This window comes from Mytilus californianus, unplaced genomic scaffold (genome assembly GCF_021869535.1).
Source record: "Mytilus californianus isolate M0D057914Y unplaced genomic scaffold, xbMytCali1.0.p SCAF_10, whole genome shotgun sequence".
In the NCBI taxonomy this organism is placed as follows: Eukaryota; Metazoa; Mollusca; class Bivalvia; order Mytilida; family Mytilidae; genus Mytilus; species Mytilus californianus.
Window position 1 is genome coordinate 23,300,177 of NW_026262582.1, and position 72,089 is coordinate 23,372,265.

Below are 72,089 nucleotides of genomic sequence, written 5' to 3' on the forward strand. Positions count from 1 at the left end.
CTTAAAAGGTTATATGATATGTTGAAAGGATGTGATCATAAACAAAGAAATTATTTTTAAGGTAATTTATAATTTGAATTTTGAAAGGACAATTTGTGATCTAGATAGTATTCTTACAATTCAGATATGCAAAAACACTTAATATTGAGGTGGAAAGTTTTTTTTTTTTTAAGCCTGTAAAAATCGAATAGAATTTGTTTCAGAAAAGAATCGAGAAATAAATAGTTTGTTTCCGCTGAAATTTCGAGTGAAAAATAAACTTCAATATTTCAGTTTCAAGATCAATTCTTCTGACTGTATGCCCTCGATTTTTTTTTCATCAAAGTCAAAATAAAGTCTTTATTTTGATGGAAATACACTGCCTCCTCCCCCATCACGGTGCCTTAAAGAGATGTAAAAAGGTATATAAAAATACATCTAATTTATTAATAGACATATCTAAAAAAAAAAAACAAATCTGACAAATAGCTTGTGATATGTCATCCAGTAACAATACCTGGAGATTCGGTAGCGGATCCACGGAAAGTACGTAGAGTTGGTAAAATGATCTCATGTGTCTCGTGATGTATACAATTGCAATTGTTAAGCATAAATTCGTCCACAAAAAAAGTCTAAATATATATTCAGTTTTCGGGAATTATACCCCCTTTCGAAAATTCTGGATCCGCCCCTGAGAGTATACATGTAGCTGTTTTGTTTCTTTAGGCGATACTCCATTAAAAAAAGTATGTAGCATAATATTCATTAACCTTTTTCAATCGGTGAGGTAATTTCAACTCTTGGGATATGATCAACACTGACAGGGCGTTTGAGTCTAGGTTGCGCCACTGTCGGCGCAAGGCCACCCGGAAGTACAGGTGTTGACACACATCGTGCTATAATTTCAAAAGGGTTTTGGTCTTTAAGGGATGGAGACGAGTCATTACTCCATGGAATGAATTTCTTAACTTTCTTTCGGAACGATTTAGATTTCTGTCTTTGTATAGGTTTGCATTCTTTACATTTTTCTGCTGCAATTATTAAGTCCGGTTCACTATTTGACCTTTTGTGGATTTTTTTACTTCCACCAAAGAGACACCGTTTTAGTTTTGTAAATTTAGCAATTTCATCAGCACATTCATGTCGGTTTGTAAACCTTGCCCATTCCTCTGCTGTTAATTTTCTGCCGTTATCACGGAGACGAGGGTTAGCACCTGAAAGTAAAACATTTAGTGGTGTAGTGGTGTACAGATCTTACAGATTTTTGTTACTTGTAGAATTAAACCGGATTCATTCGTATTGTAGCTGTAACAAGTCCAGGAGAACGTTATTCAGGGGTTTTCATTGGTTGTTTTCTGCCAATTTATTTTTTCGTTTATTGTTTCGACATGATTTTAAACCAGGCTGTTGTGTTTCTCATTTTGTTATTGCCGCGTTTTAAGCTTACTATACGGTGTGGGATTTGTCCATTCTTTAAGGTCATACGATGGCCGGTGTGGGATTTGCCCATTCTTGAAGATCATACGATGACCTATTATAGTTGGTTATATCCACGTTCTTTCGTATTGGTGGAGAGTTCTCTCATTTACAACCATACCATACTAGCATATGTCATATACTGGAATTATCAAAAGTGCATTTGAGATGTGTAAGGATAAAAGAGATTTAGCATAAAAGTCAAATTCTTCAAATTACTAGTGTGTTTATAATATCATATATTTGGCCGAGGTATGAGTTGTAATGACTTCCTTTCGTTTTCCTTACCACCGCTCAGTCCCTGAAAAATTCACTTTTTGTACCTAATCATATGTACATCTTTGTTTAAAACACGTGGTACCGAAGCTTAGTATCTGTTTTAGATGATTTACACTTGGTTTATTTTAACATATTGATTACAGAAACTCAAAACAAGACTTTTTTATGGAAGTTTTTACAGTTTTGCGTTAAATGCTAGAAGTTAAGAGCGCTAAAGTAAATATGTATGACAAATTTGAAAAATGATATTATTGATGTCTGACATGTCTTTACAACATGCATATGTGAAGGAAATTTTTTGATTAAATATTTAATTTATTTTGAAATTCGATTTCAAGGTATCCAAGTAAAGTTGCCTTTTTTTTATATTACGATACATTAAGTGATTTTGAATATAGGATACTGTCCAAAACAAGACGGGAATGACCAGATCAACACAATTGCATGTCCATTTTTTTCTTGAAACACGTGTAAACAGATTGGGTATTATCTCCAAAATGGGCTAAAATATCCCGTTTGGGATATATTACCCCAAATGGGATATGATTTTACTGTGCAAAAACTTTTTGTTTTTGGTTTCAATAGAAAATATTGCAAAATGCAAATGATTACATAAAGGGAAGCGACTTTTGGTTAGCAACTTTTCTCTATACCGGATTATTTATCATTTGATCCCTTAAAATATGCAGATTTTCAGAGGGACCAATCTAGCAACTTATTCATTTTCTGGAAAAGTTGCTATCTGAATTCTGCTATAATTGACCTAAACAAATGCACTTTGGTTTTGCTAAATTCTAAAATTAAGATTTTTTGCACTGAAAACGTTTATTCCTATTTTGGCTTTGATACAGCAAATGGGTTATCATGATCCATTTGGGAGATAATCTCATACCTAGTTAACACAACGAACACATACCTGCGAATAATATGAGTTTTGCACATGCTGTACGTCCTTGTATTGCAGCCTTCATCAAAGCCGTAAATCCAGCTTTACTTTTCTGATCGACTTTTATTTTTCGGAAATCATTCAATAATACTTTTAGTATTTCTTTATATCCTACAAAATACAAGAAATTTAGATAATAACGAAAACATTCCTCATGTCGTTTTTCTTCTGGAGACTCTCTTAATTTTGAAATTAAGTACTAAAACAATCTATGTAAGCGAAACTAAACCAGGAATCCGATGTTTTTATAATGCTAGCTGGCCGTTTGGTTGCAGATTTTTTCTATTAAACGTACGATTTAATTTCCTTTTTTCTTTCTCCCGCACTTATATCCAATTTTTACCTTCTCCCGCATTTATATCCATTTTTGTACCTTCTCCCGCACTTATTTATTCATTTTTGTACCTTCTCCTGCACTTATATCCGTTTTTGTATTTTCTCCCGCACCTGTACTTTCTCCCGCACTTATATCCTTTTCTGTACTTTGGTAGTATTAAAACATTTGACTTTTCTACACTTTACACAAGCATTCCCCATTCCAAACTAAAAGACAAATTGAAAGAGTTGGTCCTGTATTGTTTCATAAAAAAGAATGGCCTGCTTAGATACACAATTCTTGTCTTAGAGAGGGATAAATCTTACATGGTAAAAAATCACTCTGATTCAAACAAAAAATTCTCTGAAACTGGCATTATCAAGATGCTTGATTTCTTGATTGACAATATATTTGCTACGTTCGGAGGATGTGTTTTTCAACAAACAATCGGCATTCCCATGGTAACCAACTGTGCTCATCTCCTTGCCGACTTGTTCCTTTGTTCATACGAGGCTTACTTCATACAGAAAGAAAGAAAAGAAGTAAGCAGTATCTTTTAATTCACTTTCCGCTTTATAGATGATGTTCTCTCACTAAATAATTCAAAATTTGGTGACTTTGTTGAACGCATCTATCCAATCGAACTTGAGATAAAGGATACATCAGATACAGTTAAGTCTACCTAATATCTTGACTTACATCTTGAAATTGACAATCATGGTGGGCTGAAAACTAAACTTTACGACAAAAGAGATGATTTCAGTTTCCCAATTGTGAACTTTCCTTTCTATGTAGCAACATTCCCGCAGCACCTGCATACGGAGTATATATCTCCTAGTTGATATGATATTTCAGGGCTTGTATTTCCTAACATGATTTCCTTGCTAGAGCGTTGCTGCTCACAAGAAAGCTATTACACCAAGAGTTCCAAATGGTGAAGTTAAAATCGTCCCTTTGTAAATTTTACGGATGCCATCACGAGTTGGTTGTCCGTTATGGAATATCCGTTTCACAGATGACAAAGGATATGTTTTAATTGTCGTAACTACAATCTTGTCCCCTTTTCCCCGAATGTGACCTACCGAATAAGACTTACATGTATCACCAGGTTACTTACATGAGCAACACGGCGGTGCCACATGTAGAGCAGGATCTGCTCACCCTTCTGGAGCACCTGCGATCACCCCCAGTTTTTGGTGGGGTTCGTGTTGCTCAGTATTAGTTGTTGTACGTTTACCCGCGCTAATATTATACATTTATTTCTCGTGCCGGAGGGAGATATGAAGATTTATTCACCCAAGAATATTCATATTTCACGAGGGCTCTGCCCGAGGGAAATATGATTTTTCGAGGGTGATCAAATCTTTATATCTCCCGAGGCAAAGGGAAATGAATGTTTTATTCCACTGCCTATGCTTTGTTTACTATCAATACATTAAATATTTTTTGGCATACATTTTTTTCTTATCCGCTTGTTTTTGTAAGTCAAACTAAACACGACATACCCATTGATAAACAGTAAGGATCAAAATTTAATTATAAGTCTTTTTGTTTTATCGTCTGAAATAAATTTGAACATGACAATGATTTTTGCTATCGCTATTTTAAGAAGAATAAGAAGTTCAAAACGTTATGTACATTAACTGCGCGTAACGTCGCACGAAGTAATCCCGCCATTTCAGAGAGGAATATGATCATCAGAATGGAATATGAAGATTTGTTCAATGCCACGTGGGATAGTCTCAACCAATCAAATATTGATTAAACTATCAATATGTTTAAACAGTGGAATAATACATATTGTACTCTAGCCCGCATCTATATCAGTTTTTGTGCTTTCTTCCTGGTTAATATCAGCTTTTCGTACTTTCACTCACACTTAAATAAGTTATTATACTTTCTCCTTAACAAATACCAGTTTTTTGTACTTTTTTTCCGCACTAATATCAGTTATTGTACTTTCTCTTAAAATCATATCAGTTAATTTACTTTCTCCCATACTTATATAAGTTATTGTATTTTTTGCCATACTAGTATCGGTTATAGTACTCTCTCACAAACTAATATTTGTTTTTGTATTGTTGCCACACTTATATTGGTTATTGTACTTTTTTCAATACTAATATCAGTTATTGTATCCCCCCCCCCCCCCCCCCCCCCCCCCCCCACACACACACACACTAATATCAGGTATTGTATTTTTTTCAATACCAATATCAGTTATTGTACTTTTCCCACACTAATATCAGTTATTGTATTTTTTCAATACCAATATCAGTTATTGTACTTTTCCACACTAATATCAGTTATTTTACTTTCTCCACACTCATATCAGTTATTGTACCTTTTCCACACCAATATCAGTTATTGTACTTTTTCCACACTAATATCAGTTATTGTACTTTTTCAAACTAATATCAGTTATTGCACTTTTATCCACACAAATATTCAGATATTAGTTATCTTCCCTCTCTGGCATTAATATCAGTTTTTGTATTTTATTAGCACTAATATAATTTTTTATACTTCTATATTTTGTATTTAATCCACCAACAACATACTATACACTTATTATCTTAACGTCAATGGAAACGAACTATCAATGCTCACATTTTTCTTTTGTATTTATTAAATCAATGCACTTTTTAAAAATGTACATATTTATAAACTCATCATAGATACTATGCTTAAGGATGTTCGCTCCTGTTGTTTTTGAATTTTTGCCAGATATTCGGAATCCTCTGGTTTTATATATGTAGTGCCATTAAAAAATTTTGCCCACTAACCCCGACTTTTCTCTCCATAATATGATTACATATAGTTTAAAATGTCATTTTTGAAAATCTTATAAAATCCTTGTTACTTTTTCATCGGTTTTGAAAGAAAACAGATGCTAATGTTAAATGTACGAAAAATCTAGAGAGAATTATTTCCCGCCAAATTTTCAGTGGCTTATATCTCGAAAACAAGCACACCGACCTTTCATTTTTTTCTGCTTTTTTAGTTTTTTTATTTATATACTATCAACTTATATAAGTCTTTTAAAAAGCTTGTTATTTTGAAACAGAGTAGCGAACATCCTTAAAAGCCTGCACGTTAGACGCGCGTCTTGCACATAAAAGACCCACCAGTGACGTCCGAATCAAAAAAGCCAAAAAGGCCAAATAACATTCGAAGATTAAGAACACGAAGGGGATGTATGTGTGTATTAGTTTTAGTTATTTTTTAAATAGTACGAAGATATGGAGGAAATGATTTGCAGAAAAAAAAGACATGATGAAAATAGAATGGACAAGGGGATGAGCAGTTATCTTCAAAACGTATAAATAAAATTGTATTTGATACTGTTGTTTGTCTTTTGATCGTTTTTCGTTTTATGCCATGGCATTGCTATTTTTTTAAACAAATGAGTTTGGATATCCCTTTTGGTATCTTTCCCAGCTCTGACATGTCTGATATGAATGAAGTTTAAAGTTCAAATTTGAAAGTAATCATCAATAAACTAGTATCTTTCTTTCTCTGTCATCGATTGATCGATTGATCGATTGATCGATTGAGAAGAAGTAAGACCTTGTCAGTTTGAACTCGATGCAAGTTAAATTTCAATTTGATGTCTAACCTTAATTACTTTTTTTGTCAGTACAACGCATTAGTTGCACTAATTAAGTGTTAAATTTCTGTAAAATCCATCACTTTTAAAGGATAAATTGTGTTCGAGGGATTAAAAGACAATGTCCTGTTTACCAAAAATTGTATTGCAAAATTGAAAGGGTTGTTACAATTAACAGAAAAAAAAAATGAAGAATATTTCAATAACTCTTTAACCAGTTGCTTTGATGGTCAGACAGAAAGACTATGTATCACTATAAGAAACTTGTGTTTTCTACTTTTCGACAAAATTTTTATAAATGGATTGAGGTTGTCAAACAAACTACCTTTCTTCTTAATTAATTGAATTCTTTCTTCACTAGGAAAATCTATTACGAGTTGACGTTGTATTGATTTCTGTTATAAATGAAATCCTTGGCTAATTTTCACGCATTTAGGTAACAAATTGATGGTAACCTTGTTATTGGAGTGACGTTTATTATTTTGACATATAACGACGATTTTTCTACATCGAAGGACATCGATAATGTTTTTCTGCAGATGTTTTTCCGAATCTGTAAAATTAGAACTTGTTATCTGTGATGAGATTTTTTCATTTCATTATTCTAACATGACTTCTCCACTTAGTCTTAAATACTGGAAAAGTTGACAATTAAATCAAATAAAATGCAAATCCTATATTATAGATATTTGGCTGCATATGCTAAATGAATACTTTGAAAGGGGGACCATACATTTTAGTAAGCAGGACATTTAAAAGATTTTTTGTAATTTGAATTTCAAATTATTTTTTACATTCATCCGATAAAGAGATATTATGTCTATATTTTTTTTTTCATTTGATATCAAATGTGTTATATTGTTTAAGAAACTGTTACAAAATTAGCCTGTACATTTGGAAGGGTACAAATATACGTATATATGTATATACTTCTCTATTATAAATAGAGGGGTAAATCCTCTTTCGTTCAAAAATTCTTCCTATTTCGGAGTCTTAACCTGACTAGAGTGTAAATATAATCACTAACGATCCATTGGATTTTGGACTTTAATTTCTATACCTCGTCTCCGAAAAAGGCTACAGTCCTCATACTAGACACACGTGTATGAGAACCTTTGTGGAATTATCCGATTTTAAAATCACAAGAATTATAATAATTTTTGTAAGTGAACTAAGCTTTATATTTTCTCCTGTGGTACTTGTCTATAATTGTTTATTTTTCTTATTTTATTGGAATGTTGAAGCGTCGACCGTCACACATTTTTTTGTGAAGTTCTGCATATTAAAAATGTATGTAAAAATGTAAATATGTAACTATCTTTCTATCATTCTGTCTCTCTATTTCTCTCTCTATCAATGTTTCCATGTATCCATCCATCCCTCTATCTTTCTATCTCTATGTCTCACTATTTCTCTCTCTATCAATGTTTCCATCTATCCATCCATCCCTCTATCTTTCTATCTCTCTGCATGTCTCACTATTTCTCTCTCTATCAATGTTTCCATGTTTCCATCCATCCTTCTATCTTTCTATCTCTCTGTCTCACTATTTCTCTTTCTATCAATGGTTCCATCTATCCATCCAATCCCTCTATCTTTCTATCTCTCTGTCTCACTATTTCTCTCTCTATCAATGTTTCCATCTATCAATCTATCCCTCTATCTTTCTATCCCTCTGTCTCTCTATTTGTCTCTCTATCAATGTTTCCATGTACCCATCCATCCCTCTATCTTTCTATCTCTATGTTTTCTCTCTATCAATGTTTCTATCTATCCATCAATTCCTCTATCTTTCTATCTCTCTGTCTCACTATTTCTCGCTATCAATGTTTCCATCTATGCATCCATCCCTCAATCTTTCTATCTCTCTGTCTATCTATTTCTCTCTCTATCAATGTCTCCATGTACCCATTCATTTCTCTATCTTTCTATCTCTATGTCTTTCTATTTCAATCTCTATCAATGTTTCCATGTACCAATCCGTCCCTCTATCTTTCTATCTCTATGTCTCTCTGTTTCTCTCTCTATCAATGTTTCCATCTATCCATCCATTCCTCTATCTTTCTATCTCTCTGTCTCACTATTTCTATCTATCAATGTTTCCATCTATCCATCCATCCCTCTATCTTTCTTTCTCTCTGTCTCTCTATTTCTCTCTCTATCAATGTTTCCATGTATCCATCCATCCCTCTATCTTTCTATCTCTATGTCTCACTATTTCTCTCTATATCAATGTTTCCATGTATTCATTCATCCCTCTATCTTTCTATCTCTCTGCATGTCTCACTATTTCTCTCTCTATCAATGTTTCCATGTTTCCATCCATCTTTCTATCTTTCTATCTCTCTGTCTCACTATTTCTCTTTATATCAATGTTTCCATCTATCCATCCATCCCTCTATCTTTCTATCTCTCTGTCTCACTATTTCTCTCTCTATCAATGTTTCCATCTATCAATCTATCCCTCTATCTTTCTATCCCTCTGTCTCTCTATTTGTCTCTCTATCAATGTTTCCATGTACCCATCCATCCCTCTATCTTTCTACCTCTATGTTTTCTCTCAATCAATGTTTCCATCTATCCATCCATTCCTCTATCTTTCTATCTCTCTGTCTCACTAATTCTCTCTATCAATGTTTCCATCTATCCATCCATCCCTCTATCTTTCTATCTCTCTGTCTCTCTATTTCTCTCTCTATTAATGTCTCCATGTACCCATCCATTCCTCTATCTTTCTATCTCTATGTCTTTCTATTTCAATCTCTATCAATGTTTCCATGTACCAATCCGTCCCTCTATCTTTCTATCTCTATGTCTCTCTGTTTCTCTCTCTATCAATGTTTCCATCTATCCATCCATTCCTCTATCTTTCTATCTCTCTGTCTCACTATTTCTCTCTATCAATGTTTCCATCTATCCATCCATTCCTCTATCTTTCTATCTCTATGTCTTTCTATTTCTCTCTCTATCAATGTTTCCATGTACCCATCCATCCCTCTATCTTTCTATCTCGCTATCTCTCTATTTCTCTCTCTATCAATGTTTCCATGTATCCATCCTTCACTCTATTTTTTTTGGTCTTTGTTTGCTCTCTAATTAGTGTTTTATTGACATGCTGGTTAATAATGTCACGTGAATAAACAAGGAAGTTATTCGTGACACTTCACTCACAAAATATCCGCAAGACACTTCTCTTATAAATTAATCACTATCAGTTCTGATCATACAAAAAAAAAACAAAAAAAACTGAGACACATAAAAACATCACATTTTTAAATGTCAAATTCCTGCGTATACATTTTTTTTTCAATTGATTGACTGAAATTTTCTTACTTTTTTAAAATTAAGTCCTATGTACTATTGTTTATGGGCGAATGACATTTCACGAACAAGAGATGATTAACTTTTTAATCCTTCAGTAGATAAATACGAAAATAAATAAATATAAAAATCATATAACTATCTATCCCCCGAGCGAAACGCATCATTATCGAATATTATTTTGCTCTTCAAGGACATTCCTACTGTCATTGTCAACATCGTTTTATAAGAATTAATGTCTTCGTCTTTTTTTTTTTCTTTTTTTTTTTTTTGCCGATGAAAGACTCTATCAGTTGTTTGCCATTTTAGTTATAAAATGCATTTTTATCAGCTTAATTCCAACATGTGAAAAGACTCATCATCCTCGTACACTGGTATTTTGTTTTTTTTTAAATAATCATGAAAAACTGACATCCTAACAAAGTATTTACGTGTATATTGAATGCGAAGCATAAGGCTTTTATACTTTTTACCTACTTCAATTGAATTCAGGGGATATGGATTTTAATATACTAAGCTACCTGCTTTATTGGTAAACAGATGGAATAGATCTTTTACTAATTTACCTGCTTCATTTGTATACAGATAGCATAGATCTTATACCAATTTACCTTCTTCATTTAATTGTAGATGGTATAGCTTTTATAATTATTTACCTGTTTCACTAGTTTGCAGATGGAATGATCTACAACTAATTTACCTGCTTCACTTGTATGCAGATGGAATGATCTACAAGTAATTTACCTGCTCACTTATATGCGAATAGAATGATCTACAACTTATTTATCTGCTCACTTGCATGCGGATGGAATAATCTACAACTAATTTACCTGCTAACTTGTATGCGGATGGAATGATCTACAACTTATTTACCTGCTAACTTGTATGCGGATGGAATGATCTACAACTTATTTACCTGCTCACTTGTATACGGATGGTTAAGATCTTATACTAATTTATCTGCTTTATTTGTATACAGATGATCTAGATCTCATGTCATTTTACCTGCTTCATGTGCATACAGATAGTATAAATCTTACACTAAGTACCTGCTTCAATTGTATGCAAAGATTATACTTCTTATATAAATTACCTGCTTCAATTGCAATCGTATTCTGAGGATATGGATCTTAATTTCAGATCCATATCATCGGAATACAATTGAAACAGGTAAAATAGTTTAACTGAATAATTTACCTGCTTCAATTGTATGCAGATGGTATTAATCTTATACTAATTAACCTGCTTCACTTGTATGCAGATGATATAGATCTTATATTAATGTATCTGCTTCACTTTTAGATCTTAAAATTTACTAATGTACCTCTTTCGGGTGCATGCCGATGGTATAGATCTTATATTAGTTAACCTGCTTCACGTATAAGCAGATGGAATAGATCCTATTTACCTGCTCCAATTGTATGCCGATGGTAATGATCGTATCATAATTTATCTACTTCACTTGTTTTCTGAAGATATTGATCGTATGCTAATTTAACTGCTTCACTTGTAATCAAAAGATATGAAATAATTGATTGTATGCTAATTTAACTGCTTTGCTTGTATTCAGAAGATATTGATCGTTTGCTAATTTACCTGCTTCACATGTATCAGAAGATATTAATCGTATGCTAATTTACTTGCTTCACTTGTATTCAGAAAATATTAATCGTATGCTTATCAGCCTGCTTCACTTGTATTCAGAAGATATTGAGCATATGCTTATTTACCTGGTTCACTTGTATGCAGATGATATAGATCTTATGCTAATTTACCTGCTTCATTTTTATGAAGATGATACAGATCTTATGCTAATTTACCTGCTTCACTTGTATTCAGAAGATATTGGTCATATGCTAATTTACCTGCTTGAGATGCAAATATTAGCGGTGTGTTGCCTTCTTTGTCTGCTAAGTTTACATCCACCCCCGGTACTTCAGACAAAACTTCAACAATCGGCAGATAGCCACTAAAACATGCATGTGCCAGTGCGGTCTGAAATGGAAATTAATATCGTGTACTGATAGTCCAAAAGCAATTGCTTCTAGCACGTGGACGGAAAATGCACATGCAGTTGTACCTACCATTGAAGTATCATATTCTCAATATAATAGTTCTATGTACCGACCCACTGCTAGCAAAAGGGAATGATACAATTGACATGCGCACAATAGGTGTTTGTGAAGAACGTATCAGGTACGCACGAGGCCAACAGTTTTGGAAACCAGATTTAATAAACAAACGCATGTGCCATATCAATACATGATCTTCCAACTGGTCATAATGCCCCATGACGCGTTTCCCCCCTATGTCAACAGAGGAGCAGTTCATTTATAAACTCGAAATTGGAATCTTGTGTATTGTTAAAACCGTGATATTACAAATACTTTTGAGAAGATACAGGCATTGAAAATGAGGATAAGCCTTTGTTAATATGAACTTCATGTTCTCCAATATTTCTATAATTTTCATTATCCCATTATATATATATATATCTATTTAATGATGGGACTGTTATGTTCTGAAGATTACGAGCTATTTTTTCGCCGTTCCTATTATCAAATGTCAGCCGCAACAATGAAAAATTGATCGTTATATGACGTCAATAGTTCAATCGTTGCAAAATCACGGGTCAGGTGTTGCAGATTCCGAATTGGCAATAATGTTTATTATACTTCTAAATCTAATGCATTCTTTGTTAACAAAAATATGCGTTTTATATACTTTAACGTCATGGCAGAAATTTCTGCAATGTTTGAATAAAAACATGTTTAAGTAAAAAAAATGCAGTAGTTCGTTTTTATCCAGAATATTAATTATTTCCACGATATATAATTACACTTTTTGTCTGTAAGTGTATATTTAGTACGATTTTGATCGTACAGTGAACTAAAATAATAGAATTACAACATTGTTGTGGCAGTTTGATTGACGTCGTGATGTCAATTCTTACAGAATGATAACTACAATTAAAATTTCAATCTTTTTCAACCTCATTGGATCCTTAAAAGATTTGATTAAAGCCAAAACATTACACAGAAATTCTATAAAAGGATCAAATTTGATTATTTCCTTTCTTAACACAAATAAAACTACTGGATAATGGATAAGAAATGAAACATGTTAAACGGATGAATATAGGTAAACTCAATTTACAAAGGATGTATACAAGTCTGTTAAAAAAGTAACTGAATTCACAGAAATGTCCTCTGTAAAAAGATAGACTAAATTTAGAAATCATGTACATACATCTGTGAAAGAGATGACCTGAAGTTTCCAAAGATGTATATATAAAAGTGATATATGGAGAATAAACGAAAAATGATAGATCTTTTTCATACTGTGCCAAAACTTAGTAATTGATTTGATATGTTCAAAAATATAATAAAAATGATTTGGTCACCTAGCTTGTTTTCAACCTACAAGTTGTGAAAAAATGACACATTTTGTATGTAATGGATTGTACAGAGAAAAAACAATCATTATGTGAATATAAACTAATAGATAAAATATTTAAATAATGTATGCGAAGATAGGTTTTTTAAAGTGTTTTTATGATATCAAAAGAAAAAATGGGTTCATCGTACATTTTCCCAGATATATCATAAACAGATAAATGAATGTAGATTCCTTTATAAACTGTCAATTTCTGAGTTACATCCCATTAAAACACATAATGTTTCACAATGAAGAAAGTTTGATACGGTAAATTCAATCATATGGAAATATGAATGGGGACACACTTGTATACTACTCCATAATGGAAGGTGCACAAACTCAATAGATTTGCGAACTTTCTGTGAAGTTCCAAAGATCCAGGTTACATGTATGAACAAAGAATTTTGAAATTTGAAAATTTTGCTGAGTAAAAGTATAAGTTCCTAAGCTTGTAAAGATAACGTAAATTTCATAAATATTTCGATAATATCGTTTGCACAAATAAACTCTATGTGCAACCAGATTGTGAAATTTCAGGGATCTGAGTCGGGAACACTGTAGTAGGGGTTGATTACACAAAATAAAAATCGTACTTTGAAGATGGGGGGAAAAATTGCTTGAAAATTTTCAAACTAACAACAAAACATAATTGTCCTTGATTTGGAAACTGGTCAAGTTGATCTTTTTGACACATATTTTCAACTATCAAATTGTACAAAAATGCCGGTAATTGTGAACGAGTTCCATTACGGAAAATACGTCTCTCTCCTTATCAATTATACGATGCCATTAGCTAATTTGATAACCATTAAAAGGCAAACGGACAAGCCAAAGTCTGCATACTGATTGCTTTTAATGAGAACCAACGATTTGTGTTGACCCCTGCAGAAAGATTTCACCCAAATACAGATGAGGCCACTTTATAGAATCAACGATTTTTGATGACCCCTGCCCATAAATTTGATCCAAATACAGATAAGGCCATCTTAGAAATATAGTATGTAATAATAAAAAGTAATTATTTGTTTAGGTTGGAGTGACTGGTAAACAATATATCATAAAATAAAATAAAACGGATTATCAAATAATTTCTTTTCCGCAGGAATATAATAAATTACATATTTATGTCGGTATCGCTGTCTTTTAAAAACCTCTTTGCTCATTGAAAACTATTGAGTATATGTAATTTACTTTGTAACCAAAGCAGTCTGAATGGTATTATTTCTTTGGTTCAGATATTATTGTTTTGATGATTAATTAGATTCTCTCTCAATAGTAACTTCTACGCCATTTGGTCTCATTGGCAATCATACCACTTCTTTTGAATTTTTTATTTAGCTTGTCCGAAATTTACTGAAAGAGTAAGCCACCTTGTAATGACTGGTTTTGTTTGTTTGTGTGTATGTGTGTTTAGGGGTATTCGTTGTTTTAGAGCTAACTTCAGAGATATATTTAGAGGCAAGTAAACGCTGTTGCATTTAAATTCAGCATATCAACTACTAGTATATGTATAGAGAGATCTAGTTCATCTTCTAGGGTGCATTATTAATAGAAGATCATCTAGTTCTTACTTTGATTACTACATGTCAGTAATGATTATATGTTGTTATTCATGTAATTAAAGTACTGTAGTGCTATCGGCAAACAGCACAATAGACAGTAATAGTTTATTGACTTCACACAATAACGATATAGGGATTCGTCACGAATCAGAGGAAATGCTTGGCTCTAATATTATCTGTGGTAATAGTGGCTCAAGGCCGTATACGGTCAGTGATTGTATGTTACATAGATAAGGTATAGCAGTCAAGGCGTTTTGATCGCTAAAAAAGATATGCAATATAAAGTGAATGTTTGTTTTGGTATTAAACTGCATACTAGTAAGAAACGTATAACTTGCATATTCTATTCCATTCATTTGTTACTGTTATTGTTTTATTTGATTTATTTAAAAAAAAATCTTTTTTGCAATTCTATGCAAGGATCTGTAAATTCAATTTCATTTGTATTGCGCTTGAAATTGAAGGAAAGATTAATGCGAAAACCAAATCGAATATTTAATTACCACAAAAACATCTTAAGAGTTTTGTTAAACTAACATAAAAGATGCTAACAAATCAATGAAGATTGAATACTTGTTTCCAGATTATGTTCGAGTTGATTAAATTTTGTTCACTATTAATGGAATAAAGCCACACATATTTTCTAGTTTCTAGATTAAAGTACTTTTGAAAACAATTAAACGTTCTTTGACTTTTGAAGAAAGGTATTACATATTAAACACAGAACTCAATTCCATTTTTTAAAAAGATTAATATTTTTTTGAATATGACTCAGGGAAGACTGTTAAGTCCCTCGGTCGCAATTGAAACAGTCATGCATTTGAATGTTAATTCATAGAAAAGAAAGGATATGGGGGTATGACACAAAACTGGTACATTTAAGGAATAAACCACGTTTGCATAGCCACAATGCTTTCTATGTCCAGTAATAGTAAAGACTATCGTGTTGATTAAAAAAAGACGAAGGGGACCACCATTTGATATTTTGAAGGAGTGGGGGCAAGATGATTCTTTGCGGATTAGCTATTCATTTTCATATGTTTCTACGCGTGCTTAGTCTTTTTCACTGTGCAAGGTTATTTTTGCAGCCTCTCTGGCCACGGTATTCATTTTCAAAATCACCCTGTCCACATGAAAGTTAAACGATTGTCCCCAACAATAAAAACCATTATTTTACATTTTTATTTTATTTACATTCGAAAATTTAAACTGTTTCAATTTCACTAAGCGTTTTACTCTATTAGTTATTGTATTTTATTTGCTATGAGTCATTTAACACTGTTAAGTCACATGACTTTTTTTTGTACACTTTTCCTCTTAGGATTCATATGTATTACATATTCTCTTACATTGTACTGGGTATCAATTTACAGTATTATTCCATGTATCATTGCTTCACTAAATTCTGTTTTTTTTATCTTTGTCTCGGTTATGGTTAAATCTCTATCAACACATGTTTCCCAAATCATTAATAGTTTCATTTGCAAATGGCTAGACTTTTCCAGATATGTAAAACGTATTGATGAATGTGGGTGTTTGATGAAATGAATTGTCTGCGGAAAATGCCTGTACCAAGTCAGGAATATTGCAGTTGTTTTTTCATCGTTCTGTTGATTGATAACGTTTGATTTTGTCAGTTTTTATGAACTTCCCACTTTTTGATATAACCTTTGAGTTCGGTATTTTTGTTATTCTTTTTTTCTGGAGAGTAATTATAACTGTAATGTGTTTCAATTTTTTTTTCAATTTTCAATTACGTAGATGACAAAATCCTTATCTATCAATTATTTTACCCTGCATCATGAAACCTTATTCATTCCACCATCTATAGCAATATATTGTTTGTAGTATTTGTCTGCCTCTTTTAAGTTGTTTTCCGCTTATAGTTGATGTGTTTTCCTCGGTTTTAGCTTGTAACCCGGATTTGTTTTCCCTCAATCGATTTATGACTTTTAAACAGCGGTATACTACTGTTGCCTGTATTTAACAGTGTAAACTGTCATGAGCTTTAAAGTTCGAAAGTTCTATAGTACAAAACATCATGTGCAAACTGAACAAGTATAACCATGTAAAGCATGGGTCTTCATTTCAAGGAACAGCTGGTTATCTGTTTCTATAAACTAATTCTACCTTATTATTCATAAAAAAACACAATAAAGCGTAAAAAAACAATAACTGTATACTTTGGAAATCGATTGAGAGTAAAGTTTTTTTACAGCAATAACAATAATTTCAAGTATAAAAGTTTAAACACATCAAGACAGACATGATATCTTACAGGTTGAAAATCCTTACTGGTAAAGCTGCTTATAAGGTCAAACTTGTATTAAATAAAGGTTACTTAATTAATACTTAAAGGTTATTCAACTATAAACGTTGCATCGTTCTCTAGTCCAATCAATGAACATCTTCAAACTAAGACATTTTCTTAAAATGTTTTTGTTTTAAAGATAGCTTTACGACTATTAACAGACATTACGCACAATAATATTGTGTTCTCTAGCGTACAAATTGAACTCTGATATATCTTTCTATGATTCTAAATAAGACACATTCAATAGGAAACGTGTTACAATGGATTCTTAAGACAACACTGTGACTATTTTCTTGTATAACTTCCTTACACTTCTCTAAAGCAAAAATAAAATGAATTGTTTAAAGATAATATGCACCTATTTTCCAATCAAATTTGCATAATCGAGCATTACATAAATGTCACTATAATAAGGATGTTTAAGGTGGTACCCAACACCTTGACTAATATTAATTTGGCTCGTTTAATTTTCATAAAATTTTGACAAAATGTTTACTTTGACCCTTTGACAAAAATATAAAAATTTCAAAAAATTTGAACCAACCACTTTATCAGAAAAATTTCTTGGTTATATAGCATTTTGACAAACACTTATTTTGATCATTGAGAAGCTTAATATTTCCTTTACAATACAACGTTATTAAAACGTTTAGCTGATTTTTACAGAGTTATCTCCCTGTAGTGTTAGGTACCACCTTAATTAATGGCAAGATACACAAAGCATTACTATTTAGAAGTGGTTAGATAGATTTTAACAAATATATACGTATTTGCATTATATGTATTCATTGATTGATTGTTGTCGTCTAATTCCACATTCATCACTCTTGGCAATACCATGACGACAAAGTGGTGTTGGTGGAAGACACTGGAGTGCCCGGAGAGAACAATCGACCTTTGGTAAAAAAAACTGGCAATAATATGCTATAAAAACGGACTGGAACGCACCTGCTACAGCGGGATTAGAACGCACAATATGAGTGTTGACAGGATAGTGATAATGAAGATTAGCATAGACTAATCGGCAACCGAGGCCCCCTTTTTGCATTGATTACTGGTTAGTCGATTACAGGTTACATACTTGATAGATTTTAATTTTCCGAAAAAAGAAAATCTTTTAAATCAAGTCTATGTAAAAAAAATCAGGCAAACTTTGCATAGTTTGAAATATATTGAATTCATAATGTTGTAAGTGCATGATGGGTAGTTTATAAAGTAATTACTAAATAAAATGAATGTCAGTTGCTTATTTAAACTTTAAGCTACAGATAGCATTATACGATTTCGATTTAACTTTTTTTATACTATTTGCGAAATAAGGACGCGTAGTATGATAGTCAATGAGACAACTTTCCACCAGAGTTTCAATGATATGTACGTACGCAAAGAACGGTCATAGTGCTGCCTTCCACCAGGCCCAAAACTCGTACCGTTGTGTCAGCTATCAAAGTCCCCGACAAGACATAACTAGTTTTCAAACAGAACAATGTTATTTCGAACTTAATATTATCATTCACCTAATTTACAAAGAAAACGTTCATATGGTGTGAATCTTGTGGTAATACTAAGTTTTAAATACTACTATCATATCTGTTACTTATGTATGAAAATGCAATGCAAATACAAATCAATGTAAGGCAAGTTTTAATACAGTCTTTTTCGACTTTCTGTGTTTCGTATTTTTCTGTTCTGTTGACACAAAGAGATGCCTATATTCTATATATAACTTTTGAAATAATTTCTTAGTTTCTGTCTAAGATAAGCACTGTATCGTGTCTTTAATATTATCATGATTATAACATCATTTCGTTGTAAACCTAAAATATAAATAACCTTTAAGTACTTTTGAATATCATGGTGTACATATGTTACTGGGCCTTCCCTTTTATTATTGAACAGGGGTGAGTGATTACCTTGTCAAAGACCCCCTTAAAAACGTTTACAGGCAAATTTCAATCCCTCAGATGCCAAATCGTGCCATCAACCCCTCACTCTTAGACAAGAAAAGACCCCTCAGAAACAAAACATAATGTGTACCTTTCCAATATATTATGAGCCAAATGGTACCCCTTAGAAATGATTTTCGATACCCTCAGAAAAAACCATCCCCCTCTTTTTCGGATATTAAATGAAATTGTCCACTTAAAATCAGAATAACAATGACGATCAGAAAGCTGTTTTAACGGAGAGGCGAACGATTACAAAGGGATATTTAAACTTTTAAGTCGAGAATAAACTGACAATGCCAGTGCAAAAAAAAAACACAATCAAAAGACAAATAACAGTATACAAAACACAACATAGAAAACTGAAGACTGAGCAACACGCACCCCACCAAAAACTGGGATTTATTTCAGGTGCTCAGGAAGGTTAAACAAATCCTGCTCCACAAGTGGAACCCGTCGTGTTGCTCATATACGTTCAAATCCGATGATTAGTGTAATTAGGAAGGTCACATTCGAGGAGAAGAGGAAGGGGTTATGGTTTCGAAAATTGGAACATACCGGCACCAAATGTCTCTTCAGTGATGCCCAAGGCCAAAATATTTGAAAATCCAAAACTTACTTTAAAAATGAAGAGCTTATAAACCAAAATGGACAATGCATATAGCCAAAGCTGGGCAAGGAATCAGAGTTTCGCATGAGAGAGATTTATTCTTTTATTTGAAATAATTTCCAAAATGTTTATAGGAATAAATTTTGATAACGTAATATCTGTATTTTCATGCCAGTACCTAATTGTTTACGTCATTGAGAATTCTGGTCTACTCTGGAACAGATCCTTACAGTTCTAGAAAATATTAAGACAAATATAATAAACAAATTAAGAAGTTCCACCCTAGAGATGATCCATGTGTAGAACTGTTCTCGTGTATAACTGTACTAGAAATGTGTGTATAAATGTTCTAGAACTGTTTGTATAAATGTTCTAGGACTGTTTGTATAAATGTTCCAGAACTGTTTATACAAAGTTCTAGAACTGTTTGTATACATTTATACAATGTTTAACAGATATTCTGGCAGTTCCTAAGAGAAGTTAGAACTGATCTCAATTGTATATTAAAAACTTGGGTTGACACCATGGTAGCTTCTCTCGGCTTTGGTACAAAAAAAGTTATAATATCGACAGCCATGCAATAAAAATTCATCTACATTATCGCAAGCCAAACATTTAAGTTCATAAGAACCGTAAAGGACATTAATCATCGACGCTTTATTGTGTCGTTAAGATTACACCATTGTCTGAGCTACTCCAGTAATTTGTAACCCTGAGCCATCATTTAATAACCTGTTAGTATTCTGGAACATTATCCAGCGTAATTTAAAGTCAAAATAACGATTGAAAAGAGATTATGCAAGAAAATATAAACGATTATGCTACCTAAGAAATTTTATTTAGGAGGATATATTTTAAGACATTGTAGGTGTTAAAAATGGAAAGTTAGTATGTAGGGTATCATAGTTTATTATCTATAAACAAGTTGTAGGCTTAACCATAGTCAAACAGTTTTAGGCAATGACCACTTGAACTTAACGAAAGTGTATTCTAGACAAAGTTCAAATAGATTTTGTAAGTAAGAAATGATAATAACAATTTATAAATTGTATGCGTTCGAAGCGTTAACTGGGTTTATCTTCATCAGGAACGCCCGATTCCAAATACCCGAGAGCAAATGATGTTTAAGTACTGAAACATGTGAAGAGATATATGAGCAAAAGTTAATTGTTATGGGTGTTATATTTTATAAGGGTTAATGCATGCTAATCATGTTTTACAATGTTTTAGATAACCAGTCTAGACATCAAATGCTCATTAGTAAAACCGTGCAATTCTAAGCAATAATAAGAAAGTAGCATAATTTGCATAATTCTACTGTTTATATACGTTAATAATCGCATTCAGATAAACCCATGTAGCCCAGGTGTATTAAAAATAACAATAGACCGACATGTTTTCTATGTTGTGTTTGGTATACTGCTGTTTGTCTATGATTTTTTTCCGTTTTTGTCATTTTCAGTTTGTTCAGACTGATGAGTTTGATTATCCTTTCTGGTATATTTCGCCTCACTTTTTCATAACTTGAAGTTGTGATTTCTGAAACATATATTATTTTTTACTTCCTGCTCTAATCTTTTACAATTGCAAAAAAAATGGTTTTTTTTCCTTTTAATTATTATCCATACATTATGTTCGACATTATAACATAAAGATACATGAATCTCATTTTTATAGATGTCTTTTTACTGAGAGAATTCAAGTTCTTACTTTAGATAAGCGCATTATCGTGTCGTTGAGATTACAACAGTGTGTCTGCACTTCGCCTGTAAATTGTAAAACTAAGCCATCATTTAATGAATTGTAAGTACTCTTGAAAATTACTCGGTGTTAATTAGCATTTCGATAATCGTCGAAAGAAGCCTACATAACGAGAAAGTAAAGATGATTCAACAAGATCGTAAATGACTTCTAAGAATTTATATTCAGGAAATAGAAATGTCGGGATAAACATTTACAGTTTATATATAGTACAATGACTTATTCAATTTAAGACCAAAAGTAGTGCGTGGGATCGGCGTTCTCAAAACAGTTTCAGTTCACGAGATCTTGAACTTGAACAACTCAAAATATATTATCGCGAACACACATGACACCAAATTATTATTAAATGAATATAAAGCTCAGATGGTTCCCAAATAATTTTAAATGCAGAAATTCGCACTTTCTGTGTTTTAATCTAATGATGTCTGTTTTACTTCAAGAGCTATATACTTTCATTACTATACATACACTCATTTCAGATTAACATATAATATGCTTATGCATTATATTTAAAAAAAAAACATATTTTTTAGAGACTTTTTTATTAAAGAGTATGAAAAGCAACTTTTAGTGGCCAGCTGAAGTCCGCCTCCGGGTGCGGGATTTTCTCGCTGTGTTGATGACCCATTGGTGGCCTTCGGCTGTGTTTTTTTACTCTTTGATCGGGTTGTTGTCTCTTTGACACATTCCCCATTTCCATTCTCTATTTTATGTAATTTCATAACTTTTGTTTTTAACTAGAATTTTAATTTTAATATGCTTGCTTTGTTTATGTATACAATTTTTAAAGAAGACATATCTTTAGAGATTTCTTATTAAGGAGTATGTTTCTATATTTCTTTTTATTCTTAATTAAGATACCGATTCAAAACCAGTAAAATAACAAAACTCTTTATAAATCGCTACTTTGCCGGCTAAGAAGGCTATTTTGCTTTAGCCGGTAAAATAGTACATAAGAGACTATTTTGCAAGCTCTGCCTGTTTGTTTTTTTATGATTTTTTTTCTGCTTATGCACTATTGGTTTTGTTTTCACCAACTTTTCATGTTTTTTTTTAAATCGGTAAACGTTTGGTCTCTAACGTACCGATGTGTTTAGAATTCATATAGTTTTTTACTACAACTTTATCAGCACCCTCTGCTCATGAACTATCAAATCTCCAGAGGATCATCAGCCATGTATCAGTGCTGTGGTATTTGTGCAGTTCAACTGATTCTTTTTCTTTGTAAATTGAGGCAATAGTGGTTTACCGATGAACTAATATCATAAATCGATTAAGAAGACAAATGAACATAACAAACCAAAAACTGGGGGAATCGCATGAACTATAATAAAAAAAAACGTTTCTGTCGACAGGGTAAACGTCTCCTTCTATGTATGCACCAAAGAAATGCTTCATTGATATTAAATATAGGCTGCATTGTCCTCAGCCATAGTAGATAGTCCACGGTTGTTAGTGTTCCATTGACATGAATCAGTTCCTTGATACATATTGCTTTTGGAAATTTGGCATTTAGCGTACCTTGTGAAGCACCTACTTTACACACGACAATCTTATATGTTTTACTACAACTGGACATGGATAGGTCATGAGGGACTATCCACTGAGTAGCAAAAGCTTCAGTATTTAGTTGATGCAAGCAAAATCGAGTTTAAGTTTGATATCAAAATAAGTGATAACAATGAAGCTAAGGTTTCAAATCCTTAAGACATAGCTATCATAATGCTGCTTCAATAGTTAAGTCCTTTTCGTGACTTCTCATTTTTCATCATTTGGACTTTTCAAACTTGTGATCTTGGGGGTACATCATTAAGGTCACTTCATAAACATCTCTTTTGCGACTGGTAAACAAATGATATTGTTTGCAAACATTCTGCATTCTGCGAAGCATGTTTGAGGATTTAGTCGTGTTTCTGATATACAAAATATTAACAATTCATTGTGACTACTTCGATTGATCCAACAAGTTATAAACACTGGAAAGATCTTACCATACTCATACCTGCCTACTTGCTATTTATTTAGGAAGAATTGCGCTTGGACAGACAGACGCAGAGAATAATTCTTTTAAAAAATACATGCGGCAGAGCATGGTACAGGATTGGAAATATCGGACCACAATATCTCAAATCCCCTAAAAAAGGTTGCAAATTTCTCGGACACAGTTATCCTAAGACCGCCCTGTTTAACTTCTGTTTGTGTTTTTTCGTGTTTGATTTGTTTCAAACTTATGGTAACAGGGGTAATTGATGAAGGTTACTCTAAAAAGATGTGTTGTGCGCACGGAAATCATATCATATCTTATGTAGTATGTATGTAGGGGGGATGTTATCGTCATTATTAATCATTTAAAGTGAATAACTTCGATTGATAAAAAACAAGGGTGTCTCTTTATATTCATACCAGCACAAATGTCATGTATATTTGAGTAGTTTAAATCTGAACAAATTATTTTTTGTTGGAACAGACAGACGTACAAACTAGTTCCTTTAACGTTCCTAACAACATAATATGTTACGGATGTAGTAATTACCAACCAAAGGAATAAAAGATATGCATACCTTTCCTGTCCTGTCCCTTTCATTCAATTCATCAACTGTAGGGTTATCATCAAGTATGCTCTGTACACTTTCGAAGTCACCTTCCATAACCACTTCAAGCAATGTAAATTCATCGTATAGACATTGCAGTACGAGATCATCATCGTCATCGTCTGAATTCATTTCTGTTTTTTTTTTTTTTTTTTAATTGCTTTATTTTAAACCTGCAATATAGAATTAATTAAAATATAGAAATTATTTCCAGTAGTCGGTATTGTAGTGCAATTGCTGATCAGAGCATCACAAAATTTTCTCATACATTTGCTTTTGTTTTGCATTTGACATGTTTTTTACAAATAAATCATAAACCTTATTACCTTTGAATACGCAAATTCTACTTTTAACATCTAAAAAAGATGCGCAATATACCAACGGGACATTCAAACTCATAAGTCGAAAATAAACTGACAACGCCATGGCTAAAAAGAAACAGACAAACAGACAAACAACAGTACACAAACCACAACATAGAAAACTAAAAACTAAGCAACACGAACCCCACCAAAAACTGGGGGTGATCTCAGGTGCTCCGGAAGGGTGAGAAGATCCTGCTCCACATGTGACATTCATCGTGTTGCTCATGTTAGTACACATACGGTGATAAGTCTAATTCCTTAGGTCACATTCGGGAAAAAGGGGACGGGATTGTAGTTATGATAATTGGAACATTTCCGTTGTCATCTGTGAAACAAATATTCCATAACAGTCAACCAACTCGTGATGGCGTCCGTAAAATTAACAAAGGGATGATTTCAACTTCACCACTTGGAACTTTGGTTTAATAGCTACCTTGTGAGCAGCAACCCATATGAATTGGGAAGCTGAAATCATCATTTTTTTCGTAATGTTTTGTTTTCAACCGACCCTCATTGTCAATTTCTAGATGCAAGTCAAGATATGAGAGAGACGATGAATTTTATAACGTATGCCAGAAAAGCAATTGAAACCCATCTAGATCAAATACGAACAAGTATACATCAAATTATAATTGCATGCATTAAGAGTTTGTGCAGAAAAATGCGTAGCTTAGTTATAAAGTAAATCATAACAAACACACAAAAACGGAACGCACTTAAAGTTTTCATCATTTTCTCCACAAGTGTGAATTTTAATTTACGATTTTTAAGGTCCATCTATAATATAAATCAAGATTTTCAATCTTTATTCTCTATTTCGTCGGAATAAGTTGTCTGCGCTAAAATTGTTTTTTCACGTCGTATGATAATAGTTGTCATATTAGAGTGTTCATAATTATAGTTTTGAATTTGTGTGTTGCGTGCAGTCTAGAGTAAACACTTTACAGTGGGAATCAATCACTTTAATGCGCAAGTCACGTGATGACAGTCCATTTATTAATATCTATACTCTGAAGCTGTATATCTTAATTTATTTCAATTAAAATGAAATAAAATAAACAGCAATTTATTCCACAGGAGTATTCTGATTTTATGTCAATATATTATCGAGGCAGTTCATTTGTCACTTCACAGTTATAGAGTACATCATTCGCATTATATTATATAATATGGATTATAACGCAGTATCATTAACTGCATTATAGCATTTTTGACATTTATTTTTATTTATACAATTTATACAAAACAACAGAAGGGTAATACAATGATAGACACAAAACTTAAAACAAACAAAAAACTAGTCGAACCAAGCCACATCGCATAGGACCTTCCACCAAGGATCTTTGTAAGAGGTTTCTGTTTATTCTTAAAGGTTTTTGATCTGTGTTTTTATAGTCATATTGTGACTTGATTCCACTAGTTTTGTTTAGTTTAATTATTCATATTATTTTGTCTATCTTTCGCTAAATGAAATAACAAAACATATGATAAAAACATAGATCAAATTTTATATAATGTTTATAAAAAAAAACGAGACGTTGAACTAGACTTTAAAACCAGGTTTAATCCACAATTTTCTACAAAAGAAAATGTTTTTACCAAGTCAGAAATATGACAGTTCTTTTTCATTCGTTTGATATGTTTGAGCTTTTGATTTTTCCATTTGATAAAAGACTTTCCGTTTTAAATTTTCCTTGGAGTTCGGTATTTTTTTTTTTATTGAAGGCTGATGGCTGCAACTAGTTAAAACTTGAATAGTTCTGTACTTTTTACAGTCTGCATGCGAAACACTATGCTCCGGCAGTCAACCTTTTTTGGTCTTCAATGCATAGAATATACAAATAAGAAGATGTGGTATGACAATGGGACTCTCTACCAGAGACCAAATGACGTAGAAGTTAACAAATATAGGTTACTATACGCGTTCAACGATGAGCAATGTGTTAATACGATCATAGGGTTATACGTCAATGAAACAGTAATCAAACCAAAAGTTTGCTTGTGTCGAATCTTTTATTGTTGAAATAAGGAATTCGAAACCATGCTGCTCTTCCCACAAAATATATCTTCTAGTTTGTATTTATGTACATAGTACGGAAATCTTTATAACTAACACGAATTTATAGAGATCAGCAGTAATTGCATTGCTACTCACTCCTCTTGAAAATAGTGATGACGTTCATGATTTAAAAGTGCTTCTAATTTGAGATATGCTTGATCAATAAACAGTCATAATGTATAACAAAAAAAACTTTTATTTGAAGATTACAAATATAACAATAATAAGATATTAACATCGAGTTTGCACTATTCATAACTTTGATGCTAGAGTCCAACTAAAACTTACACAACAGAAACTTTTATCTCATGAATTTATTAAATAAGGAAGCAAATGTGATGTATAATTGTTAATAGTAGGATGGGATGAAAGGTTCAATTATGGATAGAAATCTACAACAGAGAATATAATTGCTATCGCGGCATGATATTTTATATTAGTCAATGACGTATATAGATGTTTCGTTATGTCGCAAATATCAACGGACATATATGAAATACTATTTGGTTTTAAATTCTATATATTGAGGGGGATTTGGGGTATTTCCATTATTCATATGTTTATACTTTATTTATTCATATGATGTTTATCTGAATTTACTTAACTCGACATTAAACCTCGATCCATCCATGAATGTACTTATTTACGTCGTATTTTTAACGTAACGTTAATTCAATTATATGAAAAGAAATCAGAAGTAATAGACCTTACAAATGAGTGACGCGAGACTAAAACAGTCACTAATTACATCTTCAACGGAAATCTTAGTTCATACAGATAGTTTGTACAAGTAAATGACGATTTAATACATGATTCATTCAACATTATACATTAATGATAAGAGACTAAATAATTGATAACGTTTTTAGATTGTGCGCCATTGAACGCAGAATTAAGAAAATATGTTTTGAAACAAAGTGGTTTTTTTTTCAGTCTCTAAACGTAATAGTGTTTTTCGCCAATGTCAGGCCGTCAGCGACGATACTTCAAACATGCACATATCGAACCAACTGAGAATTGTACACTCCATAAATAAGTCTATACAGAACATCATACATCACGTGAAAGATGAAAAATATGAAACAATTCAATTGAGAAAACTAACGGCCTAATTTGTAACAAAACAATTTACGAAAAACAAATATGACAGACATGAACCAACGAAAACCAACGAGCTACAGGCTCCTGACTTAGGACAGGCACATAAAGAATGTGGCGGGGTTAAACATGTTTGTGAGCACAAACCCTCCCCTAACCTGGGACAGTGGTGTAACAGTACAACATAAGAACAACTTAAAAAAATCAGTTGAAAAAGGCTTAACTCATCAGATGGATACAAATAGAAATATATTTAACAAAAACACAGAGTGGACGTGGACGGATACAATCACATCCCCACAACAAAAAGACACTAAGTACAGATCTGAAAGTACTCGCAATTACTGACAGCTATTTCAAAGCCAATAACAATTAATAAAAAGATCATGTATATAAGACGAAAATATCAATCAGTACACATCCAACATCCAATGGATTTAGTGTAAAGGCGACATTTACAGTCAGAGAAAAACATGACCTTGTGCAATGCCAAACTATAGGTATCGATAGATTGTAGTACTGTGACAGTACATATGTGTAATATTTAGTATGGTTTTAATTTACTGATAAGTACATTTAACTAGCTTTTAGTTGGATATTTTTATTATTCTAATTTTTATAAAATGTTCTATTCGCACCATCTGTTTGTAAAAAAGAGAGACCGAAGATACGTTAGGACACACTCAAAACATAAGTGTCTATGAGAACTTACAACGTCATGGGGAAAAAGGAAAAACGACGAAACGACAAGTACACAATACGCCACATAGAAAACTAAAGAACAATCAACACGAACCTTATAAAAATAAGGGCTTGGGACTTAGGTGGTACGGAAGAGTAAGCAATTCCTGCTCCACATGTTGCATCTGTGGTTTTGCTCAGGTAAGTAAAAATCCGGTGATAAGTCTGATTGGATGATTTCATAATCGACGAAAAGAGGATGGGTTTGTGGTTACAATAGGAATGTACCCGTGGACAACGATATTCCATAACGCTTTAAGATGCTTGAAATTTGAAAGAGGAATTATGATTAAAAAAAGTAGTTGAACAATTTTAAGATAATATAGTTAAAGTACACGCGCTATATAAAACTCATCAGTGGAGCTTGATTAAAAAAATCGAAGGCCAAAATCGAATACCAACTTGAATCGAAATGCAAACCAAAAGTTCCCAAAAAGTGTGCCAAATGCCTCTATGGTCATCTATGCCTTAGGTAAAAAAAAGATGAATTCTGAAGTATGGTAATACATAAGATGGGTTTGATATGAATTGACATCTCATACTATAAATATAACGCAAACGTTAACACACTGCTTCTAATATTGGTTGAATTCAGTACAAAATACAGGAAGTTAATGTGTTTTATATCTGTGGTGATAAAACCAGCTTCACTAATGCCAACAGAATACACTTCATCTGAATTAATTCAATTTGTAATGGAATATAATGTATAATTGTCGAAGGTGACGTCTATATATATTACACTACAACACCAACTGAGTCGATGATAGTCAATCCAATAGGGAAAAAGATACAAGTGTTTACCGAGACGAGTATTAAGAGAGGACAATAATATATATTCTATATACTAGGAATGAATGAGTGGATTAGGTTATTATTGTTAGGTCCTACTTTGTCATAAAACTTTTCAACTGTTTCGATTAGGGAGCTACCATTTGATATTTATGGGGGGGGGGGGGGGGGGGGGGGCTAGGATGAAAAATATTGTTTTTTAGTTGTAATCTCTGTCCTGCCTTTTTATTTTTCACTCTATTCGGTCCTGCCTTTTTTTTTTTAGTTTATCCTGACTTTTTTTACATAAATTGTCATCCTGCCTTTTTTTTTTTGCCAAGTTGCTCATCCTGCCTTTTTTTTTAACTCAAAACTCCTGTCCTGCCTTTTTTTCAAATTTCATCCTAGCCCCCATAAAAATCAAATGGTAGCTCCCTTATTTTACATTATTTGCTTTCAAACATTCGGATTTGATTATTCCTGATGAAGACAAATCGAGCAAACCGCTTCGCACGGATGTGATTTTTTAGTGTTCTTTTGATTTTTTAAAATCATTAGAAATGCAAACGAGAAAATAATAATTGTTAATGATACAACTTTTCCGCAAGAGACCAAATGACATAGACGTTTACAAATATAGGGCACCGTACGACCCTCAACAAAGAGCAAAATTCATAATGCATAGCAGACTATAAAATACCCCAAAAAGGGCAAACGTAAAACAATTCTAACGAGAAACTAACGTTCTGATTTATGAATTTAACACTAAACGAAAATCAAATATGAAAAACCGCAACAAACTACGATCACTGAATAAGCTCTTGACTTTGGACAGGCACATACAGAATGTGGCGGATTGAAACATGTTTGCGGGCACCAAATCTTCCCCCGAACTAAGAAAATGGCATAACATCACAAAATAAGAACTTTAAAAATCAACTGAAATGTGTGTTTGACTCATCAGATCGATACAAAACCCCAAAAACTAACGAAAACACTAAAGGCACAAAGTATTGACCGGAGCGTACTCGCGGTTACTGAAAGCTAGTTCAGATCAAAAACAACTAATAAACCAATGATGTTTTCAGAAAAAAATATCATTACACATATTATGAAATAAGTGTAAAAACGCCACAAACAGTCTAGGAAAACATGACCAAGTGCAATACAAAAATAAAAATATCGACAGGAAGTAGAACCGTTAGTGTTAAAAGTGTTTAAATTTGTTGAAAACAAAATTAGATGTAAGGAGCGATAACACAATATTCATAGATCTTATTTCTTTGTGTATTTGATAAACTTTGATAAACATATCTATCCACAGCAATATATGACATTCGTTAGTTATGACAACTTATCGAATTTTTCTCTTCAACATCCTTATTGGTGTGGGATTCAAATTGTTTTGATGCGTCTTTAAATTTGAAGTCTGGTATCTTTTTCGAGTGTATTCATCAAGAAAAATAAAACTCGATGAACTTTATTATTACAATATGTATACATGCTAGCATTTAGCATAATTACCCTTAAATTCGGTATCAAAATATCTTACTATTATTTTATAATGGGTGTTTATTAATTTTTTATGTGGTTCTTTTATTTTTGTCAATACATAAGACCGTGGTAATGAATGACGTAGTAAAGACTAATAGTAAGCAGGTCAATTTGAATTTGACCTATATTCCTATCACTGCTCGAGCTCTTTTCACCTTTTATTCATTTATGCTTTTAATGATTTAGATATTGAAGTTACAGGTACCACTATTAGAGAAGAATCTGCTTACCCTTTTAGAACAATTGATATCACCAGCAGTTTTTTTCGGGGGTTTGTCTTGTGTTTGTTAAAATCGTTAGCTTTCTATGTCGTGTTTTTTTTAACTTGTTTGTTTTTTTTGTAGTCTTTTGCTTTTTCATTGACGTTGTCAGTTCATCTCCACTCATATGTTTTGAATTACCCTAAATATCTTCTGTTGCGTTTTTTACAAGCATTAATTCAGATAAATGAGTCATGTCTATTGAAGCTTTGTCTATTTCAGTTAATTATAATGTTGTTTTTTTTCGTTATTGCGGATTAAATTCGTTATAATGAATGTGTTGATTTTTTTTTAGGTCTTTCCACCTTTCCGTGGAAAGACCTATTGATTTTGTTCTGATTTTTTTTTTTCTTCCGCCTAATTTTTTTCTTGCGCTGTATTTTTGTTTCAAAAGATGTCGCTTAGTTTTTTTTGTATATGATATCGTACAGTCTATACGCTTTTGAAACTGACCCTGTTTAACCGAACACTTTTCTTTTTAAGAGTTATCTCCCCAAACACTGTTTTTCTTGTTATTATATCTCCTCCGCAACCTTAAAAGAAAGCGACAAATTTATTTTTCAAAATTGCTCGTTATATCCTCAGAATCTTAGGTTTTATTTTGACCGAAGCGTTACGAAGACTCCATATGAGAGTTATTCCCCCTTATGCAATTGATATAAGTGATATGCATTTCCAACTGGTAAACCATAAGTGATAGAAACCTAGGGTCTTTTGAATAGAGGTCCTTGGTCCAAAAAAAAAAGAAAATTAGGTCAAGGTCAGAGGTCAAGGTCATGTTCTAAATTTAAATTTTGGCTTATTTTCACTTCTTTTCAAAAACCGTATAAGATACCGACAACATATTATTACTGAATTGTTAGTTGCGACATGTTGTAACACATACATCATGTACATTTTGGTTTAAAAGGTACGCTTACATTAAATTGGAGTTTTCTCCCCTCTTATATTATATTTCTTCTGAAAAAAAAAAATCCACATGCTTGATCAACTCTGAAACTACATGTCCAATTGACAGTCAGCAGGGTATACATGTATTACATCTTCATAGAACAACGTGGTGCAGCTACCTTCCAATAATTTCCGTACAGAAAAGAAATTGCAATGCCGTTAAAATCGCTTGCTAACTCCGTAAATCTCAGGGAAATCCTACAATAAAATGTCTGCTACTAGATTAAATACAACTCTGTGTTACAAACTGCTGCTGAAAAATGTACATTGTATGAAAATAATCGATAAACGTGTTTTAAAGTTACACAGGATCAACTAAATCCAAAGCATGCACTGCTCGTGAACTGTGATCAAAACATCAATTACCTACAATGGCAACAGAAATACTTTGTTGTATTCCGTCGCTATACATGTTGTCTGTCCAACGTATCCACCTAAAAAGGAATAAAAATACTAAGTTTTCGCAATTATAAAGCTTCATCACGTGACGCCACAATCTGGTGCGAGACAAATACGGGACCTGAAATAGAATAAAAACTTTCCAACTAACTAAATATAGAAACTTAACCAACACACTAATACATGTATGGACCCTTTAAAGAAAGAAGCAAACAAACAAACAAACAAACAAACAAACGCACACATATCAATCAATCGTGTTTCAGAAGGGGGAAAGACCGTTTACAATAGCTTTTTTAAAGCAATAGATTTATATTTTATAAGAGTTTTTGTAATTCATGATCGTGGATAAAATTTGTGACCACGGATGTTTAGATTAAATTCATGGTAATGAATTCCAAAACTGTCGATACCGTTTTCTTTTTTGAAATTCGTGATGACAAATTTAATCCTTCATCACGATTTACAAATATTTGTAAAAGATATAGGTTCGCAATTACGAACGTAATCTGTTATAACGAATTATACAATTCATGATATCGATTTTTCATCCATGATCACGATTTTTTAACATCGTGATCTCGAATTTAATTAATATTTTGTGAGGTGTTTAATTGGCTCCAGTAGTCTTATAACGAAATCAATTGGGTTTTTTTTACCGAGCTAATGCATTCATATAATGTTACCATGAAGCGAAATATTCAGAAATTGCCATTTTCATAATCATAATCTTCCTTTTGAGTTTTTGACTTAATCCCCGGAAACCGTTCCTTTAACAATCATATTTAAAATAATAAATTCATAAATTGATAATTATAACAACATGAACAGGGCTGTTAGGAAAGGATTACTAGATGTTGTCATTGGGAATGTTCTAATAGATAGTCCAAAATTACAAAATGAATATTGCTTATTCAATTATTAGTGTACTTTTATTATTTATGACGTCGGTATCTCACTGTTTGATATATTTATTCAATTTGTATGGAAACGATATGCATAATTGTTGATTGCAAAAAGATGAAACGTTTCAATATCAATATGGATGTACAACTGAGAAAACTAATTACTAAAGCAATAGAAAATTCAATATGGTATCATAATATACAAAACGAATATTATTTAGGGGGAAAACAATGCAAAATACGTAAACTAAACACAATAAAAAAACACATCATAAATACCAAAATGAAAGTTTTATACGCTAGATGCGCATATCGTCTACAAAAGACTCATCAGTGACGCTCGAATCAAGAAAGTTCAAAGGCCAAATAAAGTACGAAGTAGAAGAGCATCTATAACCCACAATTCCGAATGGTTTTGCCAAATACAGCTTATATGATAGAGTTCAATATTTCTGTTAGGTTTCAGAAGATTTACTTTAATTACTTTTACTTTAAGAAGTGGGGACATTGTTTTTGTTCTTGGTCATATCTTTTGTTTTAAATATATAGAAAAAAACCAAGTACAATTAGTTCATATTTACCTCTGATTTCCGGATCCTTACAGTCACTTAAATAAACCAGTAGTTCAAAAAAAAACTAAGTTTAAGATTGAATTCGTCTCACTAAGAAAACAATTGGAATGTTATAACGTCCTAAAGAGAACTAGAGAGGAAAAAAACAGATACTTTGGTCATAACGCTCTACAATTGTTTCGGTTCTTATGCATCAATATTCGGCTTAGGTGTTTCTGATGAAGGTAATTCCAGAAAAGTGCTTCAGACGCAAGCAATTTATCACGTCTTGTTTTCCTTTTTTATAATTACAAACTTGACGTTTCTGTTTATATATTTTTATCCGATGTATTATTGAACTTTGAAACAAAATTTCCCTACGTTTCACTGATGCTGGTGTTAAAAACAATGACTACACAGCTGAGACTGAGACTGACTTTAATAAGAAATGGGGACATTATTTTTTCTTCTAGGCCATATCTTTTCTTTTAAATATACAGAAAAAAAACAAGTACAATTAGTTCATATTTACCTCTGATATCCGGATCCTTACAATCACTTAAATAAACCAGTAAGTCAAACAAAACTAAATTTCAGACTGAATTCGTCTCACTAAGAAAACAATTTGAATGTTTTAACGTCCTAAAGAGAATTAGAGAAAAAACTATTTTCTGGGTCAAATTGAACTAACGATCATGCCCTGTCTGACTTAAATAGAAACTAAAATAAAGCAATCTATAATGACAGGAAAAATTAATATCGATATTGTGTAAACCTCTCACAATCAAGTGATGGATTTGCATTGGTATTATCTCAATTGTATGATTCCCAAGAGAACCATTCTGGACAGATCGTCTTAAAATAATACCAAAATAACATTCCATTCAAATTTGGTTATATTGTTTTCTGTCATTCTGATAAATAGTTGTACGTAATAACGTATTTTTCAGTTATTCTAACTTTCTGATCTGCGTATTAGGCAACAGATATATATATCGTATCAAATATGTCTTCTATGGGCTAATGCTTTAATGTTGTTTCATTAATTTACTCAGGATGGTGTCTTGAACCTTAACATTACATGTACTCTAACAATTCTAATGAATTTTTCATATAGTGTACCATAAACAATCTTAATATCGTATCTAACAAGGCTTAACAAGAGGATTTCATGTGCAAAACAAATGCAATCTCTTCCTTGAACACTTGTATATATATATTTTGTTCTGTAAGCAATCTTTATATGTACATGTTGTTCTGTGAGCAATTTTGATTACAGAATGTAACCGGAGAGCATGATTCTACTTGCAAAATCGCATGTATCCACCGGGACTCGAACCCGGGACCTCTGTGTTACAAGGCAGCGCGTATACCGACTGAGCTAAAGAAGTACTTCCTTAGCTCAACCGCTTACGGCTGACTAAGTATCTACTAAATTTCTAAGGGAAGCAATCCCGTCACATACAGAACAGGATGTGTTTTCCCTCCGTATAATCGGAGATTACATTTCTTTACCTACCCGGTTTTTATTCTATATGAGGTTGCTAGATGTCTATGCTTGTGAAATAAGAGAGAAATAACAAGAAATGTTTGGTCAACTTCCGGAAATAAATTACTTTGACATAACAACCTGTGTAAATAAGATACTTTAAAGCGGAAGGAAAATAAAAGTAATTAATTGGGCGCTGAAATTTCAAAAGCTTAAAGTACGTCAACCCTATCAATATTATTTAATTATGATATTATTTATTAACTATATTAATTTCATAAATAATTAATCGATACCGCTGCTGGTTGACTGCTACCCCCCCCCCCCCTTTTTTCCTCCCTCCGACAGTTTCTATAAGCTCAGCAGTCATTGCTTTTATAAGGAACTGGTCTATAACACATAATTCTGACATTATCCATTGATCAATTTAAAGCTTTTTAAGAACTAAACGGTTCCAAATCTTTCATGAAATTGACCTTAGATTGATCTAACTATTCGTTTTATATTACAGCTCCTCACGTATTCATGTGCCCATATAAGGAGATGGGGAATGATAGCCAATGAGTCAACTATCCACCAAAGTTCAAATACAGTGGATGTAAGCAATTATAGGCAACCGTTCGGCCTTCAAAAATGAGTAATGTCCGATCTGTTAATTTGAGATAATTTGAACTGAAAATTTAATAACGGACTTGAATATCGATTGCTTTCACTAAGAGGAAAATGATAAAACATGCGTATAAAAAGATTTATAATAACTAATATCTATATTAAGGAAGATAGTAGTAAATCTTAATTTTAAGTACAAAAAGTTTAGTCTTGAAAATGTTTGGAGAAACTGATAATTAGTTGATTAAGCGACAATGTTAGTGTTATTCGGAAGATGCCAAAACCTGCAAAATAATTTCAGATCGAAGAGGACGATTTGTGTTTACATCATATACAATATAATGGTCCTTTTTAGAGCAACAATGTTTTAAATTAACTGTAAATAGCTTTTAAATAATCTACTAATTCTAATATAATGGATGATTACTCCTATTGTCTAAATATAATATATTATTAATGGCGAGACCTAAATAATCAATGTAAGTATGCATATAAACTATGTGGAGCACTTTTCAGTCGTCTATGAACCAATGTCATAATTCACTTAATATCCACAACTGAAATCTTCGAATTCTACTCTTCCAGAATAGAAAGGAAAATGTATTTTTTCTAAAACGGTTTTTTCCATTTCTTTTTGATGATTATTTCAATAACAAAATGTTCGTTAATAAATTTTAAGAAATCGTATGTCAAAAAAGATGTGAATTAAAATCTATAAAATGCAAACAATTTCCTTGAACAAGCATAAATTCTTCAGCTCAGAGGTTGGTCCGGAAATCGCAACGTAAATAAAAATTGTTGAAAATGGTTGTTTTTAGATCAAACATAAATCAGGTTGTTCGTATTCTCGTTTGAATAGGTTCACGTTTGGTCATGTCGGAACTTTTTAAAGCTTACTATACTGTATGGGTTTTGCTCGTTGATGAAGACCCTTTAGTGACCTTTAGTTTTTTTCCGTTATCGTCCGACGGTCTCTGATAAAAGGTTGTCACTTTTGCAATACTACCACATCTCCTTTTTTATAATGAGTAATACTATCAAATTAAACGTTTTAATTATATTATAGACAGATAACGATAAGTATGCACCTGTCCTAAGTTAGGAACCTGTTGTTCAGTGGTTGTTGTTTGTTGATGTGGTTCATAAGTGTTTCTCTTTTATCGCTTTATATATAGATTGGACCGTTGATTTTCCTGTTTGAAATTGTTTTACACTAGTCATTTTGGGGCCCTTTATAGCTTGCTGTTCGGTGTGAGCCAAGGCTCCGTGTTGAAGGACGTACTTTGACCTATAATTGTTTACTTTTTATACGTTGTGGCTTGGGTGGAGAGTTGTCTCATTAGCACTCACACCACATCTTCTTATTAATATAATAATGTCCCTCAAAGGTCTGCAATTAACAGCATAAGCTATACATAAAAAGATAGAAACAAACGTAAATAAGTGACAAGCTTTCTGGCTTGTTAGAGAAACATTAACACTATGCAGGGTGAAACATTGAATTCCCCTATAGAGATAGAAGAGATAAAAAATGGTTTCAAATCAAAATTGAATAATGAAAATGTAATATAACAGTGCAGGATAGAATGATTTCATGTCAACAATTAAATTGGGAGTTCCCTTAGCAAACCGTAAACTTATCTATTGTCTTATCCTAATTATATTGTATTGAGACTATAATCTTAACAATATATTGCAAATATGCCTTGCTTACAATACAAAAAAGTTAAACATGGATAACTGAGAAGATTGACATATTGTCTAAGCACTGTCTATTGTTGATGCCCTTGTGTTGATAAAAAAGGCCTTTTTAATTATGACGATGTAGGGTTGACGTCTCATTTACGTTTTCCCCCACATCTCCTTCTATTCGTATCAGCTATTGACTCTTTTAATCTCTTATAATCTAGAATTCAACAAAATTTTAATATTCGTCATTTTGACCAAACGTTTAACAAAAGTTGTTTCAATGAAAAATGCCAATTCATACCTTCGATACTAATATAATAATAAGGAGATATGGTATGATTGCCAATGAGACTATCCACCACAGTATAAATAAGAAAATGTGGTATGATTACCAATGAAACAACTATCCATCCATGTTCTAATGAAGTGAATGTAATCAATTATAGGCAACCGTACAGGAACTTCTTAGGAAGAAAGATAAGAAGTTAGCAATATCCTTTAACTTTACGTTCCGCTATATAGATGATGTTCTCTCACTAAATAATACAAAATTTGATGACTATGTTGAACGAATCTATCCCATCGAACTAGAGATAAAGGATAATACAGATACAGCTAAGTCTGCCTCATATCTTGACTTACATCTAGAAATTGACAATGAGGGTCGGTTGAAAACAAAACTTTCCGACAAAAGAGATGATTTCGGCTTCACAATTGTGAACTTTCCATTTCTATGTAGCAACATTCAAGCAGCGCCTGTATACGGAGTATATATCTCCCAATTGATACGATATTCCCGGGCTTGTATTTCCTATAATAATTTCCTTGATAGAGGATTGCTGCTCACAAGGAGGCTATTAAACCAAGAGTTCCAAATGGTGAAGTTGAAATCATCCTTTCGTAAATTTTACGGACGCCATCACGAGTTGGTTGACCGTTATGGAATAACCGTTTCACAGTTGATATCGGATATTTTCCCTATATCGTAACTACAATACCCTTCCCTTTTCACGAATGTGACCTACCGAATTAGACTATTTACCGGATTTGTAATACATAAGCAACACGACGGGTGCCACATGTGGAGCTGGATCTGCTTACATTTCCGGAGCACTTGAAATCACCCCTAGTTTTTGGTGGGGTTCGTGATGCTTAGTCTTTAGTTTTCTATGTTGTGTCATCTGTACTATGTTTTGTCTGTTTGTCTTTTTATGTTTGGCCATGGCGTTGTCAGTTTGTTTTCGATCTATGAGTTTGACTGTCCCTCTGATATCTTTCGTCCCTCTTTTATATTTATTTTCCGAACGGAATTTCAATAACCAACGATTTTTTTAACGATGGAAAAGGGAATTTCAATGGGAACCAAACTTGTATTTGTATACTGAAGTAAATACAGATAATTTGCCCCAGAAAATGATTTATGATTTCACTAATGAATTTTAACAAACAGTCTGCTCTGCATTTCTTATCCATTAAGATATTTTGTTCTTTTCTTTATTGATGTTATCTGAAAAGATCATTTCACTTTGACAAGATGATCAATACAAATGAGTTGATATTTCAATAGTTTAAAAACATTAAATTGTTCATAAACAAACAAAAGAACAAAACGGATGAGACAAATGAGATAAAAGTTTTACAATTTAATAACGTCTTCTCGAGCTATTCCCAGGTGAGATTCTAATTGAAAAAAAAATGATTTCTAAGAGTTTTCCTATAGACAAAAAAGTTTTAATAAATATCGGTTTTAGAAGCAGGTTTTTTTAAGATTCGGATTGTACACAAAGGTGTAAACTGAAATCTTGCTTGATTTTCCTTTATACTTTATTTAAGTCGAGTTTCTCATCCACTTATTAGATTACACCTGTGACGTTATGTGGCTACTGAAATTCTATAAATACATGTAGTTATTAATGAACAGTTTAGTATAACCGAGACATTTTAGTGCAGAGAAGTTACTTGTGGTTTAATAATGATGTAATAAACATGTCAATATTGACATTCTGTACTTACAAAAATTAACCATTTTACATATAGTTTTTGACAGCTTAGATTCAAACCAAGGTCTTGTTCAAAAAGATATTTTACACACTTTTTTTTAACATTTATGTGAAATGGATCTTGTAAAAGTTTATTAAACGGTTTATTTTAGGTCCTTTTCGGTTATATAGCTCTTCAACTGTTTCAGTTCTTATGCATCCTTTGCTTTCAAGTATTCGGCCATGAGCGTCCCTGATGAAGGTAAATCCAGAAAAGCGCTTCGGATGCATGCAATTCATTTTTTGTAGCAAAGCACTGAGTTTTGGGTTAAGCGTAATCCTTTATCTAAATTTTAATGGCAAGATCTCAAAATGAGACTATTTTTGGAATTTTGGCAGATTTGGATAACAGAGCTGAAAAGGCTTAATGCAAATATGTAAGACTATGTATAATAAAACACAAAGTTGCTGAAAAGTGATTTGTCTATATCTATCTCTAAAACTGTTTTAATTGAATCGGTTGTAGTATTATTTTGCCAAACTTAATCATTTAATAATTATTTAGTTTCAAATTATCTAAAATTTAGAAACAACTTATATGTATTATTTTTAATTTTAGTTTCTTGTGTACAATTTGGAGTTTAGTATGGCGTTCATTATCACTCAACTAGTATATACATTTGTTTAGGGGCCAGTTGAAGGACGCCTCCGGGTGCGGGAATTTCTCGCTGCATTGAAGACCTGTTGGTGACCTTCTGCTGTTGTCTGTTCTATGGTCGGGTTGTTGTCTCTTTGACACATTCCCCATTTCCATTCTCAATTTTATAGATTGTTAGATGTACAGTATGCAGAGAATAGATCAATAGATCGTTAGATGTACAGTATACACACACACAGAGAGAGAGAGAGAGAGAGAGAGAGAGAGAGAGAGAGAGAGAGAGAGAGAGAGAGTAGCACGTAAATAAAAAAGTCAATAAGATTGATACAAACAAGAATTATTATTCCAAAATAAATGCCGAGTTTACCCAATAAGTTTTGACTTATTTCAATAAGAAATCAATATACTGTTGTCAAGGCAATCGAATATTGTTCTGCTATGTTTATCACTTCATATTGTTTCAATTAAAGGCATCTGATAATCAAACTCCCTTAAACACTTTGACCTTTGTTAAACCACAGAGTCATTTTGTTGACAGAAATAGAAATAAGAGGATTATGAACTGATAATGAACTGCTTTGAAATTCAAATAATTCGTTGTGCAGATGTTCAATGGATTATAACAAGACAAAAGTCAGTTTTCTATACAGTAAAAGAGAGAGACAGAGAGAGAGAGAGAGAGACAGAGAGAGAGAGACAGAGAGAGAGAGAGTGTGCGTGTAGTTATATTATAGACATATTATTACATATTTCTGCTATGGTTTAGAATAAATGTATGTTCATGTCGATTCGTTAAGGATACAGAGATTGATTTATTGTATAATATTGTAGAATATTGTATACTCTGAAAGAACATGATCGAAACTCCTCTGGTTTTTGTGTCGATAATTTTTTGTATTATTGCCTATCAAACATTCCATGTGTTTATATCACAAACCAAGAAAAAAAAATGATATCCTTAGTAGGGATGAAATAGAAAAAGGCACTCATGATAACGCAAAATGTCCTACCATTTTTCAGTTTTACCGAATCGGCAAAAAAACTGTGCTTTATGTCAAGCTAGTCCTGTCAAAATTTAAACAAAAACTGTAAAAAAAATCTAGTTTTAATCTAGTTTTTTTCATTTAAGATTGGGGTGTGTCTTTCATTACAGTGTAAAGAAATGTTAACACAATAAAAATATACACATGTAATAATTTGTTTGAAATAATTATAATATAAAATAAGATTTTGTTTTACAAACATGTATGCGAACAACATTATTGTTGATACATCTTTCTCTTGTTGTGTAAAGTTTTCTTTGTTGATGTATCTTTTTCATGTTTACGTATGGAAACCATATGAAAACCTAATTGGAATGCATTATACCTTAAGAGGCTTCTAACATTAATGATTAGTTTTGTTCATCTTCATTAATGCTTTGTATTATAGTATCTCCAAGAAAATAATTTCCGCGTCAATTTGCCAAGGATGTTGTTATTCTGGAGTAAAATAGCATTCATGTTTCTATCTAGAGGCTAGAAATATAATTGATAATTTTACTACATCTATGTTAAAAGTGTTTTCCGAGATTTTGTAGGATATGCACAAGGTCACAAACATACTATTTTGTGAATTAAAGAAACATTTTGATTGCATTTGCACTTTGTTCAGCATGCGTTTTCAAAACCGAATAAACATTGGACTGATCCTCAGTTGTTACGTTATTTATAGAATAACTAATCCAGGAGATCAAAATAACTAATCCAGGACATTAAAAAATGCTTAGTCTGTTCAATCGCATGAAAGTATCTTAAAATCACTTGGTAAATGCAATTCCATGTAAAACTATTTTAATCTTACAATAATAATTCAATATTCTATATATAATAACTTACACATTAGAACTGCTTAGACAGATAAAACCATGACATATCGTGTTAGACAAAAATAAATTGTCTTATCTTTTCTACGATTTAGAAATATAATCGGCGAGTGACCGAACAACATATTGATTCGAAAAAACTGCTTATCGCATGAGTGAATTGAAAAGTTATTCGGCTGAGAGTATCAGAGTTGAAATACAAGTTGTTTGTAATCAATGTGTTCTTTTTTCATACGGCATGAATCGATGCATTGTGATTCAATATGTCTTAGAACATACTTACCCATTCTCGTCAAATCGAAAATCAGTATTTTTCCATCTATTTTTCATAGTACATGGCTTTCCATGCACTATAAAATGCTACACATGAATGACTTTTCATTGTAGATTTATTATGAAAGTAAACTCTTAAAATTTGCAATAACGAAGTGTACAACCCCCAAGGCAATGTCCATGGAAAAAGAGCAAAAGAAAAAATCATGAGTACGGTTGTTTGTCTAATTACCCGGTAATATATATGAAATCATGAGAATAGAACTACAAAAGCATTTTAAGTTTAGATTTCAACATTGTCAATGTTATTTAATGGTACATATAAAGGACCCCCCCCTTTCCGAAACAAAAAATGAAAAGGGGGCAACGGCGTAGGTAAAATACATAATAATTAATCTAATTTTTATACCAGACCTAAAACTCAATGTTTTAAGAAAAATAAAAGGAAGTTTATGACAAAAAACAACAATGCATTCGTCAATAAAAAAAAAGGGAGCACCTGATGTTGAATTGATTGTTAATAAAAATATATTGATGAAGTTTTGTCCTTATTTAAAAATTATATAAAAAAAATATTTTAGAAAAGCTGATTTATATAACATTTTGTGCTTTTAAAATGAAGGTATTTTAGATATATAAGATTAAATTGTACCTGAAGCAGAAGAAATCTCCATTTTTGAATAATTTATCCTTTTATGTTATCACATGACTCATTTCTCTTTCATTCCATCTGTTGAAATGACCACTAAATGATTTACATCACATAACTATCTCATTTCTCTTTCATTCCATCTGTTGAAATGACCACTAAATGATTTACATCACATAACTATCTCATTTCTCTTTCATTCCATCTGTTGAAATGACCACTAAATGATTTACATCACATAACTATCTCATTTCTCTTTCATTCCATCTGTTGAAATGACCACTAAATGATTTACATCACATAACTATCTCATTTCTCTTTCATTCCATCTGTTGAAATGACCACTAAATGATTTACATCACATAACTATCTCATTTCTCTTTCATTCCATCTGTTGAAATGACCACTAAATGATTTACATCACATAACTATCTCATTTCTCTTTCATTCCATCTGTTGAAATGACCACTAAATGATTTACATCACATAACTATCTCATTTCTCTTTCATTCCATCTGTTGAAATGACCACTAAATGATTTACATCACATAACTATCTCATTTCTCTTTCATTCCATCTGTTGAAATGACCACTAAATGATTTACATCACATAACTATCTCATTTCTCTTTCATTCCATCTGTTGAAATGACCACTAAATGATTTACATCCCTTTATGTTATCACATAACTATCTCATTTCTCTTTCATTCCATCTGTTGAAATGACCACTAAATGATTTACATCCCTTTATGTTATCACATAACTATCTCATTTCTCTTTCATTCCATCTGTTGAAATGACCACTAAATGATTTACATCCCTTTATGTTATCACATAACTATCTCATTTCTCTTTCATTCCATCTGTTGAAATGACCACTAAATGATTTACATCCCTTTATGTTATCACATAACTATCTCATTTCTCTTTCATTCCATCTGTTAAAATGACCACTAAATGATTTACATCCCTTTATGTTATCACATAACTATCTCATTTCTCTTTCATTCCATCTGTTGAAATGACCACTAAATGATTTACATCCCTTTTAATGAACATGTTAACACTAAAAGTGAGCTAATATCAAAGTTTGATTATTACAACGAGAGGCTTATTTTGTATATGTAAGAGAATGATAATCCCTTTCTTCATGATTAAGTACCAGCGTTACGTATCATGAAGTAAGGGATTATCATTCTCTTAGCACATACTTACAACTTCTCGTCCAATCAAATTGCTTATATTTGCCTTCTAATTTTCATAGTACATACTTTTCCTGTGTACTAAGTAACTACGCATGAATGACCACAAGGGTAAGATTTCATTGTATCGTAATCAAGATATTTAAAACAAAAATTGCCACTGGCTATTTTGAAATAAAATGCTGTGTTCCAAATTAAATTAAATAGTTTGTAATTAGTTTTCACGTTGATTTTTAAATATTCTGCTATTAAAATCTTTGGATCTAAAAATTGTTTTTGACAATTGCAAATTTTATTATTTAAATAAAGGGTAATACATATGGTTCTTTATACCTTGATTAGAGTACAACGATATCTTAAAATTATGATAATGTATCATCCATGCAATTACTTTGTACACAGAAAAGTGTGTACTATGAAACCTTGTGCAGGAAAATTAAAGCAACTTGGTGATAATTTTTTAAACTTTCTTAAGGAAGGTGATCTATTTCGTCATGAATTGATTGAAGATAATGTGCCACCTATATATACATATAAACATATTCTGATAAATCTTTTAGTTTTTACTTTGAAATAATAAAAAAAAAAACACAAAACACAAAACCTATAATCTCTGATCTATTGGTAGTTGCTTTTTAATGCCTATCTGCTAGACTATATCTATGGGGACAAACTATCTCTAAGTTTCAAATTTTATTATAGCTTTAGTTTTACTGTGAAATTAAAAAATGTTTTCAAAACATGTAAAGCGTCCACTGCAATTTAATTATTGCCTGCTTTTGGTCAATTTATTTTGTCATCTTACCATGTAAGAAGAAATGTATAGTAAACACCGCTTTATATCAGTATACATACTTACACCAGTCGCTACCATCTTTTCATTCTGAAGTGAAGGGCCTTTTGAAATCACATATTTTACAATAATACTAGTGAGTAGATTTACAAAACTTCGTTAATGAGCTCCTTTTTACAAACACCTGTGATACAAGTAGTCAGCCAAAATAAACTATCAATAGACCAATTAAAAGATTACTCGAGTTGTAAATATGTGCTAAATTGGATAGTCTATGAAAAGGTATATACTATGAAATTAAGAGCTCGGGGCAAGCCCCTCGCTCTAAATGTCATAGTATATACCTTTCCATAGACTAACCTAGACTTACAAACTTAGAATATTGTAAAGTGCTCAAGGCTCAAATGATCTATTCAAAAATTAGTTTCATTGTCAGTGCAATGTTTATAATTGATGCATGACTTCCTTTTTGGGCATGTCATTTATGGATTAGTTTTAGTGATGTAAGGTCTTTCATATCATTTGGGAAATATTTTTTTTTAAAAAGCGTTATAGATATTAGGTGACACAACAGTAGAAAGAAAAGGTAGGAATTGGATATGTTTCTTGATTTTGAGTATGCATGTAAATCATGTAATATTTTAGTGAGGAATTATCCTTTTTTTTATTTACAGTTTAAATCAATTTAATACATTTGAGTTACAACTAAATTTTATTTCACAGCCAATATTTTGGTCCGGCTTTTTACATCAAATAATATTTCATTATTTCAGGGAAATGTTCAAAAATAATGCCTTTAAAAGTTTTTAATATGTTCAAAATTAAATTCCTGTTTTTTTTATCGGAATATTGGAAATAACTATTCTTCCCAACCACTGATCAAGTAATCAAAGTTTTGGAAAGCTATAGATTTAGGTTATTTTTTTTATCTGAAGGATTTTTTTTTCTTTTTTTTTCTTTGCTTTGGTATTGTTTAATTTTCTAGTAATTTGAAGTTATTAATATTTTCATAATAACATTCACGGTACACATTTTACTGTAACAGTAAACTTCCAACTTATTTTGAGATTTGTGTTTGTTTCACAAGTCAACTTTTAGTCAGTTTCAATCACTGTGTGATAAATCCTTCCAATCTGATAAATGTGCTTCAGGGCAGTTGTAACTCATTTATAGAAACTCTTTGTTTTGAACTGTAAATAGACCCAAATAATAGGATAATCCCTTACTAAGAACATGATTTACATTCATTCTTCACAATTAAGAGGCATCCAATCCTACAATTTCATTGGTCGAGAGCACTTTGCTATATTCTAAGTTATGTCATTCGAAGGTGTGAATATGTTCTAAATTGGTCAGACAATACTTGGTCATGTTTTATGAACATTTAAAACCCTCGGCTACGTCTCGAGCTTTAAATATTCATAAAACATGACCAAATATTATCTAACATATAATTAGCAAATTCTTGAGCTAGCTAATTAACTGGCTGAGTTCAAGTTCTAGATCATAAGCTGTACTGATATGTTTAAATGTTGATAACATACTGCAATGAAGATATATATATATTTTAATCATAGAATCTAGCATGTGTACTTCAAATATCTATCTGATAATTTTTAATGAATTTAACATTTAGAGAAAAAACAGCTTTAAGTACAAACAAAATACACCTCTGTTTGTGTAATATTAAAATCCAATATAAATGATTTAATTTTCTAGTCAAACAAGGGAGACAAATAAGTCGTGTAATATCAAAAGGCTCATTGCACATTACATGCATTGCCCTGAAACTGAAAGATTCGAATTAATGTGCATCTCGTTATGCATACATGTACAAACATTACTTGTTGATGTGTTGTGCCTCTTTTTGGCGTAACTGGATCACATCATAAGTTCTTCAAGAGAAGATTTGTAACTAGACATAAACGATAAACTTCTCAGTTGAAAAGTGAACCTTATATGAAGTACTTTATCCGATTTCACAAACAAGCCTTATATTCACAAATACAAACATACACCATGTAACCTATCATTCATACTAGTCTCTTGTGTGAAGAAATGAACAACTAAAAGTAAAACCAAATATGAGGGAATATTGACATGATTCCTGTCATGAATGCGCACATCGAACTTCAGAGTTGCAACCTCTTTAATTCACCGTAAGGTTATGATATACATGTATCTTGTTATTTATTCACATGCTACTAAAACATGAAAACAACGCATAATAATGACAAATAAGACATTGCTTATGTTTCGTTTAGACTAGTTTTTTGTCAGGAGATTTACTGGTTGATTAATGTGATCATATTTTGGTCTCGCGGTGATAACAATTTGTTTACTGATAAGTTGAAAAAGAAAGTCATAGAACATAGCAATAGCAGTACAAATACGGAATGAAACACATAATCATTTACAATTTATATGTCAATTTTCAATTTAAAATCAAAATAATATATAATTTCAACTTCAAATAAATGAAGGAAATAAAACAATCAATATTTTGATAATTCAAAGTTTGAAAAACATACATTTGTAGAGCATATGATATTGCTTAATTTGCTTTCCAAATTAAATATCGATTACTTAATCGTAACAATAACGTATCTATGTATTTATACAATTTGTATTTATATGACAGAATAATTGCAAGGGATTGATTAATACCCAAGGGTAAAAAACGATTTTTATAGAACGACAATTCTGATATACATGTACACATGAATAATTTTGTTTTTTCATATGATTTTACAACAGCAATCTAATAACACAAGTCTCGCTAGTGGTGACATATTAGTGTAAATAAAAGAGAACACAAAACTATTATCATACTATATGTTTTGTTGAACATCTAAAATATAAATATATCGCGACTGTGATACAAGTAAGAGGTTTAGCTAGCTATAAAACCAAGTTTAATCCACTATTTTCTACATAAGGAAATGTCTGTACCAAGTCATAGAAATGCCTTAAATAATTCAAAGTTTTTAAAATTTCAATGACATATACTATTGATTCAATTCCTTTCCAATATAAATACCGTTTGTGAAATTGTAACAATAACCATTTGTTTATACAATTTAATAATGTCAAGGGATTAAAATATCGACCATGGACAGATATAATACCCAAGGGTACAAACTGATCTTTACCGAACATCAATTCGGAACACAATACGTGACTGTGATGTAGACTTTATACAAATAATCATGCATAATTTATTATTTGATATGATTTTACAACAGAGAATCTACTGACACAAGTCTAGCAAGTAAAGGTTTATTGTGCATAAAAGAGTACAAAAAGATTATCATACTATATATAAACTAGAAAATAATTATATTGCAAATATAAAGATACTTGTCATTCAACACATGCTGTTGTCTTAATACAACGTTTGCTTCGGTTTTCTTCCAAGTCCGATGATTTGTGATCTTTAAATATCATGTTGTTTCATGGTATTCTAAAATAATGGTCATTGGAAAACATTTTCATGTTTCTTAACAAATGTTCATTAATATCAAAACAAAAAAATTAATTTGATTAAGACTGCGTCCTTTCGTGTGAATTTTGTTCGATAGTTAATCTTTTTATATCTTTGTTAATAAAAAAGCAACACCTATGTTTCGCTTTCCGCGACTTTTGTCGCAGGCGAGACAAACTGGGATTGATCTTAGATGCTTCGGTAGGGTCACCATATTCTGCTCAACATGTTGCACCATTCTTGTTCTTCAAATCTTAATTAAGCCAACAACGAAATGCACCACACGAATAAATATATATAGTTATATTTGTATATAGTCTAAATGCCGAGTTGTCTGAGGAACAGGGCAAAGTGAATTTGGTTTTGCCGTTGAAGTCTCAACAAAACGAGTTCGACTGCTGATGAAGGCACGATTAACTGAAGTAGGGTCAATTGCTATTAATCTTTATCAAACCATAGGCCATTTTTGATTAGTCTATCAACATTTATAAAATTCACAGCAACACAGCTCCATACGTGTTCTCTGAGGTGCAAACATATTCGTGTCGCATTTCAGAGCACTAAACTATAAACATCTAAATATTGACAAAAAACTGGAATTTGTACAGATAGTGACAAATTTTAGCATGTCCTAAAACCGCAAATGAACGACATCTTAACCCCGAAAACATTTTATGGAGTAGCGAATGATACACATTATATCCTCTGAGACTGCGACGTCTTCCGATTCAGATTTTACTTAAACATGCAAAATTTGAACTTCTGCGTATAAATGCCCTCCAACGCAATATGCACCTTTGAATAACATTTTTTCAATTGAAATTTTGCAAAATTGTTAAAAAGTTTAAGTATATGATATATTCATGCAGACTCTTATTATTCAGTTTCCAGTAGAATATGCAATTTTCAGATTTTGAATGAAACAAATACAGGGGTAATGGACATACCTCTTTATTATTTTGTTTCAACATAATTTAAACAGCAACATCGAAAGTACTAAATAACATTTTGATGTGAAAATTGTAGAAAAACAAAATTCCGAAAGGTTTTGCCAACAAATGCTTTGATATAGACCTTTTGTGGATCTAATTCCAGTAGTCTTTAAGACTTTTGTGACTGAAAGAAATACCGAGGAAATAAACTTACATCGTTTTAACTGTAATATATGCAGTTTAAACATTGCTGCATGAAATCCACAATCTGATTAAGATACAGAACATTTGCTGGTGGCAAGGATATGGAAATACCCTGTTGAATTCTCAATTATGATGACCTTTTAAGGATCTTTATGGTTTGTCTTCAAAACGTCACACATGAAGCGGTATACAAACTAATTACATTGGTTGACTTTAAATGGATCAGAACAGAAAGTAAGACGAGACGTGACTTGTAAGATTATCGTTTTAGCACGATTAGTGCATTTAAATCAAGTTTGCCTTTTTATGATCAATGATAACCACAACTTTGTATTCAAATCTTAAGGTTTTTTTTTCTGTTTCCAAGCATTACTACGCGTGATGCTGGGAAAGATTTGCAATATTTGAATACCCATAAGGTACTGAAAGGACAGCGATTCAATACATAATAACATGCACTGATGAAGTTGGTTTTATTAATTTATTCTTTTATTGTTTAATTTACTAATTTGTGTTTGCTGTTATATCTTTATAATACGTATACTTTTTTTCATTAGTTTTTCGTTGAATTTATTTTTCGTGCAAACATTTTCAATTTTAATGTAGGGAACACTGAGAGAGAAAAAAACAACCTGAATAATTACTTACCGTCAGACCTCTGAAACTATACAAACAATCAAATCCAAAACACTTAAATGACAGAGAGTGAAAATCCAAACACAAATGTGAAACAGTGTTGACATGCTGTCATACTGGGATACTTAATCGTTTTATTCCTACATTGAATAGTGTCAAGAGTCCTCGTAACTCAGATTACAAAATCAATATGACGCTTAATTTCATGATGCAGTCACATTTTTTATATTAATTTTCCTCGAAAGAAATTAAGATGTAATAATGAAATAATATTAAATGATATTTACGTTTTCTGTTTTTGTCTCTAGTATTGTGTAATTTATTACTCTATATATCACGTATTTTCCCCATTAATATAACAAACAGAACTTTGTCCTGATGATTGAATTTTTATTGGATTTTTTGCGTACTTTAACGGCCATTTATTTTGCACAACAACATTAAATTATTATGTTTTTATGCATAATACAACATTTTCTGATTTAAATGTTGGTATAAATGGTAGTAACTTGTGGCAAAACGTATGATGTCATAATAAATTACATGATTTTTGTTGTTGTTGTTGTTGTTTTTTTTTTTTTTTTTGTTATTGTATGTTTGCCAATTCTTTAATTGACCATCTAATTAGAAATCGATTTCAACGATTTGTTTCCAACATATTTCTTTGCCAATAAAGAGCATACGGAAATTGCAATTTTTTTAGTAAGTAATGTGTTTAATCTTTAATTAAAAGTTTTTCAAATCTTTAGATAACATTTTATCTTTATCATATCTGAGGTAAAAGCGTTTGATATTAGCATTTAGGATCATTATAATTGATTAAAACGCCTACAGCTATATCACTTTCAACTTTGGGGACGACCATCTGATTTACTAGGGGGGGGGGGGGGGAGGGTCTTTATGGAAATGTGTCTCCTTGACAATTGTACATCATTTCCTTATGTCTTTATTTGAACTAAAGTTTAAACAACACATGAATTGGTATCTACCCTTACATATATGGTCATATTACTTTGATCAAGATCTTACACAATAACATTATTCTTATATTTTCAGGAATTTTTCTTCATTATTCAATATTTATTTACAAATGTAGGCCTTGCTGAAATAAAATGTGGTACATGTATTAAGTTTCATGTAAACTAAGTTATAACTTGGTTTTCATAAGGAACAACAATATAATATATCTTCTTCATGTATTAACACTCTAAACAAGATATGTTCATACCACTTTTCTTGATTTATTACCCTTTTGGTGGGGTTCGTGTCGCTCAGTCATTGGTTTTCTATGTTGTTTGGTGTACTGTTGTTCGTCTGTTTGTCTTTTTTCTTTTTTGGTCATGGCGTTGTTAGTTTATTTTTGACTTATGAGTTTGAATGTCCCTTTGGTATCCTACGCCTCTCTTTTATTGAAGTCAATCAATAATTCTAAATGTGAAAATTATTGGTATCAGTTTTTAAAAAATAATCGCGTTGCCGTCCGTAAATATAATGTAAAAAGGGATAATATATCGCGGTTGCATTCAAGAATCATTTTGAATAGTTACACAGTGCAATCTTTTATGAATACAAAGATAACTGGGAATTTTGAGGTTTCAAATCAGTGGTTTCAGTGTTATGGGATTTAAATCGTCAAACATTTGGCAATGTATAATATGTCTCAGGCTTACTTATGTATTATATGAGTAACAGGATGGGTGTCGCATATGGAGCATCATCTGCTTACCTTTTCCAGAGCACATGAAATCACTCTGGGTTTGTTTGTAGGGTTTGAGTAGCTCAATTTTAGGTTTTCTATATTGTATTTGTATACTGTTTGCCTTTTGATCTTTTTTTGTGTTTTTGCCATGGCATTGTCAGGTTTTGTTTCAACAAATGTGTTTGAATATCCCTGTGGTATCTTTCGCCTCATTTTTTCTGTAACAAACAAAACTGTTGACCGAAACGGCATATATGTGTCTCACTAGCGACACGATTTCTTAGTCTTATATCTCTATAAGTATATACCAGAATAGTCGCCCAATCTGTTACCTATTATGTCTGTTTGTTTCGTTCACACATCGTTGTCAATATTATGAAATTTTATGCTACTGTCATACAAGTGAAAGGTTTAGAGAGCTTTAAAACCTGGTTTAATTCACCATTTTTTACATATGGAAATGCCTGTACCAAGTCAGGAATATGACAGTTGTTTTCCATTCATTTGATGTGTTTGAGCTTTTGATTTTGGCATTTTATAAGGGACTTTCCGATTTGAATTTTCCTTGAAGTTCGCTAATTTTGTTATTTTACTTTTTACATTGCCAATTGTGTCATATTATTGCCGATTGTGACATTTTGACTGAGTGTGCATTCATATGACCCATAATGCATGCAAAGCAGGAAATGATTATCCTATTGAAGCACCCGGTATCGCTCCATTTAGAGTTAATGTGATTCCCTCAGTTTGTGATTGTCACCTTGATTCGTCTTCCGAATCAATTGATGAGTTTGAACAAAGGTAATCTACTGTTGCCTTATTTTAATGTTTGCTTTACTTTAAACCTTAGGAAATTCACATTTTTGTACCTTCAATTACATGTTTCAAAACATACAATGTCCATTCGTACTGACATGCTTGTCATGCACATCTGGTGCAACTATATAGGATCATTGATTAATTGATTGGTTGGTTTTAAACGACACTTTCAGCAATACTAGTAATAGATTATTCGTGGCGGTGAGTTTTTATTGGTAGATGTAGCCAGATTGCACAGGGAGAACCATTGACCTTCGAAGGGAAAACTTACAATCCGAGTCAATTAGGATTGGAGTCAAGCGCACCTACTACGTGCAGGGTTCGAACTCACAACAACAGTGTTGACAGAGTAGTGATACAGTAGTTGGACTACTTAGCACCGAGGCCCCTGTGATCATTCATTCAATCTTTAGTATATAGTATGTAAAACGACATCATACGGTGTTTATATATCCCAACTCGTTCGGTATGCCCGTGTGTGTAGTGATGTCATAGATTTTAACGAACGTAATCAATGCATCACTGGTAAATTATTAAGTCAGGGATTTCGTTACCATAAATTACTTAAAACTTTTACTAAATTATTTCATAGATACAAAGATTTGATTAGTAAATTTGGCTGTACCTGTAGAAAACTTATTAAAAATGGTATTTCACATCCTAAATTTTACGGTAATATTGTACTTAAAGCGCGGAAATCACTATGTGATCCGTGTAAACTCATCGAACCTTTAAACAAACTTATTAGTAAGGGTTATCGTACCAATGTTGTAATTAGATCTCTGAATTTAGTTTACATTGGCACTAATATCGATTTTGTCATTAGCAAATTAAAACATAACTAAATTTGTATTTTCTTTTCAAACGGGATGTATAGAGACACACACACGTTCATTTATATCTATAAAGAAGTAACTCCTAACTATCCTACTACCTGTCGATACATTTATTTTTGGCATTGCACAAGTCATGTCTTCTTTGACTGTTCATGACGTTAAAATACTAAATCCCTGGGATGTGTTTTTGTTGATTTCAGTCTCTGATGCATGATGTTTTATTATTAATTGTTTTGGCTTTTAACTAGCTGTCAGTAACTGCGAGTACTCTCAAATCGTACTTTTTTTTTTAATTTGACCGGTTTATACTATTTTTAATGCTTTTTTTGTTATTTAATGTTAACATGGATCTTTTCTATATACCATCTTTGATTATTTGGTATTACTACAAATTTTCACTTCTTCGTACTATGAACATCAAAATTATTTCATTTCTCCTTAAATACTGTTATTGCACCTGTACAGGAAGTTGTATCTAGCACTTATTGTATAGTTTTATTGTTGATATTCACCCCATATGTACCAAGTGTTAAATTAGTTTTATTGATATTAAAGAAATTTCTTGGTATTCCTAAACGGAAGATTTTATACACACAGAAGAAGAAGTATACTTAACAACAAAATTATTTTCATTTACCTGTGCATAATATGACGCAGGTTTTTTCAAAAGTGATGATTTTCTAAATATTTTTTAACATTTCACAGTGCTACCATACTTTAACTTTGTTTAAACCTGTTGATTTACTTTTGACCTTAAAAATATTTATCCCTTATAATTTTGATAAACTATGTATTTGCATTCAGGTATCACAGATCAAATGTATTCGTTCATTGTGTGTTAATTTACGTTTTTTGATTGAGTTAAGCCTTCCAATTGATATTTTATAGTGTGTCTTTCTATGTTGTGATGTTATACTATTGTTTCAGAAAAGGGAGAAGGTTTGGTACCATTAAAACGTTTAATCCCGCTGCAAATGTTTGCACCTGTCATAAGTCAGAAATCTGATGTACAGTAGTTGTCGTCTGTTTATGTAGTTCATACGTGTTTCTCGTTTTTATATAGATTAGATCGTTGGTTTTCCCGTTTGAATGGTTTTACACTAGTAATTTTTGGGGCCCTTTATAGCTTGCTGTTCGGTGTGAGCCAATGCTCCGTGTTGAAGGCCGTACCTTGACCTATAATGGTTTACTTTTATAAATTGTTACTTGGATGGAGAGTTGTCTCATTGGCACTCATACCACATCTTCCTATATCTATATGATGTTTAGACTGAGTATAATAATTGTATAACTCGCCATTTTTTCAATGTATTACAAAATGCTATCCAAACAATACCTTCTTACAGAAAATTAAATAAGCTTCTACTAACAAGGGATTAGTGACCATCGGAAAATAATTGGAACTCATAATTAGACCTTCACGTTGATTCATTCCGGTTTCTCTTCCAGCGTACTCAATTAATATTCAATTCAAATTACCCTTGTAACTCGATAAACACTGTATGAAAAGGGAGATATCAATTGTTTGGTAGAGTTCTATTGTATGATACTATAGAATTAAGTAGATTGATAGAATATTGAGACTTTTAATAAAATAACCATTCTTCGTCAACACATATTAATCTTTCAAAAGGACGTTTATGTAAATGCACGATTTATATGATAGAAGATCCGACAATTGCCTGATATTACAATAAAACTATCGCATCTAGCATAATAGATAATGAGTTGTCATTTTAGATAAAAGAAGTTTTTAACATCAAATGCCCTGCAGAAACAAAGCTTTTGTAATTACAAAAAAAATCCGTTTTCAATTAGAATAGCTTGTCTTAGTCTTGTCTCAATTTCCTAAGGCAAATACGCAAATGGCTTCAGTATAAAGGTAAAGATGATAAAATGTTTTTAATGTTCAACGAAGCACAATTGTACATAGGCTTGTCTGCAGACATTGGCAAAAACCACGAAATCATCTATCAAGAAAAATAGAGTTTTTTTTTTCCTGAATCCACGTAGAAAATAAATGAATCCATTATAGTTTATGTTGTTATTTGAGTTCACCGATAATAGGGTCTATGTAAGAAAACTGTAATTATGAAAAGACGTCACATAAATAGTTATTTTGTCTAACAAATAAAAGACACAATTAATTAGCGTTGGTATGTAAACAGATACCATTCGGCCTTCAGGCTTATAATATCTTTTTTTTAGACTTTTGTAGACTACACGCACGTCTGGCGTCCTAGTATATTTGATGAGGTTAGTTTCACGAACCAATACATATCCATTGTATCTCCTTAGGGAGCTACCATTTGATTTTTAATGGGGGGGGGGGGGGGGGGGGGGTGGCTGCTAGGATGAAAAATTTTGTTTTTTTTTTTTAGTTGTAATCTCTGTCCTGCCTTTTTATTTTTCACTCTATTCGATCCTGCCTTTTTTTTTAAAGTTTATCCTGACTTTTTTTTAACCTTAATTGTTATCCTGACTTTTTTTTACTCAAAACTCCTGTCCTGCCTATTTTTTTCAAATTTCAACCCCCCCCCCCTAGGTTACTAGAATCTACGATATCAAAGAGGAATAATTAATACAATGAAGTAGTAGATTCGCCTGTGGTAGATTTTTTTGCACAAGTTCTTCTTCCGTCATTTTTCCAAACCATTGTACTGAAGGCAATACATGAACAAACAATTAGTAACATTTATTCAAAATTTGTTATCCTAAGCAAAGGAACCCCCAAATTACATACATTATTCCAATTATGTAAACAAGCAAATACCATAAAAGTCCAGAACCAACAAATGTATATAACAAGAATGTACTTTAACGTTGTAAAAGGGAACAGAAGATAGACATGGCTTTCAATCATGTGTCTAGGATTAAAGGCGATTGACTCTTTTGTCATCACATTATATCGGTTTTAACTCCTACTCTTTACTAAAAGTACATCTTTATGTGCTTACGATATATCCCAGATGTAGATTCAGCTCGACCCTTGACTTGCAATCGTCCTTCGACTATTTCTAAGTCCAACAACAAGTTTGTACAATCTAGAAAAATAAAAGGTAAGCGAAAAATGTTTCAATAATTCATATCTAGTTAAAGAGTACTGCAATTATTGCTTGTCAGTATACTAGTATGAGAAAGTTAAAAATTTAAAACTGAGCTATTTGCATGTAGCCTCGAGGCGGTATCAGCTTTGACATTACAACGTCCACTCAGAAATCTTACTTTAATTTCAAAATTCTACATCGCAGATAACCAAAATAAGTCTTGATTATACTAATCTTTTAAAACAATTGTTTTGGACGACTCTTCTGCATAATGCATTTTGTTGTCATATTGTCGGTTAGCACGGTAACTGTTTTGTTTGTCTATAAGTTTCCTAAACGATGAACTGATAACATAACAGATGATGCCTTCTTAATGTTGATTTGTTCGTTTTGTATTGTCGGTAAGTCAATGTCAATATAAAAGAGGGTCTGGATAGTGCAGAATAAAGGGCAAAGAGAATAGTGAAAAATAGGCCAAAAAATACAGAATAGAGATCAATGATGTGCTGAAACATAAAAATAGAGAATAATGGGAAAAAAAAAAGAATAGAGAAAATAGCCCAAAAAAATAAGGAATATAGAAAATAAGGACACCCCCTCCATCCAGAACCTTATAAAAATCTCCGTTGAAATAGCGAGCACCTCCTAACAAAGATTCATTAATTAATAAAGAAGTTATTTTTCTTCAAGTCCATAAATTCTTTAGTGTCATTAGATAATTTCATAAAACTTATCCACTATAAAATGTCAACATGAAATTCGGGACTAATTGTGCAAGGTTTACAATTAAGGACCCAGACGCTAGTGCACCAAATTCTACCTTCGTATTGAAAAACATTTTATAATTAAATTTTTCTGAACCATTTCATTATATATAAGTATTGATAGAAATTAGGACGTACATATATATTAATGATAAAAGTTTTAAGCATAGCAATTGATCTTGTACTTATTTATTTTTTATTTGGCATTACGTATAGAACATAGGTTCAGGCAAAAGTTATTTCTACTAAGATATAGTTCTTTCCTAAATAGTTTTTGCTTGTATAATGTAGATATAAAACCATCCAAAAAAACATTAAAAAATTATCGTTTTGTGCAACACTTACAGAAAAAAACCACATACTGTACGTCAATTTGCTTGTTCAAATGAGTAACCGTTCAAATCTAAAATAATCTTTCGCCTTAACATATTAATAAAGAAGAAAGGCAGATAACTGAAGGTCAAAACTTTCTCTTTTCAAATAAATATAAGACTTCTGAAACTACGAGACCATGATCCGTTGAGTTAAAAGTTACGTTTAGTACTTGACTTAATATTGTTATAAGCATAAGATTCATAGCATGACGAATCCCGTCAGGATATCCAACTATCGTTTTATTGAATAATGATGACAAATTCCGTCAGGAAATCCAACTGTCATTTTATTGAATAATGATAACAAATTCCGTCAGGATATCCAACTGTCGTTTTATTGAATAATGATGACAAATTCCGTCAGGATATCCAACTGTCATTTTATTGAATAATGATGACCAATCCCGTCAGGATATCCAACTATCGTTTTATTGAATAATGATGACGAACTCCGTCAGGATATCCAACTGTCATTTTATTGAATAATGATAACAAATTCCGTCAGGATATCCAACTGTCGTTTTATTGAATAATGATGACAAATTCGTCAGAATATCCAACTTCCTTTTTATAATTGAATATTGATGACAAATTCCATCAGGATATCCAACTGTCGTTTTATTGAATAATGATGATAAATGCCGTCAGTCAGGATATCCAACTATCATTTCATTGAATAATAATGTCAAATTTCGTCAGGATATCCAACGATGACCATTTTATTGAATAATGATGACACATTCCGTCAGGATATTCAACTATGGTCGTTTTTATTGAATAATGATTACAAATCCCTTCAGGATATCCAACTATCGTTTTATTGAATAATAGTGACAAAAACCTAAATATGTCATTATCGGGTAATGCATCGAATCTTATATAGATTTATACAGAAAACAGTTTTATGTCTGATTTAAACAAGATAAGGAAGAGTTGTGAAGCTCTGAACCTTCTGTGCACTATTCTCGCTCATCTATAAAAATATGAGGATGTGGTATAATTGCAAATGAGACAACTCTCCACCAGAGACCAAATGACATAGCAGTTAACAACTATGTGTCACTGTATGGCCTTCAACAATGAGCAAAACCCATACCGTATAGTCAGCTTAGTCTGATTACTATTAGTCCATGTGTCACTTACCTTCATCAGGAACTCTTCAACCAAAAACAAAATGAAATATAATAATGTATTTACAAGTACTTGAACAAGTGAATTTCGACTTGTTAAATTGAAACTTTTATGATAATATATAGTATGATGTGCATTAGTGAAATGTTTGCATTTCAATAAGAGTTTTCGTTTCTGAAAGTCAAAATGCAGGACATGACAAAATTTTCATTAATGAAATCAAGTGTCCAATAAAACGAACTATGTTTATAGAAAAGTCCATGAGCTTGTTTTTGAGATGCAAGAATCTGAAAAAAAAATCAATATTTTTGGTGGGAAAGAAGTGTCGCTTCGTTTATTGTATGACTGTATTTAGAAATATATGTTAAACTGTATTAAACATATTTTAGAAATAAAAACAATTTAAAAAATATTTTTGTCAGAACTGTATTTTTGATATACGCTTTTTCAAAATATTGTGATAAATATAGGGACTGCTGGGCAAAAATATCGAAATGCATTGCATGCATAGGAAAAACAAGAAGGGTTACAAATTATAAAATTATAAGCAAAAAATGAAAAAGAGAACATCCCTATTAATAATCTTTAACATAATACGTGTAGTGATATTATATATACTCCGAAAATTATCAACTGTTTTCTAAAATACTACGGATGTTTAAATAAATTAGTTCACAATAAACATTCCTCGACACTAAAATTATTCAAAAACCATAATTATAGACCATTGTACATGTTCATAATATAAATAAAATGCTCCGCTGGGCGCAGCTTGATACGACCGCAGAGGTCGAACCCTGAACAGTTGGGGCAAGTATGGACACAACATTCAAGCTTGATACAGCACTGAATTTGGATTGTTATTAAATATTTGACACAGCACAGGTTTCTGACACAGAATGAATGTGGTCTAAGAACTTAAAAATTTTTAATTTACCTATTCAAACCATATCATTATTATTTGCTTTTATATATAAATCAGAAATAACCAATTTAAAATAGAAAATTTTAAAGAAAAAAAATCCCCTCCCCCCCAAAAATTTTTTGAACCCCTTTATGATTCATCACCCCCAAACTCAATCCCAGCCTTCCCTTTGTGGTATGGTACCTTACAGTACAATTTCAGGGAGATCCATACACTTGAACACAAGTTATTGTCTGGAAACTAGAAAAATGCTTATTTTTGGCCCCTTTTTCCTAAACGTTTTGGGCAATTACCCCCAAACTCAATTCCAGCTTTCCCTTTGTGATATGGAACCTTGTAGTACAATTTAAGAAAGATCTATACACTTACACACAAGTTATTGTCATGAAACTAGAAAAATACTTGTTTTTTGCCCCTTTTTTGGCCCCTAATTCCTAATATTTTGAGGCAATTACCCCCAAAATCAATCCCAGCATTCCCTGTGTGATATGGAACCTTGAGGTACAATGTCAGAGAGATCCATACACTAACACACAAGTTATGTCTGGAAGTTACAAAAATGCTTATTTGTGGCCCCTAATTCCTTAAATGTTGGTACCATAACCCCCAAAATCAATCCCAACCTTCCTTTTGTGGTATTAAACCTTATGGTAAAATTTCATAGAGATCCATTCACTTAAACTAAAGTTAGAGTGCGAAAACCAATGTGTCTTCGGACGACGCCGGACGACGGCAGACGACGACGACAACGACGACGACGACGACGCCAACGTCATACCAATATACGACCGCAAAAATTTTTGCGGTCGTATAAAAATACATTCACAGTTTTGTTCCGCATGTTAGCATTTCTGTAAGAAGAGGGTTTAATATGCGACCCGCCGCAATTCAAATATTTGCAACATATGCCCTTTTTTAAGTGGAAGCGTGTATAATCTTTTTTTATATAAACGTTCATTGCCGTATATTTATCAATTATGGACTTTTGACGAGGTCAATACGTTATATATGGACCTGTTCAGATTATATTGACCGAGGACGAAGTCCGAGTGTTAAAATAATCTAACAGGTCCATATATAACGTATTGACTGAGTTAAAGTCCTTAATGTATATATTACATATGTAAATAATTTATTAGAAAAATGGACTTCAATGTTCTTTATGTGTTTTTTTTTAATTTTATTTTGCAAGATTTTTAACATGCTATTGAAATATTAATAAATAAGATTTACTTGTTTTATTGTAAACAAAAAAACAGCATTTTTTTTCCTGTTTAGAACAGATAAGAATTCAAATGGAACTCATTTTAGTTTACTTGCAAATTTTCTTTTCGTACTCTGCGGCGCTTCCGCCATGATTGTTATGTGTGACGTCACATATTTTTAATATTGGCCGTCAATATACTTAAAAATAGAAACAAGGCTTCAGATACATGAAATATTATTTGAAACACGTGATCGTAATATCCAATGAAAACAGGAGAATGCTACTGTAATATTGTTTTATAATTGTTTAATTTGTGCTCGGCCGAAAATAGCATAAACTATTTGTCACTGGCCGATCAGCATTCAAGAATTTCAAATATTCAGTTATTGTTTAGTTTTTTTTTTCTCTCGTCCTAAACATGCACAAAATTAAATACGCATACTATAGCATGTCACTGGGCATTTAGCAAACAACAATCAGCTACTTTTGTCTTTTAACACGAGGACCCTGTTGGGTTTTTCATATATCTTTACCATTTATTTACTCCTTATTATTAGGAGATAACTGTATGGTATTTAAAGCTTGGCTGATGCAAAATGAAGATTTTACTGTAGCGAATTGATTAACCTTACAGTTATAAAAGGTTATTCGCAACAGTAAAACAGCTTTTCAGAGCGGACTGAGTCTTTGACACTCAAACAGTTAGACTTCAAAAGTACTCTTAATGCATCGAAGGTAAACAAACGAACTCCAAGACTGGGAAATAGACTAAAATTGAAAATGGAAATGGGGAATGTTTTAAAGAGACAACAACCCAACCAAAGAGCAGAAAACAGCCAAAGGCCTTCAATGGGTCTTCAACACAGCAAGAAAATCCCGCACCTGGAGGCGGGCTTCAGCTGGCTATGGAACGCCAACACTGTCTTGTTATGACCATTTTCATTATATGATGTGCATTTACCTTTATATGATGTGCAATTGTCATTATATGATGTGCAAACACCTTTATATGATGTGCAAACATCCTTATATGATGTGCAAACATCATTATATGATGTGCAATCATCATTATATGATGTGCATATATACTTATATGATGTGCATATATACTTATATGATGTGCATATATACTTATATGATGTGCCTATATACTTATATGATGTGCAGATATACTTATATGATGTGCAAATGTACTTATATGATGTGCGAATGTACTTATATGATGTGCAAACATTCTTATATGATGTGCAAACATTCTTATATGATGTGCAAATGTACTTATATTATGTGCAAAGATCCTTATATGATGTGCAAATATACTTATATGGTGTGCAGATATACTTATATGATGTGTACATATCATTATTTGATGTGCAGTTACCATTATATTATGTGCAAATATCTTTATATGATGTGGTTGTGTCATTATATTATGTGCTTGTAATCTTATATGATGTGGTTTGGTTTACTTCATTTTATGATGTCGAAACGTCATTATATGATGTGCTTTCATCGTCGTTATGGTCAATGAACATGATTACGATTAGAATGATTACTGTCTACGTCATAACTGATTCCGATCTGCTTCTGTAAACTATAAACCCAGCTCAAATATGTGTCTATCGCTAGCGAGAGTGCAATTAATAGGAAAAATGAGACAATGCAATTTAACAAAATCAACGTTTCAAACATTTCGGAGGGAGATTAAGATCAATTAATACAGGACCTAATTGGAGAAATTTGCAGCTGTGGCGAAAATATGATAAAACAAATTTTGAGGCTCTTTATAGCTTGCTATTTGGGTTAATCAAATGTTACGTGTTGAAGGTCGTACTTTGACCTATGATTGTTTACTCTTACAAATTATGACTTTGATGGAGAGTTTTCTCATTGGCTCTCATACCACATCTTCTTATTTCTATTCATTGCAAAATGCACCATTGAACTCACAGTCAGTTTTAAAAATATTTCACAACAATAGCTATAAAATTATCTACTCGTGCATAATATGGAGAGATGGTTTGTTTTATAAAATGTTATTGAATAATATAAATGGTAAGATGTATAATGTAGTGTTACTCCTACAAAACCATACAAAGTCGGAAATATTTGTGATATGACGTATACATGTAGTGCTTTGTACTTCCTTAATTTGTCTTTGAAACAATCTTTTTTCCACAGAAAAAGCCAAAATAATCAAATTTGGAGACCGCATGCTTAGTCCACGTACTGCCCGCGAAATGCGAAATGGTCAGGTTGGGTAATGTTCACATATTTGTATATACAGATTGTTTATTTTCAACTTATTTTAATGGAGATTTTTTTAATTGCTAAAAAAATTCTGCAACTTGAGTATGACAACAGATTTGGAGTGGCGTCAACGGTTTCTGAAATACAGAGGGGTTGATTCCTGGTGAAGTGTTTTGGATTTTATTTTTTCATCCGATTAGATGGGATTTTTTTCATTGTATACTCATTTTGATCCTTTTCGGTAATGTGTTCTTTTTTATTAAAGACCATCAAGGAAATACACTTGCTCCTACCCACACTACAGTCGGTGTCTAACAAATGATTAATATATAATTGTACAGATCATCTGTCTAAGCTTTGGTTACAAGGATCTGACAACACTTCGTTTTACTTTCTGTCCTGGTTAATATTACATCAGCCAATAAAATTTCAACCTTCATATTTTTGAAGGTGTGGATCAATCCGCCAAAACCAGAGAATCCCAATGGTCTTGAATTGAGCGTTTTCAGATCGGCGTAAGCAAAGCTTGAACACACAATACCTGTAATCTAATCAGATTGGTGTCTAAATGAACTTAAACACTGCATTTATTTATTGTTTACTGAGACCTGTTGTTCTCTTACAGATAGAGAGTTGTATTTTGAATTTTTCAAAGTGAAGATTTACGGCAGCGGCTTTTAATATTTTGCGTTTATCCTGGAAACTATAATAGATTTAAAAAAAAACAAATAGTGCAATGTGTCTGAGTAAACTCTATAGTAAAGGTCCTTTTTGGGCAATTTTGGCTCTTCAGAGTTTTGTTGTTTTATTTGCTTTTATCTTGATAACTTATCTATAGAGAATCCTTTTCTTGAAAACTGGTATAGACAAGAACAGATATAATCAAAGTAGTGAAGTACTGATCATCGGATGACCGCAAATTCTTGTGGATGGTCACAAGCACTTGTCCCAGAAAAAAAATCATATCTGTACCTGAAAGTAATGCTAATGTACAGAGATATATTTTTTTTCTGAGACAAGTTCGTGCGTGGATGGTGAATAAATGTTCGGGAATTCAACCTCACCGTAAAAACTATTATATTGTAGTGGTACAAATTATATATTATTAATCTGTGATCTAAAAAAAAAAAATTTTTATGAGTATTCATTGAAGAAATAAACTTATAAATCGGTTACCAGTCAAAAACGAAAGCTACGTAAGTAGAAATCTCTTTGGTAACAATACATCGGAATGTTAAAATAAATAAATAAGTAATAATTATGGTAATTTTCTTTCTTTTGGGGTGGGGACGTGTGAGGAAACAGTGGAATTTCTCTTATTTTTTTTCAAGTCTACACCTTGAAGAAGGAAAAACAGTCAATAAATACCCCCTTTTCCAAAGACCTACAAATTTCAACCCCCCCCCCCCCCCCCCCCCATCTTCCCAAAAAAAGGCACCACCGGACAATTACACACAAACGCACATACACACATTTTCAATACTTTTGTTCGTAATAAAAAAAAAATCGTATTAAGTTTCTAAATGCATTATAAGTTTAAAATATTGCGTCAGTAGTGAATCTAGAACTTCAAGTGTGGAAGTTGTTTGCGACTTCACGAACTTAATTTGGATTTGCCGGTTATGGTCTCATTAATATTTACCACACCTTCATTCGATATTAGCTTCAGATGAAAAATTTTCTGCTAGTGAAATTGTTGAAACTAAGGATTCAGGTTTTAACAATTGAGGCGAGCGGAACCAGGCGTAAAAATTGATGCCTACGGATTTTGAAGACATCGCCATAACATTATACCGCAAATCTATAACTATATAAAATTGAATCCACCTTTCCATTAAAAAAATGATGAAATTAAAGGCCCCTTTTATTTCTTCCTATCCCTCTTTTTGGGGTTACAAATGACTGGTCCCTTATATAAGCCATTACCCTACCAAAGTCCGATTTAATTTTTTTCCCATTCTTTTGTGTCTATCTTGAGGATATATAAAGAGAAACTCGAACAACTAAAATAATCAGCAAGGCAAAATTTACATTAATGATCATACTAGATATTCGTGTATTAACTTCTTATAGATTATTTTTTTTATGGTGTACAGAAATTGACCAATATAATGCCCTCCCTTGTTAAAATGAGCATAGAGCATGAAATAAAAGAATTATGTCTTAAATTTAATAATTTTAACCGTATGTTCATTATTGCAGACTCCGTATGTTTATTATTTTAGACCAATCGATTAAAACAAAACGTTGCAATTCATATATTTTGACATTTTTCCAACAATATCAGGTTTGATTTTTTACATCTTAAAACGAGGTACTAATATATGCCAAGGTTTATCTCTTTTTAAATCTCAACCATTTTCCAAACGACAGCTAAAAATTTGAGCCTGATTTATTGTTACTCCGCAGAAGCAGATCGGAATCAGTTCTGACGTAGTGAGTAATCGCTTTAATCGTAATCATGTTCATTGACCATCAGGACGATGAATGCACATCATCATAATGATGTTTCGACATCATAATAATGATGTTCTGACATCATATAAGGATGTAAACCGAACCACACCATATAACGATGTTAGCACATATGAAAGGATAAGTTCACATCATATAAAGAAGTTTGCACATAATATAAAGACATCTGTACATGATATAAGATAATTTGCACATCATATAAGACCATTTGCACATCATATAAGATAATTTGCACATCATATAATATAATTTGCACATCATATAATATAATTTGCACATCAGATAATGTCAAATTGTCATCATATAAAGGTGATTGCATATCGTATAAAGGTGATTGTACATCACATAATGCCGTTTCTACATCGTATAAGGAAAGCATCACATAATATAAGGACTCAATCACATAACATAATGGAAAAAGCACATCATTTAATGAATTGTGGACATGATATAAAGATGTTTGCACCTCATATAAATGTGTTTGGACAGCATATAAGGACAACTTCACATCATATAATGCCAAGTGTACATCATATAAGGACAAGTTCACATCATATAATGACAAGTGTACATCATATAAGGATAAGTGCACATCATATAATGTCATTTGCACATCATATAAGGGTAGAATGACATCATATAATGGCAAATGAACATCATATAATGAGAAATGTCATAATAAGACAGTGTCGGCGTTCCATAGAAGCAGATCGGAATCAGTTATGACGTAGACAGTAATCATTCTAATCGTAATCATGTTCATTGACCATAACGACGATGAAAGCACATCATATAATGACGTTTCGACATCATAAAATGAAGTAAACCAAACCACATCATATAAGATTACAAGCACATAATATAATGACACAACCACATCATATAAAGATATTTGCACATAATATAATGGTAACTGCACATCATATAATGATATGTACACATCATATAAGTATATTTGCACATCATATAAGGATCTTTGCACATAATATAAGTACATTTGCACATCATATAAGAATGTTTGCACATCATATAAGAATGTTTGCACATCATATAAGTACATTCGCACATCATATAAGTACATTTGCACATCATATAAGTATATTTGCACATCATATAAGTATATAGGCACATCATATAAGTATATATGCACATCATATAAGTATATATGCACATCATATAATGATGCTTGCACATCATATAATGATGTTTGCACATCATATAGGATGTTTGCACATCATATAAAGGTGTTTGCACATCATATAATGACAATTGCACATCATATAAAGGTAAATGCACATCATATAATGAAAATGGTCATAACAAGACAGTGTTGGCGTTCCATAAGATGGCCTGTTGCAAGGCTAAATTTATGTCCTTATCCAATTTATCCTCATTTTCCAGTGGCAGTCCAAATTTCCCACGCTTTACCCCGGTCGAAACTTTTTACAGGACCTACCTATGTGTTGTTAATTTGTTCTCGTCCTAGCTGAACATGAATGAAATATTTGTCACTGGACGTTAAGCAACCAACAACAAATCAATCAATCAATCGAAGGTGAACATCATATGCGTTAATACTTTGTGTACGCTTCAGAATGGAATAAATGTTGACAAAAAAGATTTTCAGTTATTTGACTTACTGGTAGTTGTTTTTGAAGATGTGCAGGTATAAATTGGCGATTTGATGACCGCAGATCATTATTATAAACATAAACTTACATAAAACTTCATGGCGATGCGACAGCGGATCCGGAGCCAGTAAATGGATATATGCGACCGTCAAATGAAAAATTAGTGCCCTGCAAATCTAATTTTTGTAAATTTACAAATATCATATTCAAACGGTCATTTCTTTTTGCAACATGCCTGTACCAAATTCGAAATTTGACACTTCTTCGCGAATTCTTCATGTGATCACCGGTTAAAGAATTATTGCCTGAAATTTTTCAGCTTATATAAAAATGGATTTTTGTTATAAATTAAAGTTGATTAAATTTCTTACTTCTATGCCCATTATATTGAAGGACAGTCAACAAAGCTTTCCGAATCGATTACTGAATTCAAAATCTCCTTTAACATTGTTTCCATGGCTTTTAACTCAAACAGCTGTCACCCTATTCTATATATTAACCTAACCAAAAGAAAGGTTTTATTCATTTGAACCAAGACTAAATCATGTATCCTTGCGTAACATTTTGTTCTTAAACAATAATAACTTTTTAATTGAATAAGGTTTAGTATTCTGAAAAAGTAATCATGTGGCATAATCATTAATTTGGAAAGCAATTCTATAGTTTAAGATTCAATTGAAACGGTTCTATTATCGACTGCACGTCTTTAGCTGTTAAGTATAGTAATTAAGGTGATTTTTTTTTTCGAAAGGCGAAAAGTAGTTTGTTTGTAATTAGCTTATTAGTTCGTTTTTATAGTATTTCTGACAATTTTCATCCGTCAACAAAGATTTGTTTGGTTTGGTTTTTTGTTGCATTAAGGCGACTTTAGGCGACAAAATTTTTAAAGTCGAAAAAGGTATCATATTTAAAAAGTACTAATTACATACCTCAGCGGGGGATTGGAAATGTACGATTCTTTTAACGGATATTACTGAAACAACTTAAATTAAATAAAATAACTAAAATATTAACGAGTTGATGAATGTAAGGTTATATTTACACAAATGTTTCTAGTTAAAGTTTCAGCTTCAAGATCTGGTAACGAAAACTTTCTACGTGTTATATAAACTAATCTTGTGGAGAGTTGTCTCATTGGCTATATATATCTTACCACGTCTTCTTATGTTTATTTTCAAATAATAAATACGATGTATGCACCCAACTTATTTGAGACGTGACTGTTTTCAGAATGTTAGAAATAAAAGTAAATTGGTCACAACTGTCATACGTACAACAGCGATTAAAACTGAAAAAAAAAAAACATAGAAAAACCAACCGTTGCTACAACACTTTTAACATATGACCCTTTTCTAATATATAAACGTCTTTCCTCTCTGAAACTTAAATAGCCATTGTCAATCAGGATTCTTCTTCGTAAAAAGTATCGCCCCATTACGCAACCTATTTTTTTTTCAATCGTGAAAATGGAAGCCATTGTGGGATGACGCGCTATTAATTTAGCTTTTGAAAACCGATACATTTTTCCACATGGCACCATTATAATCCTTACATGACAGTTGTATTTTAAAAGACAAATGTATCTACTAGCTATAAAGCATCATTTTATGTACCTTAAGGGGTTATAGTGAATGGTGTGTCAGACTCTTCTTTTTTTTAGTACATTTCATGAATAAAATAATTAATATGTCTAAATTTTTCTTTGAAAAATCAGAAAACGTAAATTTAAATAAATAAAAATACAAGTGAGAAATGCATTTGTAATGACATGAAGATTTTTTTTTGCAATATCAAATCATATGTTATGACTCATTCGAAAGGTATATCTCTTGACCCACATACCTCATGTATTAGGACAGCGAATTGTTAATGTCGTCATATCATAAAATTGAGAATGGAAATGGGGAATATGTCAAAGAGACAACAACCCGACAGTTTATATGATTTAATTAAAATTGTTTAACATTTTTCATGTCGGGGCCTTTTATAGCTGACTATACGGAACAGACACGTGTCTCTGAAATTTTGTTGGCACTGGCTACAGTTACATTGAAATGTAACAATAATAAAAAAGTTATTGTTACATTGGAGACTAATTGCCGGAATGCAGGGCTATGCAAGAAACCGATTAATTACGAATGTAACAATAACATTTGTGTCTACGGCTACGTTGTGTTATTGTTACGTTAATGCACTGCAATGTATGCTGGTGATAGTAATATGTATTAAAATAAAACTTGAAAACTTTCATTTGAATTTTACAATATTGCATACAGTTTTTTAAATTTTTATTTACAATGGCAGTTTCTACACATCCAGTATGTTGTTTTGAGAGCATGTTTCAATCCGACGCATTTTTGGTGAGACCACTCTAGGCAGTCATCACAAACGAGTGATGCAGCAATGTGCACGTCAGTTTTGCAGACTATAAATTCCATTCTGCAATATCCCTTTTTGAAGTTATAGAAACTTTAAATGTCGGCCATGCTTCAGGTGAAATTTTTTTTTTTTACTCTAGTGATGTTTATATTTTCGTCCAATATTTTTGTTGGAAACATGCGAGGTTGTTCCATGTTGTCTTTTAATACAATTTCATTGCCGTTTTGATTCAAATGCATCACAAGTTATAAATGTTTCACCCCATAAAAAATTAGGTAATATAAATAACTGCAACCATTGTTCAAAGTATAATGACAGTGATAAGGGTAGGTGTGCAGTTAAATAAATAAAAGTAAACACTTTTCTTCTTAACATAGAACCATTGCACTATATTTTTCGACTTTGGCACTACTAAACTGTAGTAGTATCTTGAAGAACATTAAAACAATTAATACTTCAAACTATTTGAACACTATTTGTTGAATAATAAGAATAATATTATAACTGTGTTATTATTATTGTTGTTATCAAGTACATATCGAAGAATTTTAAGCAACAAAACTGTAGAAGGTTAAAGTTTAATAAAAACGTTACAATAACACAACGTAACCGTATACACGAATATTATTGTTACATTCGTAATTAATCAGTCCCTTACCCAACCCTGCATTCAGGCAATTAGTCTCCAATGTAACAATAACTTTTTTTTATTATTGTTACATTTCAATGTAACCGTAGCCAGTGCCAATTCTGTTTACCATTATGCATGTACTTTAAATATAACACAAGGTTCTTAACTCGTGATTTTGAGTAATATCACCCGGTATGACTAGCAGTTGTAGAAATTAACATTTTAATATTAAAATATGATTACAATTATTAATATTAAAACTAGAGGCTCTAAAGAGCCTGTGTCGCTCACCTTGGTCTATGTGCATATTAAGCAAAGGACACAGATGGATTCATGACAAAATTGTGTTTTGGTGATGGTGATGTGTTTGTAGATCTTACTTTACTCAACATTCTTGCTGCTTACAATTATCTCTATCTATAATGAACTTGGCCCAGTAGTTACAGTGGAAAATATTTTGTAAAAATTTACAAAAATTTACAAAATTTATGAAAATTGTAAAAAAATGACTATAAAGGGCAATAACTCCTTAAGGGGTCAATTGACAATTTTGGTCATGTTGACTTATTTGTAGATCTTACTTTGCTGTACATTATTGCTGTTTACAGTTTATCTCTTACTATCTATAATAATATTCAAGATAATAACCAAAAGCTGAAAAATTTTCTTAAAATTACCAATTCAGGGCCAGCAACCCAACAACGTGTTTCCTGATTGGTCTGAAAATTTCAGGGCAGATAGATCTTGAGCTAATGAACAATTTCATTCTTGTCAGATTGCTCTAAATGCTTTGGTTTCAGAGATATGAGCCAAAAACTGCATTTTAACTATGTACTATTGTTTAGCCATGTTGGCAATCTTGGTTCGCAGGCGGGGTCATCGGACACATTTTTTAAACTAGATACCCTAATGCTGATTGTGGACAAGTTTGGTTAAATTTGTCTCAGTAGTGTCAGAGGAGAAGATTTTTGTAAAAGATTACAAAAATTTACGAAAAATGGTTAAAAATTGATTATAAAGGGCAATAACTCCTTAAGGGGTCAACTGACCATTTTGGTCATATTGACTTATTTGTAGATCTTGCTTTGCTGAACATTATTGCTGTTTACAGTTTATCTCTATCTATAATAATATTCAAGGTAATAACCAAAAACGGCAAAATTTCCTTAAAATAACCAATTCAGGGGTAGCAACCCAACAACGGGTTGTCCGATTCATCTGAAAATTTCAGGGCAAATAGATCTTGACCTGATTAACAATTTAACTCCGATTTGCTCTAAATGCTTTGGTTTCAGAGATATAAGCCAAAATCTACATTTTACCCCTATGTTCTATTTTTAGCCATGGCGGCCATCTTGGTTGGTTGGCCGGGTCACCGGACAAACATTTTTAAACTAGATACCCTAATGATGATTGTGGCCAAGTTTGGTTTAATTTGGTCAAGTGGTTTCAGAGGAGAAGATTTTTGTAAAAGTTAACGACGACGGACGACGACGATAGACGACGATGACGACGACGGACGACGACGACGGACGACGGACGCCAAGTGATGAGAAAAGCTCACTTGGCCCTTTGGGCAAGGTGAGCTAAAAATAGCATCCGTTGTATTCCGATTCTGCGGTTATCTATCCAATTGTGACTTTTAATGTCTTA

General features: G+C 32.0%; 1 protein-coding gene across 1 annotated transcript; it reads right to left on the reverse strand.

The window, feature by feature from the left end:
- Positions 1-406: 406 nt before the first annotated feature.
- LOC127717790 (ankyrin repeat domain-containing protein 33B-like) lies at positions 407-50,420 on the reverse strand. Its single transcript, XM_052223617.1, has 5 exons — positions 50,281-50,420; positions 24,123-24,325; positions 11,793-11,922; positions 2,651-2,791; positions 407-1,193 (listed from the first exon to the last, which is right to left on the reverse strand). Exons 2-5 carry the CDS (start codon positions 24,282-24,284, stop codon positions 745-747), a joined length of 882 nt encoding a protein of 293 aa, XP_052079577.1. The 5' UTR covers positions 24,285-24,325; positions 50,281-50,420; the 3' UTR covers positions 407-744.
- Between the last annotated feature and the right edge of the window lie 21,669 nt (positions 50,421-72,089).

What these genes read in the sequence shown, in the direction of transcription:
- LOC127717790 (XM_052223617.1), bottom strand. Translation starts at nt 24,284, where the DNA reads ATGAATTCAGACGATGACGATGATGATCTCGTACTGCAATGTCTATAC. An exon ending in AATATTTGCATCTCAAGCAG is followed by an intron (nt 2,792 to 11,792) that starts GTAAATTAGCAT and finishes TGTATTTTGTAG; the next exon opens with GATATAAAGAAATACTAAAA. An exon ending in AAAACTCATATTATTCGCAG is followed by an intron (nt 1,194 to 2,650) that starts GTATGTGTTCGT and finishes TTTTACTTTCAG; the next exon opens with GTGCTAACCCTCGTCTCCGT.